The 72089-nt window shown below is 43.5% G+C and overlaps 2 protein-coding genes, 1 long non-coding RNA gene, 1 other non-coding gene and 5 pseudogenes across 5 annotated transcripts; 6 read left to right on the plus strand and 3 right to left on the minus strand.

Moving 5' to 3' along the window:
* Positions 1–24679: 24679 nt before the first annotated feature.
* On the plus strand, positions 24680–26678 carry LOC136502147 (rRNA 2'-O-methyltransferase fibrillarin 1-like; annotated as a pseudogene).
* Positions 24967–25038, plus strand: LOC136502412 (small nucleolar RNA snoR60). The gene has a single exon (XR_010770556.1). It is a non-coding gene; the product is annotated as a small nucleolar RNA snoR60 (small nucleolar RNA).
* A 1894-nt stretch (positions 26679–28572) lies between the features above and the next one.
* LOC136501630 (uncharacterized) lies at positions 28573–30036 on the plus strand. Its single transcript, XR_010770338.1, has 3 exons — positions 28573–29341; positions 29609–29688; positions 29777–30036. It is a non-coding gene; the product is annotated as an uncharacterized lncRNA (long non-coding RNA).
* Positions 30037–30055: 19 nt separating this feature from the next.
* LOC136499678 (uncharacterized) lies at positions 30056–34935 on the plus strand (annotated as a pseudogene).
* Positions 34936–35352: 417 nt separating this feature from the next.
* Positions 35353–36227, plus strand: LOC136499679 (uncharacterized; annotated as a pseudogene).
* Positions 36228–40223: 3996 nt separating this feature from the next.
* LOC136499680 (BTB/POZ and MATH domain-containing protein 3-like) lies at positions 40224–41101 on the plus strand. Its single transcript, XM_066495246.1, has 2 exons — positions 40224–40630; positions 40691–41101. Exons 1-2 carry the CDS (start codon positions 40224–40226, stop codon positions 40779–40781), a joined length of 498 nt encoding a protein of 165 aa, XP_066351343.1. The 3' UTR covers positions 40782–41101.
* Positions 41102–43381: 2280 nt separating this feature from the next.
* Positions 43382–44593, minus strand: LOC136498944 (BTB/POZ and MATH domain-containing protein 4-like; annotated as a pseudogene).
* A 1286-nt stretch (positions 44594–45879) lies between these two features.
* On the minus strand, positions 45880–47401 carry LOC136502247 (BTB/POZ and MATH domain-containing protein 2-like; annotated as a pseudogene).
* Positions 47402–48541: 1140 nt separating this feature from the next.
* LOC136501274 (BTB/POZ and MATH domain-containing protein 1-like) lies at positions 48542–51836 on the minus strand. Of its 2 annotated transcripts, none has more exons than XM_066496773.1 (2): positions 51693–51836; positions 48542–51554 (listed from the first exon to the last, which is right to left on the minus strand). In XM_066496773.1, the coding sequence occupies exon 2, from the start codon at positions 51528–51530 to the stop codon at positions 50448–50450; it is 1083 nt and encodes a 360-aa protein (XP_066352870.1). In that variant the 5' UTR covers positions 51531–51554; positions 51693–51836; the 3' UTR covers positions 48542–50447. The 2 variants fall into 2 exon arrangements, with proteins under 2 accessions (XP_066352870.1, XP_066352869.1); XM_066496772.1 differs by having other exon boundaries at positions 48542–51593.
* Between the last annotated feature and the right edge of the window lie 20253 nt (positions 51837–72089).

Consider the following 72089-nt stretch of genomic DNA (forward strand, 5'->3'; position numbering starts at 1 on the left):
ACACGTGTCCAAGAAAAGGTACCTCACGAAGCCAAAATTCACATTTGCTGAACTTTGCATACAGATGGTGTTCTCGCAATCTAGTAAGAACCACTCGCAAATGTTCAACATGATCTTCTTCATTCTCAGAATAGACCAGGATGTCATCTATAAATACCACCACAAATTTGTCCAACTCGGGCATAAACACTGAATTCATCAGATACATAAAATGTGCGGGGGCATTAGTCAATCCAAAAGACATAACCAGGTACTCATATAGACCATATCTTGTAGAGAATGCAGTTTTTGGGACATCCTCAGGCCAAATTTTGATTTGATGATACCCAGATCTCAAATCAATCTTGGAAAAGACTTTTGCTTTAGATAACTGATCAAACAATATATCTATGCGTGGCAGAGGATACTTATTCTTGATTGTAACTGCATTCAAGGGTCTATAATCTACACACATGCATAGAGATTGATCCTTCTTCTTCACAAAGATGGCTAGGCACCCCACGGAGATGAACTAGGGCGGATAAGGCCTTTCTTTAGCAGTTCATTCAACTAGGTCTTAAGTTCAGCTAGTTCATTGGGAGGCATTCTATATGGCCTTCTAGAGATGGGAGCTGTACCAGGAAGCAACTCTATCTTGAATTCTACTTCTCGATCCGGGGGCAATCCAGGCAAATCATCGGGAAAAACATCTGGAAAGTCACACACGACAGGGATATCTGCCAAAGACTTTGCGTGCACCGCATTGGTCATGCAAGAAAGATTGATGTCCCTAGGTAACTGTACTAGAAAACCCTCCTGATTGCTCGGATCTCTAAGCATAACTACTCTAGTCGATGTATCGATAAGCACTCCATGACGGCTCATCCAGTTCATTCCCAATATCACATCGATACCTAGCCCCGGTAAAATTACCAGATCAACCCGATAACTTCGCCCCTCTATCACAAATTGTACATCCCCAACTACCAGCTTGGTTGGGATAATACCACTGGCAGCCCGAATACAATAACCCTCACCCTCAACAGTATATGTTTTCTGCATAAACTTGGATGCAAATGATGGACTAATGAAGGAATGCGAAGCACCTGAATCAAATAGTACAACTGCGGGGTGTTGGTCAATCAGAAACTTACCGGCAGTCACTACCTCTCCTGAAGGAATCTCAGTAATATTAGTGTGGTTCACTTGTCCCTGACGGCCACCCTGGTAATTATTCTTCTTAGGGTAAGGGCATTCCCTTGCCCAGTGGCCTGTCTTGTTGCAGTTCCAGCATGGCATGTTGCTTGGGGGAGCCCTGGAACTGCCCTGACTGGTAGTGCCCTTGGGAAGAGCAACTGTAAATGCCTTGTGGAACCCCGTCTTGGCGGGATTCTTCTTCTGCGATGGGCGAAACTTGGCGGCTGACGCTGGAGGACGGAATGGAGTCCTTTGTGCGACGGGAGCCTTAGATTGTGAGGCACCCGCCTCATAGGCCCTCTTACAACTTTTCGAAGCCGCATATACAGCATTGTTGTTCTCTTGCGATAAAGCATCACTCACAAACTCATTAAAATGAGCGCACTTGCAATTTCCCATGGTCTTCATTAGTTTGGGGCTAAGTCCCCGCTTGAAGCTTGCAATCTTCTTGGCATCTATGTCCACAAACTCGGTAGCATACCTTGCAAGGTTGTTGAAAGCTTGTAGGTATTCAGTCAGGCTCTTGTTTCCCTGAGTCAGCTTCATAAACTCTGTATGTTTGATCGCCATAAGACCAGGAGGAATGTAATTTCCCTGGAAAGCAGACTTGAACTGATCCCAAATGATTTGGGCATTAGCAGGCATAGTGGACCTATGATGACTCCACCAGATGCCAGCAGGCCCATGAAGTTGGTGCGATGCGTACTTAGTTTTTAGCACCTCAGTCAAGCAGAGCAGACGGAACTTCTGCTTGAGAGTATTCAACCACTCATCAGCTTGTAGAGGCTCCTCAGCCTCCTTGAAGATTGGGGGTTTTGTGTCAAGGAAATCCTTGAAATCACTGTATTGATTTGGATCCGGTCCTTGTCGTGGACCACGGCCATCATGATTCGCAATCGTACGGAGGGCCTCGGCCATAGTGCGCTGTCCTTCCGCAAGCATTGCTATAAGTTCCGTGGGTGTGGGTGGTGGTGGCGGAAGATCATCATCATCACTCGCACCGGTGGAGCGAGTACGAGGCATCTGCACAATGCGCAACCAGTAATTATTGATGATGTCAGCACATTGGAGAGGAACAATATAATCATGCCAAACTGTATTTACTGATGAGAATAAAAACTTCATACAATAAACAGAGGCAATAATTCATTCTCCAATCACCACATCATCAAGTAGATTACTAGCGCCATATGCAGTGCATTCCAACATGACAAGTTTTAAACTTTACCATAACGTTACGCATCCCGAAGGGAGCGAATTAAAGTACATTTCAAGTATGACTGCAAAAGCTTAACTATTGAGACTTGCTAATGAACTACTCGTCGAAGTGATCACTGTCCACATCAGAGACACCTTGGACTTCTTCTGGGTATTCCTCTCCTTCTAACTTCTTGCCGAGAGATTTCACTTTATACTTGGGATAAGCAATTATAAGGGAGGGAGTAATGCAATATGAATGCCATGAGTGAATATGATGCATGCTCGTTCCGTACGTCCTCACAAACCTAAGAAAATTTAAGCTTTAGCGGAATATACGGTGGCATACATACGTTCTCTCAAATAGCGGTAACTAGTCGATCTACACGGTGCGTTGTTAGCGTACCTGCAGAAAAACTTCATTGCAGCCCAACCCAACAAGATATAATGCTAATTACACAAACAGTACTAAGATACTTTCCATATATACATCCCCCGATATATATACTTCGGCATCCAAACTACCCGACAAATGTACCCACAATTAAGTACTTTCATATATACATGTATGCAACATGTAAATACTCCAGTAACCATAACTAGCTCTCCCCTAGACCGACGGTTGGACGGTCATGCTCTCTCAACTCACACTTACCTTAGCGTAGAGGCAATTGATCCATACATTACCATTCAACGAATGGCACCCATGCAATATCACGCCGCATGGACGACAAAATAGAAACAATCAATTCCCCCAAGTTAGTAATTATATATAAGCCACCTAGAAGTCCTTAAGTGGGCTATAAGGGATGTGATCACCAGTATACCATAAAAATTTTGATTTTTGAACACTTATATATAACTATAAGTTTTGAAACTCATTTTAACAACAAAAGCTTTTTGTTTTAAATAGCCATAAGACATGTTTAATGTTGAATCTAGCTCTGATACTAGCTGTCACAGAACCGACCAATTTATAAGAGCACAAGTACAAAAACAATCACCGAAATGATCAAATTCTCGAACTTGAGCCCATATAAACCCGGTAGTCAACCGAAATCTCGAAGGATTTCAAACCAACTTGCATGCAACCAAGATCACAGTAATTCAACATAACATATCGTACGTTACAACATTTCGCATACGTTCGCAAATAGGTTACATCATCACAGAGTCATTGTTATTACAAAACGAGTCTTGTAAACATGCGGAAGCAAATAGTTTAACTCACACACCGAGTTCAAATACACATACTAGTTTGCTGATCACGGACCGCAAAAGCTTTCAGATAAGAGAAAGGAGATCATGCCCATGATCTAGTCCTCATCACCCGCCGGGTGGAGACAATACTTGCAGAATCCCTGATATAGGAGGTCATCTGCAACAAGAGGGAATAAACCCTGAGTACGGGAATGTACTCAGCTAGACTTACCCGTCGAAAACCAAACAAATGACACCAAGGATTATGCATAGCTTAATGTAGTGGAGCTGGCTGACACTTTCTTTTTGCAGAAAAGCATAAGTAATAATGATCAACTCTTAACCTGAACTAGCAGTAACTTTTTAGCCATTAACATGTCATCTATATTAGCACCTGTACTAAGCAGTCATTTTATTAGGGTGCAAACATTAATAACCATATCAGGTATTCATTATGGCAACCTTATCATCATCCATTTAACCATATTGTTAAATTAATTGAATCTACGTTGCCGCTGCTTAGTCAAGTTCTCACTATCCGGGAGAGACGGCGATTCGAATCGATTCCTATCCAGCTGGAGGGGTATTCCTAAACACAAACCCTGCTTCCCCCGTTAGGGTCGCAACAAGTCACCTTTGGTACAATTTAGGAGTCGCGGGTCCGAACAGATCGGCATTCTCAGAGAACCACTCTGCCAAGGTTGTTCGGGACTCTAACCCGCCTTGGACTTATGCCAATGACTCTCCGCACATCCTTACTACCTCCAGAGTGCCGCCACTGCTCGCGTTCCCGGCCTGAATCGAGCTACTAGGCTTCGCGGTCGGAACGACTTATCCGGCCAGCTAAGTGTTAGGCTGCGTTCAACATGACATGAGGACGTACAGCGTATCGGTCCTTAAACGACTCAGACGGAGTCACTATGTTCAAACCTACACAAGACCCCACCCGGTCTTAATTCATTATTCACATGGTTCTTTTCCATGATAGCAAATATAGCCAACCGTGATCCACCTCATCCTAAAGCTCGTAGGTGACAGGAAATCACCTGACTTCTACCGCACTAAGCATGGCTAAGCATTTAACCCGTTCCTGAACTTAAATAGGATTCTAGTGCGATATCTGGACAAGGAAGGATATATAATGCAGCAATTGGTTTCAACCAATTCCTATACTTAATGCATCATCAACAATAAAAGATACTCAATGTATTTGTGAAAACATAGGAGGCTTAATATGCTCCGGGGCTTGCCTTTCAAGAACGAGGAAGGCTGGTGGTCAGGGCACTCGGGCAATTCCTCTGCGGTGACTGCTTCGTCGGCTTCCTGCACCTCGGGTTCCTCCTCCTGGTTGGCTCCCTCGAACTCCAGCAATGTCACTCCCTCCGGCACACCTATTGCATGAATGCGCAAGATAAATACCATGGATGCACATGTACAAATGTCGGGGATGCTCGGGGAATGCACATGTTCGCTGTAGTTTGCATATTCCAACTTAAGCCCTATTCAAATCACTTTCACTTACCACGTTTATACAACCTAAGGTATAATTGCTCATCTTCCGTTAATGACCTAGCACCTTCACCTAAGCATATTCTCAAGTTAGGCTAACCCCTAAAACAATCAATGAGAACATTGCACAAGCATACACTCAAGCATTTGTATTACAACCAAATGGAGACTATATATCGGTACAATAAACTAGCCATAACTGGAAATTTATAAATCCAATTGATATGCAACAAGACAACCTGGAAAGCTTATAAAATTGTCTACAAAACATTTTCAGACCTCAAAGCATGATTCTAACCTTTACCAGGTCGAACTCATAAATCAATAGAACTCTGTCCTCACAAGGCAGAGAACAAGCAAAGACTAGAACCTAACTTTAAACAGCTGTAGTTTCTAAACTACTAGGCCAAATGCCCTCAAATTTTGACAGGCGCTAGATACATAAGTTATCTACAGCTTTTGTATTCATCACAATCACATAAAACCAAATTATCATGGGGAACTTTCCAAAGTCCCCAGATCTGTCCAGAGGGACATGATGCAACAAATAATTATTAACTTATGATATAAACACTTAATTGGACAAAACCAACTTTATTGACATATCACACATATCACAAGCACACCAGAAAGTAGGGTGTTCATCCCCAAAACATTTCTTTTAATACCTTTCTTAATTTATTTAATTAATTAGTGGAAATAGTAAACATATATGAAAACTACACCAATAATTATACAAAAATTACAGTAGACACTACATGCTCTAAGTAGACTACCATAAAAATTTCACACCATTTGAATAAGTATAACAACCTACACAAAAATGGTAAGGCAGAATGACTTAAAATGGCATAATTAGGAAACCTTAGTGAAAAGTGTCAAGCAATAGATTTCATATTTTTCCTAGCATCTATAAGGTACCAAGATACTACCCACCAAGTTTCATGGCCATAGGATTCATAAATAATTTACTAAAATTCACCCAAGTATCTACCAATGATAAAAGGAAAATCTATAACTCAAAAACTACACATGCAATATCTCTCAAATTTTAACCAGAGCTTCTACTAAGCAATACTAGCTTACCCACAAAATTTCACAATTTTTGGATCATAGAAACTCAAGATAAAATTCAAACAAGTTTGCATGTATCCAAAAACACATTTCAAAGTCCTATTTAATTCATCAAAAATTTCTAAAACATGTGCTCATATAATATTTTTGTTAAATATTAGACATGACTAGGAACTTCACAAAATTGGAACCATATCCTTTGGATCTACCAAACTTGAGTTACATATTTTTGAATCTATACACCAAATTGTGAAAAACAGTTAAACAAAACAATTAAGGAAACCATTTCACTGATGTTGGGCCGGCCCGAGGAAATGGCGGCCCAAGAACACGCGCTGGCGCGGCCCAGACAATGGTGCGGCCCACGCTGGGCTCCCGCTTCAGCCGCGGCGCTGACAAGAGGAAATGGCGGCCCAAGAACACGCGTAGGGGAGAAGGAACGGCCGGTGGCGCAGTTCGCCGCCGGTGGCTTCTCCGGCGAAGGCAAAGGTGCCAACATGTTCGCCTCACCTAAGTGGACCTAGGGGAACCTTCTATTGCACCTACTGACGCCGCTAGTGGGGGTGGCGATGGCCACGGCGGCGCTCGGCCACGGCACGGCCGGCTCCAGCGAGGCTACGGCGCTACGTCCAGAACGGAAGGCGCTACGAGCATCAGCAGTGCACCTAGGATCTAGCGTAAGGCAGAGGAGGGGACAGGAGGGTCATGGTGGCGGTTGTCCGCGTGGAGCGACAACGCTGGCGAGGTCCTACCATGGCTGCGGTGGGGGAAAACAGCGAATACGCCCTTACCAAGGCACGATCGACTCGACGGTGAGGTGGAGATGGTAAAGGGAATCACGGCGAAGCTCTAGGTGAATGGGGCAATGCGTTTTTGCAATGGCGTGGAAGCTAGGCAAAGGCGAAGGTGCGGCTGGCAATGGCAGATGGTTGCTTGCTTGGCGCAACGCGCGGTGGAGGCGAAGAAAGGCGAACAGGAGCGGTTGAGTGCGTCGGGCAGGCGCGCGGGGTGCTCAAGACGCGGCTAGCCGTGCCAGGGCGTCCACGGTGCGTGGCCAGCGTGCTCAGGCGAGCGGCGACATGCGGCACACACGCGTCATCACCTTTCTGAACCGGTCGGCCATGATCACTGAAGGTTTTCTGAAAACGCGATTCAGAGTTCATCCAGTCCAACTGACAGGCGAACATTGACACCGATTAACTCCTAAATCGTGACATTTTAGAGGAAACAATGAACATGAAAGTTGTAGCCCGTACTTCCATCTTCAATTTCTATTTAAGTGCCAAGGACTAATTCCCAACGGATACAGAGTAAAATCAAGCCAAAGTCAGCTCCTTCAAACTGTAATTGCAATCAATACTTAGAAAAATTCTTAAGTGAAGAATCAGCCCTGATTTCTGGCTTGTGGGTCCAAATTGAACATGTTGTGCACATTTTCATGAGATGGCCATAAAATAACTTTTGTTCCTTACATAATTCTCTACATCTTTGCTTTAGGTTGCTCTGACATGCAAACATCCTAAACCACACTTTTTAAATAGTCAAACAAAAGGGTTCAGGGGTCAAATTTGGTCAACCATGACTTTGGAAACCTAATTAGTCAAAGTGACCAACATGAACAATGTTCCAAAAGACATTTTATGTGTAACTAAGTTACTTACAAGCATTTCTAGCCACACCACGCATTGGTCACACAAGAATCAATCAAGGTATGTACTAAAACAATGAAAAACACAAGAAATGTTACAAATGTTTCATAGTCATGTTTCACATGTTTCATGATCTCGTTGCATAGTATTAACTAACCTTGTTTCACTAAGTGAGTGGCACATGTTGCACTTAAGTGTTGCACACTTTACATTTCATAAAAGAACAACACACATGAAATATACAACATGTTGCAATGTTTCAAAATTATGTTTCATGTGCTATAAGTTCACGAAGGGATGCATGATGCTCATGTTCATGAAATGTAGTGCAAATGTGGAAGCTAAACACCAGGGGTGTTACATAAAGTGTGAATCATGCCGCATCGTCATGGATTACATCTCATCTGTGAACTATTCACACAAAAGACTACTTGGGCAGAGTTCCTTTTTTTGGCAATGTGTTTCAGAGTCTGTTTGATCCGCATGAGATTGTGGAAAATCGGATTGTAGCTTGTGGAAGTGTAAAAGGGTTTGTAGCTTGTGGAATTGTAAAAGCTAAACAAAAAATGGCTTGTTTGGATCAATAGCTAGAGTTTGATTGTTCACCCAAAAAAAAGCTAGAGTTTGATGACTTATACCTCCTATCTCTACAACTAAAACATTTGTAACTATTCCATCCATGTCTGCGACACCAAACCCGCTCACCTCATTGGTCTACCCCTGCGATCCTTGCCCGCACGGTAGATAAGGAAACCACCATCCATGCGATCGCCCGGCCGCCTACCCGCACGCCCGGCACTGCGCCACCATGCACGCGCCACACCCACTGCGCCCACAGCGGCCACACCCACACGCCCATGAAGGCCGCGCCACCGGGATCCACGATGACCGCGCCGTCGCCCTCGCCAGGATCCATCTCCCCTCCGTCCTCGCTCTGCCCTTGCACTTCTCAGGTCTGCTCTATCGCCCGCGCCATTGTCCTTGCCTGCACCATCACCCTTGCCGCGAGAAATTGGGCCGGGGCGCCAGCGACAAATCCTAATCCTATCTCCTCCGTGCAAGGAGCGCACCGCGCCGTCGTCCTCACCGCGGGAGATTGGGCCGGGGTGCCTATTCGTGCCGCCACACGTCGCCGACCCCGCCGTGCCCATGCTGCTGCACCATCGTCGCAAGGCCATCCCCGACCTGTGTTGGCACCTCGCCCATCCTCGATCCACGCCCGACATTCCTTGCTTCTAGGACGGAGCACTGAGAAGAAGGTGCCGTCGTCGCACGCCAGGTGCTCAGGTCTTCGTCGGACCCTTCGTCAGCGACGAGCACCCAACAGGTATGCTCACCCTTCTCCTTTCTTTATGTTGTGCAAGACCAAGCACCCGAACCCTGTCATCATTTATATTTAGATCTAATCTAATTACAAATGTATACATGTATCCCTTTCAAAGATATCAGAGGTACATGTGCATGCTCAATGTCCTTTACTGGATCCATACCTGTGATTCTGTGTGCTTTGATTTAGTGGACTTGAATATGGTCGAAAGAGCGTGCCTGTGCAAAATGATTTGCTGTGTCCGAAGGAGAAATGGAAAACTGAGAAAAATGGCTAGAGAAAATGTGGCAAGTTCATGTTGCTTTATAATTGTAATAACCATACATTATTCTGATATATTAAATATCCTAAAATTCCATTGTTCTTATCCTTTTATTCTTATTTATCTATAGGTGCCCAATTTTAACTAGATTGCACTGCAATGTCTATGTATATTTGAAACATAAATTCTCATTGTAATAGGGCAGTGTCAGGATAGCAATATGTGCTAAGAGACAGTGAGGAGCGAGGAGCCACCTACTGTTACATGAAATATATTGGTGTTTCCTATTTTCTCATTTTATTATAGGATAGATATTGCTTGTGTGTACTACGAATGAGCTAGATATTACTTGTGTGTACTATGAATGAGCTGACCAGTTTTACATAGTCGACTGCTGCATTTTCAATAATTCTGTATATTGTCAAAGGTCAACTCTTCTATTTTTGTGTTATTTGTTTATGTTATCTTGCGACAACATTCTGTGTTTGGAGCTCTGTAAATGATGATCTTACTCAGATTCTGAAAGGTCCTAATATGGCTAGAGGGGGGGGGGGGTAAATAGCCTATTTAAAAATCTACAAATCAACTAGAGCAATTTGATTAGTATGACAAATAGCGTAATGCAAACTTGCTCTAGCTCTACAAGGGTTGTAAGCCACCTATCCAACAATTCTAGTTGCAATGATTACTTAGGCACACAAACTTGCTATGTAATTACTCACTAAGAGCTCTCAATCTTGCTACTCTAAAGAGCTCAACTAGATGAATGTAAATAATAAAGCAAGCTCTCAATTCTAATTATACTAAAGAGCTTGTATCAACTAGTTTGCAAGAATATAAATTAGTGAGTAGGGTGATTATACCGACGTGTAGGGGATGAACCAATCACAAGATGAATATATATCCAATCACCGGGAGAATGCCAAAGACAAGAGACAAACGATTTTCTCCCGAGGTTCACGTGCTTGCCAACACGCTATGTCCCCATTGTGTCGACCAACACTTGGTGGTTCGGCGGCTAAGAGGTGTTTCACAAACCTCATCCACATGATAGGACACCACAAGAACCGATCCACAAGTGAGGTAACTCAATGACACGAGCAATTTACTAGAGTTACCTTTCAGCGCTCCGCCGGGGAAGGTACAACTCCCCTCACAATCACCGGAGACGGCCACGAACAATCACCAACTCGTGCTGATCCTCCACCGCTGCACCGAGCCGTCTAGGTGGTGGCAACCACCAAGAGTAACAAGCAAAATCCGCAGCGCAACACGAATACCAAGTGCCTCTAGATGCAATCACTCAAGCAATGCACTTGGATTCTCTCCCAATCTCACAAAGATGATGAATCAATGATGGAGATGAGTGGGAGGACTTTGGCTAAGCTCACAAGGTTGCTATGTCAATGAAAATGTGCAAGAGATATCCCTTGAGCCAGCCATGGGGCTATAAATAGAGCCCCCATCAAATAGAGCCGTTATACCCCTTCACTGGGCAAATCGCGGGCCGACCGAACGCTGCAGTCCAACTGATCGGACACAGCACCTGACGCGTCTGGTTGGCATACCGGACGTGTCTAGTAGCCTAGACTGCCACGTGTCCGGTTCAAATCATCATACCCGTTGCCGCGCATACTGTCGATGACCGGATGCTCACACCAGACGCAGACACTCAATTGACCAGATGCTCCACCGTCGAGTCTGGTCAAGTCCAGTAAGCTACCTGGGCCGACCGGACGTGTTAGGTAGAGACTGATCGGACACTGAGCCTCAGCGTCCGGTCGAGTATAGTAAGCACCCATGGATGACCGGACGCGTTCGGTCACACCAAACCGGACGCTGCCAGCGTTCGATTGACTTCACTGTGGAACACTGTTTTTCTGAGTCATACCGGACGTGTCCAGTGTGGCAACCGGACACGTCTGGTCGCTGAGTCTGCAGCCGAATACCGGACGTGTCCGGTCATCATACCAGATGCGTCCGGTCACTCTGTAACCAGCGCGACTACCTCCTCTTCGACTCTATCTTTTTCATCCTTGCTCAAATGTGCCAACCACCAAGTGTATCACCATGTGCACATGTGTTAGCATATTTTCACAAACATTTTCAAGGGTGTTAGCACTCCACTAGATCCTAAATGCATATGCAATGAATTAGAGCATCTAGTGGCACTTTGATAATCACATTTTGATACGAGTTTCACCCCTCTTAATAGTACGGCTATCAATCCTAAATGTGATCACACTCGCTAAGTGTCTTGATCACCAAAACAAAATGGCTCCTACATTTTATACCTTTGCCTTGAGCCTTTTGTTTTTCTCTTTCTTCTTTTCCAAGTTTAAGCATTTGACCATCACCATGCCATCACCATTATCATGATCTTCACCATTGCTTCATCACTTGGAGTAGTGCTACCTATCTCATAATCATCTTGATAAACTAGGTTAGCACTTAGGGTTTCATCAATTAACCAAAAACAAACTAGAGCTTTCAATCTCCCCCTTTTTGGTAATTGATGACAACCCTTCTACAAAGATATGAATTAAAGTTTATTTGAATCCATGTTGCTTGCCCAAGCATATTTACCATTGTAAAGGATATGGACAAATTTCATGAACTCCAAACGGTAGCAATTACTCCCCCTACATATGTGCTAAGAGTTTGGATTGTAGCTTGCACATATGCTTAGATAGGAAATATAGGAGACAATTTCTACCAAATGATACTAAGGTGTAAGAGATGGACCTTTGAAGCGTGATACCAATCGGAGTGCACCAATATACCATCCTTAGCACCATTAGTAACTAGACATATACAAGAACTTGAATACCCCGTGAGATCAACATTACATGCAAGGGTCTAGTTTCCATAGAATGAACATAAGTCTAGTTACTTAGCCTATGCATGCTAATTTTTCATTTCAACATTCAAACCTACAACTAGCATACACCACACAAGCATGGATATTTGAAATTAAAACTTATGCTATGCAAGCAAACATATGTAATGCTCATTCGAATGCACCATACAAGTTTATGAGCTTGCTCCCCCTATTTGTATGCTCAAAATTTTAATTGATCCCCTTCTTTTGTCATATATTATCTCTCCCCTTTGTTTCTCTATCTTTGTACACTATTTCTCCCCCTTTGTCATCAATGACCACAAAGGCTTAAAGTATAGATAGGGGTGACCTCAAATTATAGATATGTTGGGGTGAAACCATGTGAAATGAGGATCATTTTCCCAATTTGTTCAATCTAGAGTACTTGCAAAAGTTATTTAACTCAGTTTGATCCAAGGACAAGCTTCTTCACACCTCCAAATAAGGGTTATCTTGTACCATGTTGAGTTAAACACTTATAGCTCATTTTCTAAATCAAACACTAGGTTTACAAGTCCACAAACATGTCATATGCTACCACTAGATCATTTCAAACATACAAGCAATAGTGGTACCATATAAGCATCAAGTTCATTTAATCTTCATGAATGAGCCTATTCAAATATGAAATATGCCTAGATGCACTAATCATGTCCTTAGCAAGGATGTATGCCATGCCAATCAACTTTTACCTTGGATTGCTCGAAGGAGAGGCATGTCAAATAATGGGGGTGCATCAACACATATTGGAGAAGTCAAGTATATTCAATTCATTCCTTAGCTTGCAAAACCTCTTCTCATCAAGTGGCTTGGTGAATATGTCGGCAAGTTGATCTTCGATGCCCACACTCTATGCAAATGTCCCCTTTTTGTTGGTGATCTCTTATGAAATGATGGTGGACATCAATATGCTTTGTTTTTAAGTGTTGAACCGAGTTGTTGGTGAGCTTTATGGCACTTTCATTGTCACATAGCAATGGCACTTGCTTGAACTTGATTCCAAAGTCACTCAAAGTAGCCTTCATCCAAAGTAATTGAGCACAATAACTACCGGCCGAAATGTACTCCGCTTCAATGGTTGAAAGTGCTACACTATTTTGCTTCTTTGATGACCAAGATACAAGTGATCTTCCCAATAGTTGACATGTGCCCGATGTGCTCTTTCTCTCAACTTTGCATCTCGCATAATCAGAATCCGAGTATCCAATCAACTCAAATCTTGCTCCTTTGGGATACCATAATCCAACATGTTGTGTATGCTTCAAGTACCTCAATATTCTCTTAGTTGCCTTCAAATGACTTTCTCTTGGTGAGGCTTGAAATCTAGCACATATGCATACACTAAACATCGCATCCGGCCTTGATGCGGTCACATAGAGTAGGCTTCCAATCATAGACCGATACATCTTTTGATCCACCATGTTGCCACTAGTATCACTATCCAAGCTTCCACTTGTCCCCATTGGTGTACTAATAGCTTTACTATCATCCATTCCAAACTTCTTGAGCATGTCCTTGATATACTTGCCTTGACTTACAAATGTGCCATTCTTCATTTGCTTGATTTGAAGACCAAGGAAGTAACTAAGCTCTCCAATCATGGACATCTCAAACTCACTTGCCATCATCTTGCCAAACTCCTCACAAAATTCTTGATTTGTTGACCCAAAGATGATATCATCAACATAGATTTGCATTACAAACAAGTCATTCCTAAGCTTCTTGGGGAAGAAAGTGGTGTCAACCTTTCCCATCTTGAATCCCTTAGAGAGTAGGAAATCCCTCAATCTCTCATACCATGCTCTAGGTGCTTGTTTCAATCCGTACAAAGCTTTTCTCAACTTGTAGACATGGTTGGGTTTCTTCTCATCTTCAAAACCGGGAGGTTGCTCAACATACACAAGCTCATTGATGTACCCATTTAGAAATGCACTTTTCACATCCATTTGGTACAACTTGATATTGTGGGCACAAGCATAAGCTAGCAAGATCCTAATTACTTCCAATCTTGCAACTGGGGCATATGTTTCTCCAAAGTCAAGACCTTCAACTTGAGTGTAACCTTGAGCCACTAATCTTGCTTTGTTCCTTATTACTATCCCATCTTGATCTTGCTTGTTCCGAAAGACCCACTTAGTTCCAATTACATTATGATCCTTAGGCCTCTCAACTAAATCCCATACTTGGTTTCTTGTGAAGTTGTTTAGCTCTTCATGCATAGCATTGATCCAATCAACATCCTTCAAAGCTTCATCTATCTTTTTAGGTTCAATGGATGACACAAATGAGAAATGCTCACAAAATGAAGCCAATCTTGATCTTGTTTGCACACCTCTTGAAATATCACCAATGATAGTGTTCAATAGATGATCTCTTGCAACATTGGTTGGTTGAAGCACTTGCACTTGATTGCTTGCATTAGATTGATCACTTGGTTGAGATGATGAACTAGCCATTTGTTGATCTTGCACATTGCCATTACTAGTGCTTGCTTGGATTTGATCATGAGAACTACTAGATTGAATATTTGAGTTAGAGAGCACTTGATTCTTGTCATCTTCAACATCAATCACCTCTCTAGGCCTTAACTCACCAATGTCCATGTTCTTCATTGCATTGACCAATTGAGTGCCTTTTACATCATCTAGGTTCTCATCTTCCTCTTGAGAACCATTTGTTTCATCAAATTCCACATCATGAACCTCCTCAAGAGTACCACTAGCCAAATTCCAAACTCTATAAGCCTTGTTAGTAGTGGAGTAACCAAGCAAGAAACCTTCATCACATTTCTTTTCAAACTTGCTCAATCTAGTGCCTTTCTTCAATATATAGCATTTACAACCAAATACCCGGAAGTATGCTATGTTGGGCTTTCTTCCATTCAATAGCTCATAAGGTGTCTTTTCCATCATAGGGTGACAATAGAGTCGGTTGCTATAGTAGCAAGCCGTGTTGATTGCTTCAGCCCAAAAAGAATGACTCACATTGTACTCACTCAACATTGATCTTGCCATATCAATCAAGGTTCTATTCTTTCTTTCAACTAGCCAATTTGATTGAGGAGTGTACTTGGCCGAGAATTGATGTCTAATTCCAAATTCATCACACAACTCATCAATTCTAGTGTTCTTGAATTCACTACCATTGTCACTTCTAACTTTCTTGATGGTTGTTTCAAACTCATTGTGAATGCCCTTGACAAATGATTTGAATATTGCAAACACATCACTCTTGTCACTAAGAAAGAATACCCATGTGTATCTAGTGAAATCATCCACAATCACAAATCCATATTTATTTCCTCCAATGCTAGTGTATGTGGTTGGTCCAAACAAGTCCATGTGCATTAACTCAAATGCCTTAGAAGTGCTCATCATGCTCTTCTTAGGATGTGTATTACCAACTTGCTTTCCGGCTTGACATGCACTACATAGTTTGTCCTTCTCAAAAGTGACATCTTTCAAGCCTCTAACTAAGTCATGCTTAATCAATTTGTTCAATTGTTTCATTCCAACATGACCAAGCCTTCTATGCCATAACCAACCCATGCTAGACTTAGTGATCAAACATGTTGACAATTGAGCTTCTCTAGCATTGAAATCAACTAAGTATAGATTCTCATATCTAAATCCTTTGAATATCAAGTTAGAGCCATCTACACTTATGATCTCTACATCATCCACACCAAATATGCATTTGAAACCAAGATCACACAATTGAGCTACCGACAATAGGTTGAAGTTCAAGATCTCTACTAGTAGCACATTGGAAATGCTTGGAAATGCTCAAATCATTGGATATTGCAATCTTACCAAGCCCTTTGACCTTGCCTTTGCCATTGTCACCAAATGTGATACTATCAATCCCATTGCTCTTGCTTTCATTGATTGAATTGAACATTCTTGGATCACCAGTCATATGTTGTGTGCACCCACTATCAAGCACCCAATACCTTCCTCCAGCTTTATAATTTACCTAAAAAAGAAGATCAATTCTTTTTAGGTACCCAAACTTGCTTGGGTCCTTGTAGGTTAGTCACCAAGGTCTTTGGTACCCAAATGGCCTTTTTCTTTAGGCCCACAATTGGTGCACCAATGAACTTAGCCTTCACACCATTGGTGAAACGACCCCAATTTCCGCGAAGGGAAATCCACAGCGTCGAAGTGTAATAAGACCGTTGTAGATCATATTACCTAAATTTCAGCCGAATATCACATCCATACAACGATAATATCAAAGTACAAATAGTGTGGAATTACATAAAATTATTACATCGCCGCATTGGCGGAATCAAAAGTAGCATTCATTCAGAACAGCTTGAAGATAAGATCGCCAAACTTGAGCGTAGGCATGAACCCCTCATCCATCAAACTCCTCGGAGCTATACTCCTCAGCAGAACCTGTGTGCCAAAATTTATTAGTACGATTTGTACTGGCCACTCGCAACCCTATGAGCATTGCTTTGTGGAAATTGGATGCAAGTTGGATATAACCAAGGGAACCTATAAAGCTAGGGTTTCCTATGCATTAGCATATCGAGTAATTAATAATAGTTTGTTAAGTTTTAACACCATTCCCACACACATTCCACTACATTCCCTTTTCTGAGCCAAGTTTCGATCCTGGGATCGATATACCACCGTCTCCATACCATCACCATGACCATACCATCGCTCAGTCGACAGGCCAACTCCCTCTCCGCACTGTCTCAAGGCCCGTAGCCCCTGGCTATGACCGTCTCTCTCTCACGGGGGAAGAAGAGAAGGACTCATCTCACTATCTAGTTTAAACGAAACCCAGGAAAGGTCCATAGCCGACAACTCGGCACATGTATCGATCGATCAACCATACACTCTGCAGAGGTTTTACATAACCACAAGATCCGCCTTCCTCGCTGACCATCATCAACTGGGCTGATTCCGGCTGCTTGCTAGCCTAGGATAATGCCACTCTACCATTTAGCCCTGGTTCACCCCAAGTCAAATCTGGGGTGGCTGAAACTATGAGTCATGAGCCGAGTCCACAAGGTCTTCATGAAGTCTCGGAAGGGTGTGGGGGGGGGGAATCCTCCATGCCCTGTACCTCCTTACACTGTCCGCTATCAACCTAGCAGTAGTGGTAATATCCTACCAAGTAGTCCAGCCGCCCCGCACCATATAGGGCGAGTGGTACATAAGGCTTCCCGGTGAATCTAAGTACTAGTAAGTCCTTAGGGTTGACCAAGCTAGAATGTCTTCATCAGGGTTTTCCATTTATCGTGCCACCACAGCACCTCCATCCTGGGCTCCTCCCATCACAGGTTCACACCTAGGACCACCTTATATACCATTTACCCACCACAGGTATCCATTCCAGGGGTGCCTAGGTAGCATCCCATAGCAAGACTTGCCCCAGGCTCGTCATATACTCCAACTTGGTCGACGCAACCCTCACCCTCCACACACCCAAGTCACACACGCAACACTCTCCCCGTAGTCCAGAATACACCACGCATTAATGTAGTATAAGCGTAGTAGAAGTACAAACAATTAAAATATAGCAGTAAGCATGTGTCCATCCTAATAGTGGGGTATGCAGGGGTAAGGTTGCGTCAAGGTAAAGGCCATCAAGAAAGCATACTACCATGCAAGTCCTATCATAGTATGATTATAACAGTAAAGTAAAGCAATAGCAGTTCTACATTAGCCATGCGTAATAGGTGCTATGAGATTGGGTGGGATGTGGCACCTTCAGTGTAGTTGTCTCCGTACTCCTCATGGTACTCACGATCCTCGTCTGTCTGTTTCTCCTCCGAGTCTGCAAACGATCGCATTATAGTCGCGTTAGCGACGTCTATAGAATAGCACAAAGGAGCAATGAAAATTCAAAAGAGACAAATGCACTCAAACATGGGTTCATTGCGTAGAGCTCGATTTTAGATGAATTTTGGTCCTAGTTTTGTATTTTTCTGAGGTCATATGAATTAGTTATGAATCTCCGAAGTTTAAATCATTTCTAAAAATGGAAAAATGCTGAATTAATCCTAGGCTGACACGTGTCATGCTATGGTTGGTCCACGTGGCTTGCTAACGTCAGCATGACATCATTGTCCTTGTTTCGAGCTGACAGGTGGGGTCCAGCTGACGTCAGTATGATGTCAGCATGACATCAGCAACGTCATTAGTTCTAACAGGTGGGTCCAGGGACTCTTGGGTCACTGACATGTGGGTCCGGTCAAGTCAACGTGAGTCAATGGTCTACGGTTAATGGTCAACGATCAGGGTCTCTGATGTGTGGGTCCCGTGTGATGTTAGCATGACGTTAGCATCTGACAAGTGGGTCCAGAGTGTCTGTGCTACTGACATGTGGGACTAGGTCAATGGTCATCGTTGACCGATCAATGGTCAATATAGGCTGGGTGTCAGATGGCCTTGGTGGGCTCGGGTCTGGGCCGTGCTTGGCCCACCACGTGGCAAGCTGTGACGCTGCCACATCGTAGCCGTGGGCTTCTACTGGGCTTCATCCACAGTGCTGGCTCACGGTGCGTGGTTCATGGTGGACGCAGGTTCACGGTCCATGGACCTAAGACAGGGTCCATGGTGGACTGAGTCCATCGTCATTTCCCTTCGGATCGGCTCATGTGCACCAGGTGCAGGGCTGCGCTGCTCAACTCCCCCCTTCTCCTCTATTTCTTCCACGGCGCGCTCCCGTTGGTGACGTGCTCACCGACGAGCTCCCGCAATGGCTCAAGCATCCAATTGAGGTGGGGAAAAACCTCCCCACACCATGGCGACCGCAACTGTGGGGTCAAGGAGACGGATGGTGATTCGTACGTCTCTAGTCATGGCGAACAGCGGCTCAAGCACAACCGACGTGCGGGAATGGCGTGGGTGCAGCGGCATTGGCTGGTTTTGTGGTGCGCATGGGCGCCACAATGCTCTATCGGGCGTGTTGGGCAGGTTGAGGGGTCCTCTAGGGCCTCCGGTGGCTTTGGCCATGGCGGCGGTCTTCCAATCACGTCGGCGACATCGGTGTGGGGGCTATGGCCTCGGAGGGGCGTCATAGTGGGGTGTGTAGGCTCCTACGGATCCGCGTGGACGTGACAAGGGCATCCAGAACTCAGGGTAGGACTTCTAGTTTCTAGGTGGACGGTAGGGTCTTCCCAGCGGCCACAGTGACATGGTGACGACGGCGAGGCGCACGGGTCACTATGGGGCTCCAGCGGGGTGGTCACGGCGTGCGCGTGAGTTACCCGTGGCTTCAGCGAATGGGTCGGGCGAGTCAAGGAGGCGCCAGGCGCTCCCAGCAGTACTGGCCATGGTGGTCGGTGCTCTGACAGGTGGTTGGGTGCTCGGACCGGTGGTCTAGTGCTCGACACATTGGTCTGGTGCTCGAACCGGTGGTCGGGTGCTCGGACCGGTGGTCTGGTGCTCGGCACGGTGGTCTAGTCCTCGGAGGTGGTCTGGTGCTCCGGTGGTGGCTGCGCCATGGCAGCGGCGTCATGAGCGTAGCATGCATGCTCGGCTACGGTGTCCGAGGAACTTGGAGAGGTCTACAACGTCCAAGGGCTCAAGGATGGTCACGGTCAACGTGAGTGTGCTATGCTGGTGTGCCTAGAGGCCAGGAATGGCCTTGGCCTATGCACTCATGGTATGGAGCGCCATGGCTAGAGTAGCAAGGTCCAGTGGCGAGCAGGGAATGAACTGGGGCTCACCGTAGGTGTTGTGGAAGAGGGGATAGCGGTGCAGTGGCGAGTTGTGGCTGTGTAGCTCTAGAAGCAGTGTCGTGCAGTGCCGACCCACGACTGTGATGATGACGACGGCGTCGCCCTCGGCTTCGGTGACTTCGGCAGCGTGCGAGGGCTCTGATCCTCCTCTCACGATCTCCTTCACGGCCCTCTTCTCTCGGTGTAGTGCGGCTGCTGGGCCACCAAGCGACGGTGGAGGCTGAGGGAGAGGCTAGGGCACCGGGTGTGAGCGGCGTGCGGGCTGGCTTTATAGCCGAGCGCCATGCCTCCCATGGCGGATGGCATCGTGCGGTGGAGGCGAGTGCATCGCATCAGACGGTGGTGCGGGGTTGCATGGGCGCGGCGCAAGGGGACAGGGTCATGCCCTAGGCGTGACCCCCTAGCCTGCCCCTGCCACTGCTGTTGGGCGCCGGTCGCATAGGCGGTTGAGGCATGGGTAAGGAAGACGACACTGTAGACAGGGGTGGCTGACATGCAGGGTCCAGCGGACAGTGGCTGCGTGCGAGGTAGATGGGTGCGCAGGCATGGGCGACGTGCTAGGCCGGTTCATGGGCCGTGCGCGAGTTGGGAAAACAGGAAGGGCAGGCAGGCCGATTGGGCTAGCTGGCTGGTTGGGCCGCGAAGCTGAGCAGCCTGGGCTACGAGGCCTTCTCTTCTTTTCTTTTCTTTTCTATTTTTCTTTCCTTCTTTATTTGAATTCCATTTTGATTTTTAAATTGGTTTCTAGATTGATGCACCATATTCATTTAAACATATCATAACTCAATGGAAATCCAAATCACATTCTGAATAATCAAGGTATGCAACACTTTATTTGTTATCATTTAAATAAACACAATTATCAAATGACATGCCATGCTTATGTGTTAGCTTGGGTTGGGGTTAGACCTAATGCATCTCTTAGGTTGGGTTACTATACATGACACTCATCATCACATGGTTGTTCTAAGAAAAATTTTGTAGTTGGTATTTTTAGTGTATGGATTTTTGGGTTGTTACAATTGGCACCCTTATAAATTTGATTGAGGATACATTAGGTAGCTTGTTCTTGTTAGTCTTACAATTTTGCTCTATATGCCCAACTTGCTTGCATCTATTGCAAAACCGACCATTGCCCTTCACAAAGCTAGCTTTGGGAGTGACAAAGGTCGCCTTGCCTTTCTTGGGGGTATAGCCTAATCCCTCTTTGTTGAGAGAAAATCTTTGGCTACCCAAGCACTTTAGCAAGTGGGCTTCTCCACCATAGGCATTGCCTAAGGCACAAGTGAGCTCATTCACCTCCTTCTTGAGGGTTTCATTTTCCACCATAAGTGAGGCATCACAAGTGAGACCATCACTCAAGGGTGAAGTGGAAGTAGTAGTGCTACAAGAAGTGTTAGTAGGAGCAACAATAATGGGTTCATGAAAAGATTCATCAATAAGATCACATGTTAGTCCCACATCACATGATATGATCACTTGCTCCTTCTTGGCTTCCTCCACTTTAACTTGCTCAATGAGAGAGGAGTGAGCCTTTTCAAGCTTAGAGTGAGCTTTGCCAAGCTTCTCATGGGCTTCCATTAGCCTCTTATGAGTTGCATTGAGCTCATCAAGGGAATGCTCAAGAAATTTGACTTTCTTGTTCAATTCCTTGCACTCCTTTCTCTTCATCTCAAAGCAAGTATGCACTTGCTCACACATGTCCATGAGCTCCTCCTTGGAGTACTCCTCATCATCATCATCACTCCTACAAGCATCACTTTCACATTCATTATCATCACTCACATCATATTTTACCTTGGTAGGTTTTGCCATGAGGCACGTTGATGGAGTGTCGAAGATGGAGGGCTTGTTGTTGATGGCAATGCTTGCTAGTGCTCTCTTGATAGATTTCTTGTCATCATCACTAGAGCTATCACTATCCAAAGGGCCATCACTATCCCATGTGACCACATAGCCTCCACCCTTCTTCTTCTTTTGGAAGGTCATTCTCTTCTCCTTCTTCTCCTTCTTTTCTTTCTTATCCTCCTTGTGCTTCTTCTTCTCATCCTCATCATTGTCACTATTGTATGGACAATTTGCTACTACATGATTGAGGCTTTTGCAATTGTAGCATCTTCTCACATACTCTTTCTTCTTAGTGTGATCTCTTCTCTTTCTTGCACCATAGCCCTTCTTCTTCATGAATTTTCTCATCTTGCGCACAAAGAGAGCCATAGCTTCATCATCAATATCACTAAGATCATCATCATCACTTGATTCTTTCTTGGACTTGCCCTTGTTCTTTGATGATGATGAGCTAGCCTTGAATGCTATGCTTTTCTTCTTCTTGTCTTCTTCTTCCTTCTTGTCATCCTTATCATCCCCCTCCCTTTCCACATGGTATGTCTCTTGTGTCATGACATCACCTAGTACTTGGTTGGGGGTAATATCCTTCAATCCTCCTCTTATGATGAGCAATCTCAACATCTCAAATCTTGGAGGTAGGCACATTAAGAACCGATGAGAGACATCATCATCCTTGATCTTTTCTCCCAAAGCCTTCAAGTCATTGACAATTACTTGCAATCGATGGAACATCTCCGGAATGCTCTCATCTTCCTTCATCTTGAAGCTTGTCAACTTGTCCTTGAGGATGTACAACTTGGCACTCTTCACCGCCGGTGTGCCCTCATATGTTTCCTCCAATCTCTTCCACACCTCATTTGCTCTTTCACAATCCTTGATTTGCGCAAACACCTTGGAATCAATGGCATTGTATATGGTGTTGAGAGCCATTGTATTGCATTGCTTGTTGATCTTATCTTGGTTAGTTGGATCATCGGGATCAATGATAGCATAGTCATTCTCGATCACTTCCCATACTTGATCATTGATTGAACCAAGATACATCCTCATCTTTCTCTTCCAATAATCATAGCATGTGCCATCAAAGAACGGTGGTTTGCCCCCCACATGGTTGAACATAACTTGAGCCATAATTTGACACCAAGGTTGTTAAGCCTTCAATCAAACGGTGACCATAGCTTCGATACCACTTGAAAGGTCCTAATATGGCTAGAGGGGGGTGAATAGCCTATTTAAAAATCTACAAATCAACTAGAGCAATTTGATTAGTATGACAAATAGCGTAATGCAAACTTGCTCTAGCTCTACAAGGGTTGCAAGCCACCTACCCAACAATTCTAGTTGCAATGATTACTTAGGCACACAAACTTGCTATGTAATTACTCACTAAGAGCTCTCAATCTTGCTACTCTAAAGAGCTCAACTAGATGAATGTAAATAATAAAGCAAGCTCTCAATTCTAATTACACTAAAGAGCTTGTATCAACTAGTTTGCAAGAATGTAAATAAGTGAGTAGGGTGATTATACCGATGTGTAGGGGATGAACCAATCACAAGATGAATATATATCCAATCACTGGGAGAATGCCAAAGACAAGAGACAAACTATTTTCTCCCGAGGTTCACGTGCTTGCCAACACGCTACGTCCCCGTTGTGTCGACCAACACTTGGTGGTTCGGCGGCTAAGAGGTGTTTCACAAACCTCATCCATATGATAGGACACCGCAAGAACCGACCCATAAGTGAGGTAACTCAATGACACGAGCAATTTACTAGAGTTACCTTTCGGCGCTCCGCCGGGGAAGGTACAACTCCCCTCACAATCACTGGAGACGGCCACGAACAGTCACCAACTCGTGTCAATCCTCCACTGCTGCACCGAGCCGTCTAGGTGGTGGCAACCACCAAGAGTAACAAGCGAAATCCGCAACGCAACACGAATACCAAGTGCCTCTAGATGCAATCACTCAAGCAATGCACTTGGATTCTCTCCCAATCTCACAAAGATGATGAATCAATGATGGAGATGAGTGGGAGGACTTTGGCTAAGCTCACAAGGTTGCTATGTCAATGAAAATGTGCAAGAGATATCCCTTGAGCCAGCCTTGGGGCTATAAATAGAGCCCCCATCAAATAGAGCCGTTATACCCCTTCACTGGGCAAATCGTGGGCCGACCAGACGTTGTAGTCCAAGTGACCGGACGCAGCACTGGACGCTCCGGTCGTGAATACTGGACGCGTCCGGTTGGCATACCGGACGTGTCCAGTAACCCCAGACTGCCATGTGTCCGGTTCAAATCATCATAGCCGTTGCCGTGCATACTGCCGATGACCGGACGCTCACACCGGATGTAGACACTCAATTGACCGGACGCTCCACCGTCGAGTCCGGTCAAGTCCAGTAAGCCACCTGGGCCGACCAGACGCTTCAGGTAGAGACTAACCGGACGCTGAGCCTCAGCGTCCGGTCGAGTACAGTAAGCACCCATGGACGACCGGACGCTGCCAGTGTCCGATCGACTTCACTGTGGAACACTGTTTTTCTGAGTCATACCAGACGTGTCCGGTGTGGCGACCGGACGCGTCCGGTCGCTGAGTCTGCCGCCGAATACCGAATGTGTCCGGTCATCATACCGGACACGTCCGGTCACTCTATAACCAGTGCGACTACCTCCTCTTCGACTCTATCTTTTTCACCCTTGCTCAAATGTGCCAACCACCAAGTGTATCACCATGTGCACATGTGTTAGCATATTTTCACAAACATTTTCAAGGGTGTTAGCAGTCCACTAGATCCTAAATGCATATGCAATGAATTAGAGCATCTAGTGGCACTTTGATAACCGCATTTCGATACGAGTTTCACCCCTCTTAATAGTACGGCTATCAATCCTAAATGTGATCACACTCGCTAAGTGTCTTGATCACCAAAACAAAATGGCTCCTACATTTTATACCTTTGCCTTGAGCCTTTTGTTTTTCTCTTTCTTCTTTTCCAAGTTTAAGCATTTGACCATCACCATGCCATCACCATTGTCATGATCTTCACCATTGCTTCATCATTTGGAGTAGTGCTACCTATCTCATAATCATCTTGATAAACTAGGTTAGCACTTAGGGTTTCATCAATTAACCAAAAACAAACTAGAGCTTTCAGATTCCCCTTCAGGACATCTAAATGGATGATGCAAATTCGAGTTTCTGATGCCCTCATGCCCAAATGATATGTAGATTGTTTAGTTTCCCTTTCCATTTCTAGGATAAATTATTGGTCTGAATAATTGTAATGCCATAATTTCTTAAACTCATCCATTGGGATTCAGTTGTAGGACTGATTTATTTCTACTGCTTGATTGTTTGGGCATTGTAGAATGATGATGGAACAAAGGTTGAATACAGTCTTTGGAACCCCTTCCGTTCCAAGTTGGTTGCTGCTGTGCTTGGTGGCATTGACAACATCTGGATTGTAAGTTGATTTGCTTATCTTGAATGTGCAAAAGTTCTATTTGCTTTCTTGTAAGTAAGAATCTGTGGCGATGTTATAGCTGACAATTTGTTAATACGTTTAGGCTCCTGGTACTCGGGTGTTGTATCTTGGTGCTGCTTCTGGCACAACTATTTCTCATGTGTTTGATATTGTAGGACCGATGAGCTCTCTATCACAAAAGTCTCTTACTGATTCTTGGCTTTGTTTAGTCTGTTGTCTTAAGAATTTGGATGCTGTTGCAGGATGGACTGGTCTATGCTGTTGAGTTCTCTCATAGGAGTGGAAGAGACCTTGTCAACATGGCAAAGAAGAGGACCAATGTGATCCCCATTATTGAGGATGCCAGGCACCTGACAAGGTACCGGATGCTGGTTGGCATGGTTGATGTTATCTTCTCTGAGGTAGCCCATTACTTTTTATTGATTATTGATACATGTTTCTTGATAATCTTATTTGCTATGTTTGTCAACTTGGATTCATTATTTGGAACCGGTAATGCCCTTCTATGTTAGAATCTTGAATCGTCTTTGTTTTCACACATTTGTTATTGATCATAAGTTTTATTTTCTGTTTGTTGTCGTCTGGTGCCAACTTTGTTGATTTTCTCAATTTATACGATTCCAACTGTGTATCTGATATTTAGGAATCACCTGCCTTTGCCCCGTTTGGACCATTGTAGTTTAGAACAGTTTGTTGCTTGATGGGTTTATAATACTAAGTTTCAGTTTTGTTTTTGACATAGAACAGTAACATTGGCAGCACTACCTTGATTTGGTCATGCAACTGTGCATTGTCCGGTGATGTTCAATATACAGTTTGAACGAATCTGGGGATCCATGGTTATATACTTATATACATACGATTACTCTTAGCTTCGTATTCATATACATACACTAGAAATTTCACAATGTGAGGCAACCCTTTCTGTTGGGGGAAGGGAAATTGTAACAGGTGGTTTACAGCTTTTAAACGATGTGTGATTGTGTTATCCTGCAGGCTAGGATCTTAGCCCTTAATGCTTCATACTTTTTGAAGCATGGTGGCCACTTTGTCATTTCAATTAAGGTACTTTGTAGCTACAGAACCAGGAGTTGGTTTTTTTCTCATGTTAATTTTGTATCATCGGTTTTAGATACATAATCATGGTCTGCATTGATCTAAACAAGAACAAAATATTTTGCTCAGGCGAATTGTATTGACTCCACCCTGCTCGCTGAGGCCGTGTTTGCTGCTAAAGTGGAGAAGCTCAAGGCGGATCAGTTCAAGCCTGCCTAGCAGGTGACCTTGAAGCCCTACGAGCGTGACCAAGCCTGTGTTGTGGGTGGCTACAGGATGCCCAAGAAGCAGAAGGCTACCTCTTAGAGCGGAATCGGTGCTTGTCTTGCCTACCAAAGATGCTATGTCGTATTGCGGTGAAAGAAACTTTGAAGTATTAGGGTTTTATATAGCATCTACTATCTTGACAGACCTGCAGTGATGCTGGTTTAGCTGCAACTGTATCGGCTATGAGGACCTGATGCAGTGTTGCTGGTTTAACAACAGTTTTTTTGTTGATGCTAAACATTTGAGCGATCAGCTTGGATTTGTTGCCCTTTGGTTTCCTTGTTACGGACTGAGTTATCTTTCCAGTCTGGGCATAACTTGGGATCCGAGTCGCAATCCTCAAGCCTGCTCGAGGATTAAGAGTTGCCACAATGGCTCTTTTTAATCAAGAAGAGAAGGCACTAAACTCCATTCTAGCCAAGTCGGCGACGGTACTAACATTCGAGCTGGAGTCACATAAGCTCTATATAACAAACAATGTGCCACCTTGTTGATATATCGCGCTCGCAAGATCAACAAAGCATAACAATTTTTTTAATTCGGTTCATAAAGTACCTTTACCAATGAAGATTTTTTTTTCAAAAACAAAAAAGTTTGGTAAAACAATTTTCTTAGAAAAGGTAGTAGAGAGAGAGAGGGAGAGCTTGGAGAAGCTAAACAACAGCTTTATTTTAGAAAAAAAAAATATCAACACCTGTCTAGAAAAACGTTTTTTTGCAAAGGTAGAGCAAAAGCAAAAACTGCCCGCCAGCGGTTGTTGGTATTATTCGGCCTCCATCCGGAAAATCAATGGGCCCAACCCGGTAAGGTTGCAAGGAGATGCCGTTTCGTCTGGGTGGGGGTTGAAAGAAAACGTCTTCGCACGCAACGCCAACAATGCCAGCTTGGATTTGGATTGCTTTCCCCACCTCCGTCTCCCTCTCCTCCCGACGACCTCCGCAAACGTGACTCCACCGCCTCCTGAGAGCAAGCAACCGCCCCCGTCCCCTCCCTCCTTGCTGGTACACGCGCCTCCTCTCCGATCCCCCACCTCCTGTCCCGTTCCTCACATGCGACACCGAACGTCGCTCGCTCCCAGGCCTCCCCGGTGCGCGCTAGAGACTCACCCCCACTCGGTGTCTACCAGGCATCATCCATGATCCCAAATCAGAGTGATGGCTCCACCCGGCACCTCCGCACTTGTGTAATCGCTGATCGCAATCTCCAGCAATCATGCTGCTGTGGAAACAAATAGGAAACCAACCCATCGCCTCCTCCAATCACGTCCCCACACCATCGACGCTCCCTTCAAATCGCCGATCGCGCCCTCTCCCCTGATCCCCTCGCTCGCCAACGCCACAGCTCGTTCGGTCGCTCGATCCCCCGTGACACCATTGCCAACGCTCCTCGCTGATCGGAGGCCGCGCCGTGCCGGTCTGCGGTCCCAGACTCCCAGGTCAAGCGCCGTCCGCCGCCTCTCGAGTCGAACGCGCTCGTTCTTCTTCAAGGAAACATCGTCGCCCTGATCTCCATCATCAAGGTCTAGGACCTTTCATCACTGGGCTGGCCAAAGAAATGCTAGAAAAAAGAACGGCCCAGGAAGCCCACGTGCGGGTGCGCGCTCCCCCTCACCCCGCGCTTGCTCCCTCTCTCGGCGTCAACTGGGCTACCCGCCACCGCCCTACGCCAGTTACCGAGGTCTTCGTCACTCCCTTCACCAGCGGCGGGCACCCTCCAGGTATTCCCTTCCCTTCGTGCCGTGCCAAACCGAGCACCCAAATCTGTCCTTTACTGGGTCTGCCTCTGAGTCCCTGACCACAGGGGCTTCCAGCAGACACGTAGGTCAGGTGTTTGTCGAAATTCCTGAGAGAAATGCTCTTGCAGTTTTTACCGTGCTCAGGTGTTTGTCGAAATTCCATGCTTCTTTTTTCTTCCATGAATGATATCCGACCTAGATCGATCGATGTGTTGAATTAATGTGACACTGTAGTGAGTCCCTCCCTGAATATATATATGGTGAGTGGGGGGCAACCGTGATTTCTCAGGCCTATGGCTAGGACAGCACAATTTGCATTTGATGTGGGATGCATCGTTTGCACGTTGATTATTTGTCCATCAAAATATGTATGGTTGTTTATAGGATATAAGAGAACGAACGATTTTTGGAATGTCATATATTTTTACAGGTTCTGCATGTTCATTTAGTTCTGACAGAGTTTCACTGGGAGCTCATCACAAGTTCAATCTGTAATGTCGTTGCCACTTGCGCACCCTGTAACTGTAAGTATCCAGTCTATGTAAAGAAAAACAATTGTAAACATTCTCTTGGTGAGGTGATCCTCTGCTTTTTAACTACAGGTATGATAGCTTCAAAGGGACACATATTGTATATTGCATTTTTCAATTTATAACCGTCTTGATAAATAGAAACTCACTATACTTCGTCTCTGTAGATTAAATTCTAAGTGTCTTGTCAACTTGGTTGATTCCTCAGTACTACCAAATGAGGAAGACGCTGGGTCACATTGAAAGGGGAGTCCACCTTCGAGGCATTCTAGGAGAAGAGTGACGAAAGTCAACAGTTCAGGTACTGCTGCTGTTAACCATGCCTTCCAACAAATTTGAGTAGGATGGTATGTAGGGCACAATCAACGGAATCTGCACCTAGAACATGATAGCATTCCAATTTTAGAGGCTCTGCAGACTGTTTCAAATGTGTAGAGGTACAGTATTAAACCTATGAGTATTAGACAATTCTCATACTGATCACATGTACATATGAGTGCATAGATACATGCATAAAATATTATTTCTAATTTAGCAAAATAGGGTATATCATCATTTTGTTTATCGTTTGAGAAAATATGTCATCATTTTGTTTCACAGTTTATTGTTTACAACTTTAAGAACGATCACATTTTTAGAAGATCGTTATTTCTATATTAAAAGACTATTTTCTTTTAAAAAAAACTATCTTCATATATTTTTAGACCTCTTTCCTACATGGAGCCTAATGAAAATCACAGTTGTCACATGCCATTGAGAGACTTGTCAAACCAGATAAATGAAGGTAAATACTGATGTCGATGTGTATATATATGTGAAAATTTTAACATCTGATAATTAATGATGTTAAGTCTGTCTTCTAAAAAAAGCAGGCGTTGAAAGTGGATCTAATCCACTTACACAAGTCTCCTATCCTCGGGAACTTAAAAGGCAAAGGGACAGAGCAAGGCTTGCGGAGCATCGTGCGGCAATGACTGAAGAACAACGGAGCGAAACTAATAGAAAGCGACGTGAAGCATATCACAAGAAAAAGGCCAATTCTAAAAACGATAAACTATCTATAGGTGGCATTCTTAGCTTTATTATGTCACACTACCTTGTAATGCCCATGTGTGTAATATTAATAATCTAAAATAGCATGCAACTTGTTTGTAGATGGTGACGTTGCAACCAACATTGAAAACACAGTTGACACCGAGAATAATGATTGACTCCATATTAACCAGTCGTACCAACCTGTGCGAATTGGTAAGGAGAACACAATATTGCAATATATATATATATATATATATATATATATATATATATATATATATATATATATATATGTGTGTGTGTGTGTGTGTGTGTGTGTGTGTGTGTGTGTGTGTGTGTGTGTGTGTGTGTGTGGTGTTGTCTAGGATAATGGTGTCACCTCATAATAATGAACAAAATTTCTTATGTAGGTGAATGCTCGTTGATGAGTGTAGATAACAGTAGCATCATTGACTTGAATAAAACACCATGTACAAAAGACTGTGTGGACACCAATTTGAGTCATGATTGTGGTACCCCTGCTACTTTTGATAAATCCTGTCAATAGTACTTTAGGGAACGATATGTAAATATGGCACCAGAATAGAGGGAAGCTAGACGCGAACAACAACGAAAAAGTTATAGGGCGCCTGGGCGAAAGGAGGTCAAAGTAGCGGGTAATAAAAGACGAAGGGAGGTGCAAAAGGACACCCTACACCAGGATTCCATCGCCTTGGAGAACCCATTATTTGTTCCTAAGCTTGTGTGACCCACTGTAAGCGCATCTAGAGCTCATGGGTCCATGGTGAAATCCAATGATTGGGTTATCCCAGAGTCCAGTGCAACACCTCTTTATTGGTGTCCACCTCATGAGGAGGCCGATGATGAAGGATGCGATGAGTTGCTGTCTGGCCATATGACACAAAGATCACATGTTCCATCTAGACAAAGACATGCGTTCTTAACGCATCGTAACTCGATGTTTGAGCGTCGCATTGGTTAGAACACAAGAGCATCTAATAAAGATGGTGATTGCATAGCTGAAGACCGAGTGGGTGCTAACACACCCTTGCCTCAATCAGTCGTGACCAATAAAGGTATATACTGATGCCTCATTATCCCATTTAGGGGACCTATATACCATATTATACCTAACCGATCCATGGTAATTCCGTGATTAACAGAAAGGGCAGGACCCAACATTCAGGCTACATCATCCACACTGACGGCACCACTGTTTGATGATTGTGAATGCATGGATGAAGAATACCCGAATGTTGACACACCCTTGCCTCAATCAGTCCTGACCAACAATGTTAAATACTAATGCCTCATGACCCCATTTAGGTGACCTATATTGTATACCTTATTATACCTAACTCAACCTTGGTCATTACATGATTATCAGAAAGGACAGGACCTAGCCCTCAGCCTGCATTAGATGCACCGATGACACCACTATTTGATGACAGTGGTAATTTACACTATTTTGTAACATTCTTTAAACTATTTGAACTCATTTGTTTATTTTTACCCATAGTTCTACTAACTCACGTATCATTGGCGGCCATAGATGATGATGAGGGAGATATATTTGAAGAGGATGATGAAGAGGATGAGGGATATCTGTTTGCTGGGCAAGGTATTTGTATGAAAGACCAAATATAAATCAAATTTTCCACTACTTTATCTAAACTATTACGGCTTAAATGTTATTTCAGAAGAGAAAGATGATGATGATGTCCAAGACAATGACCTTGAGGAAGACACGACTTCTGTCCGTGAAGTACTTGACCGATACAATGAGGTGTATAGTAACATGCCTACAGATACCCATATGTTAAAACCTGTTGCAAATTGCGAGCACTGCGATGCAAAAAGGTTTGAGCATGAACCACATGGGTTCTGTCGTCGCGACGGAAAGGTTGAGCTCAATGAACTGAACATGCCTAATGAGCTTATGAGGCTTTGGTCAAGTAATGACGCAGATGCTAGGCACTTTCGTAACAACATTAGGTTTTTCAATGGCCATTTCTCTTTTACTTCTCTATATTGTCGCCTCGATAGCGCTACTGCAAGCTAGAAGAACAGTGGCATATACACCTTTCGTGCACATGGCCACATCTATCACAACATAAGGTCATTTGGCAGAGAAGAGGATAAGGAGCCAAGACATCTTGAGCTTTACTTCTACGACGATGATCCAAGCCTTGAGCACCGCTATCGACGATGTCATGAAGAGAAGTGCCAAAAAGACAAGGAAGTCATTAAGAGGCTTGTGGCCATCCTTTGTGACAACCCATACTCACAACATCTTAGGAGTGTGGGCCAGGCTCACCACCTCAAGGACTATCATGTCACACTAAACCTTGACCAAAGGTTGGACCAGAGAACATACAATGTACCATCAACTTCAGAGGTGGCTGCTGTTTGGATCGAGGGAAGCGAACTCCTTGGTCAGTTCTAGAATAGTGTTGCCCTGCATGGGAAAGATAGAAGCAGACACGACATCCGCTCATATCATGGATGTTACGATGCTCTTTCATACCCTCTATTCTTCCCTAAGGGTAAGCTTGGGTGGCACATGGATATTCCAAAGAAAGGAGTTAGTATGGAAGAAGTCATCGAGTATCATGCCCTACAGAAGGCTCGTAGTGGATCAGAAGAAGAAATAGGTTTGTTATTCTTCTTATTTAAATACTTCGCACACATGTACTTCAGTGGCTATTCTACAAACAACTCTAATTCATGGCTATTTTTTGTAGACTCCCCTGGTAGACTATGTGTGTCTATGCGTGACTACTATTGCTTCAAGTTTTAGATGCGTCTAGGAATATTTAACCCCATACTATACGGCAAGCGTCTATTCTAGTAGTTTGTAGTCAACACGTACATCAAGATCAAGAGTTCTTGATTAGATTATATACGCAACCATCAAGATGATATTAGGGCCGACCTCTACCAAGGATTGGTTGATAGCCTACATGCCGGTGAAGGTAGAGCAGAAGCTATTGGAAAATGGATAGTGATGCCTTCATCTTTTATTGGAGGCCCACGTGACATGAGGCATTGGTACATGGATGCCATGGCTCTAGTATAGAGGTTTGGTAAACCGGACATCTTCCTGACTACGACATGTAACCCAAACTGGGATGAGATCAAGCATGGACTCTACCCTGGCCAAACACCATAGGATCGTCCAGATCTCGTTGTTTGGGTCTTTAGAGCAAAACTACAAGAGCTAAAGGATAGACTACTAAAAAAGGATATCCTTGGAAAGGTGCAAGCACATGTTTATGTTGTGGAGTTCTAGAAGAGGGGTCTGCCGCATGCACATTTTTTGCTAATCATGGATAGAAAGTACAAGATCACGTGTCTAGAGCAGTATGATTGCCTCATCTTAGCTGAGCTCCGGAACAAGAAGTACCCAGTCTTGTACAAGATGGTTACCAAACATATGATGCATGGCCCTTGTGTACTGCTTAATCGCGATTGTCCATGCACAAAGGGTTGTGATTCCTGCAAGAATCGTTACCCTAAACCTTTTTGCGATGTCATAGTACAAGGCAAGGATTCATATCCAGTTTACAGACGGCGTGAAGATGGCCAAAAAGAAAAAGTTCATGGACACGAGCTTGACAACAGATGGGTCATGCCTTACAACCCGTATCTCCTCCGTCTATTCAACTGTCACATCAATGTTGAGGCATGTGGGAGCATCAAGGCAGTCAAGTATCTATTTAAGTACATTTACAAGGGTCATGACTGGGCGTCTGTGGCTATGAGAGAGGCTGACAAGGAGGATAGTGAAGGGAACATTGATGAAATCAAGCAGTACAGAGATGCTAGATGGGTAACCCCCCTAGAAGCCTTGTGGAGGATATATGGGTTTGATATGAGTGATAGGTACCCTTCTATTTTGTCCTTATAGCTACATCTTCCAGACATGCACATGGTGTCATTTCATCGGCGCCAGGGGATTCGACGAGTGCTTGATCGTCCAGGTGCTGACAAGTCAATGCTTACAGTGTACTTTGAGAAGAATAGGATAGATGAAATAGCTCGAGGTATATTGTATTGGGACTTTCCTAAGTTCTATACGTGTCAAGCATAGGGCAAAGTTTGGCAAAATAGGGTACGTCGTGATACATTACGACAGATTGGAAGAATCATGTCTGCCAATCCAGCCGAGGGGGAGCGTTACTATCTTAGGGTTCTCCTGAACCATGTGGCAGGTGCAACCTCGTTTGAGTGTCTAAGGACCGTGGATGGCAAAATCCTACCGACCTTCCATGAAGCTACAGAAAGAATGGGCTTAATCGAAGAGGACAATACGCTGAATGAGAGTCTCGCTGAGGCAACCGGGTGGATGATGCCATATGCACTGCGAAGGCTCTTTGCAACAATATTGGTATTTTGTGAGCCTAGTGATGTGTTTGGACTATGGGAGAAACACAAGGAGGCAATATCGGAGGACTACAGGCGCAATAATCAATCCACCTTCATGGTGGAGCAGATGGTCCTCATGGATATTCAAAAATTGCTACAATCAATGCAGAAGGATATAAAGATGTACCCACTTCCTGATATCGATGACACATATGATGCCTCTCGTGATATTCCTAGAGAGATTTTTGAGGAGGCTAGCATTGAGGCTAACGAGGATGATGTGGCTCTGTCAGACACCCTTAACAAGGAGCAACAGGCTGCATATGATGATATCATGTCCTCGATTTATATCGAGGACGGGGGTCTCTTCTTTGTGGATGGTCCTGGCGGGACCGGAAAGACCTATCTGTATAGAGCACTTCTCGCTACTATATGTAGTCAGAAAAAGATTGCAATGGCAACAACTACATCTGGTGTTGCGGCCTCAATAATGCCTGGTGGTAGAACCGCCCACTCATGCTTCAAGATTCCCCTCACCATCGATAATGGGCCTTTTGCACCTTCACGAAACAGAGTGGTACTACAAAGCTGCTTCGGGCCGCATCCCTTATTATTTGGGATGAGGTGACAATGAGAAAGAGGCAAGGTGTTGAGGCACTAGACAACAGCCTTCGTGATATAATGGACCGACCAGAGTTGCCATTTGGGGGGAAGACCGTGGTGTTCGGTGGAGATTTCAGATAGGTTCTTCCCGTTGTTCAGAGAGGGTCAAGGGCTCAGGAAGTTGGTGCCTCACTGCGGATGTCATACCTTTAGGATTCCATGCACCATCTAAAACTGGTGCGCAACATGAGGGCAAAGAGCGACCCGTGGTTTGCAGAATACTTGTTGCGCGTCGGTGGAGGTTCTGAGGAGGTGACTGTTGATGATGAAATCCGTCTTCCTCATGATATATGTGTTCCGCACATCGGGGAAGATAGTGATCTTGATACTCTAATTGATTGCATATTCCCTAACCTCAATGCAAATATGTCAAGCAAAGATTATATCACCTCTCGAGCGATATTATCTACGCGGAACGAATGGGTTGATATGATTAATATGAAGATGATAGGTCATTTCCATGGGGATGAGATGGTGTACCATAGCTTTGACTGTGCGGTGGACGATCCGCACAACTACTACCCTGAGGAATTCCTTAACACTTTGACACCCAATGGTCTACCTCCACATGTGTTGAAGCTAAAGATTGGTTGTCCGGTCATATTGCTTAGGAACATTGACCCTGCGAATAGACTTTGTAATGGTACCAGGCTTATCATACGGGGGTTCCAAAAGAATACCATAGACGCAGAAATTATGTTGGGACAACACGCTGGAAAGCGGGTTTTTCTGCCTCAAATACCCTTATGCCCGTCGGACAATGAGATGTTCCCTTTCCAATTTAAGCGAAAGCAGTTCCCTATTCGGCTTAGCTTCGCAATGACGGTTAACAAGGCACAGGGGCAGACTTCCCTAACGTCGGGGTATACTTGCCGGAACCAGTGTTCTCGCATGGCCAATTGTATGTGGCGCTATCAAGAGCTACAGCAAGATCGAACATTAGGATCTTGGCTGTGCCGGCTACTGAGAAGGATGTGAACAAGGGAAAAGGGAAAGGGAAGGGGAAGAAGAGACCGACAAATGATATATTCACAAAGAATATTGTATATAAAGAGATTCTAACTCTATGAAAGAGGTAATGAATTACACGTCGATACATATTTTTTCAAGATATATCAATAGTACTTTAACTTTAAAAATTAACAAACAACTTATGTGCAGGATACTTCTAACTACAGCTTCAGTCATCTGCATGCTTCAGCTGCAAGAAGTCAGATGCCGCATCTTGAACTTGAAAATCTTCTGGATTGTCTTTGATTGGTGACCAGCTGCAGCTTGGTATTCGTGCAAAGCACGTTCTCTTAGTCGAACTATTGAGAGATTAGATTCTTAATTGTAGAATAGATTCTAAAACATGTATTGTGAAACACTTTCCATAGCATTTGATTCCTAAAGAAGTGCAAGCTTATCTTTCGCGTATCGTAGGCATGAAGTGATGCGACAATTGAAGTTGAAGTTTTAGTTTTGCATTCAAATTTAGAGTTATATTTTAACTATCTATCTTTCGTGAATACTTATGTAATATTGATTGGAACATTATGATTACGGTATCTATTTTAGATAACAGTATAACACACGCTCATACATATGTTATCGTTGTATTATGTGTTCCCATTGCAACGTACGGGCATTTACCTAGTTTACCGAAAAATGCATACTCTATCCCTCGTCGTTGTGCTCTGCTATCTGCTCCCAGCCTTGTCAATCGGTGCTGACAAGTGGACCCTCACACTAGTACTTAGCCAGATCACGCACGCCCCTAGGCCACAACGGTCCTCTCGTGTTGTCATGCAACTCGCTCGCCATCATAGCATCTCATCTTAAGAACCTGACAAATAATCCATCGCTAATACGGCAGGATTGGTTACCACTAATACTATTTTTTCAGATTCTAAGAAGAATTATTAAAGCTGATCAACGATACATCAACCCCAATATACATATACCTATGGGGTCCATCTCCCATCTCTCTGTACTAGTTTGGTTGTACGCCTTTCTTGTCCTTCTCTCTCCCTCGCGACCTCCTTCCCTGCGCCAAGCCTGGCCCTCGTTATGTCAGAGCCATCGCGGACTGCCCAACTCCAATGACGCTGGTGCTCAGCTCAGATCTCTTCTCTTCCCATAATCTCCCCGTGCCCCATCTCTTTGTGGTCGTCGCTTTCTTCCCAGAGCAGAGGGCCACGACGTTTCTTCCTCATCCTCGACGATGGCCACGGCAGCCTCCCGATTCTACACGGCGACTCCCTCTCCTACCCCTATCTCCTCTTCTCTCTTCCGACTTCGAGTCTAGCTCTTCTTTGAGCTTGATAACAACATCCTTCATCACGCTCGTGTGGGTTGCACGAGGTTGGAGCTGAAATGTGCGTAGTGGCGCACCGGCGGCTTCGACAGTGTGTAGAGAGTTGCGAAGCAGGAGTAGAGGGTGGAAAAATCATGTCCGTGGTACTTCGGCTGCACATCAGTATACTGGGGAGTTGTATCTTCCCTCTTATTTGAGAGGAGATGAGTCGATTTTTGGTGGCTACCAATAAAAGGGTTGGTATTAGGGTATTAATGAAGCAGCTAAATAATCCCTCTATCCCTAATATGGGCAGTTTTTTATATTGGGGGTAGAAAAAGAGGAATTGCTAGAGATGCTCTCACTAGGCTTTTGTATCTTTGTTGATCAAAAGTAAAAGAAAATAAAGGTTCATAGAGGCATTGATCTACTAGGCTGCCAAGGCGTCTTCGTGGCGATGGCACTATGATGTTGTGGTAGGTGTCAGTAGTCATCTCTTTCCATACATATATAGATGGAGCTATATCGTCGTGACCCACCCATATATGACGTATGAAGAGGGAGAGAAGATCTACCACTGACCTCGAAGATGGAACCGTTGCATAGGCATTGGAGATGGTATCGATGTAACACTTCGCACAACACTATAGAGTTGTCAACCTAGTAACTCCTACATGAAAGTGAGACGCGGTCGAAAGAAAAAGTCATAGAAATAGACAAATGTATGTGGACTGACGAAGAAAAGAAACAAGGGAAGAGATATGTAGGATTATTATTTTTACTTGGATCTTGGTCCTTGAGAGGACATCTTTGCAATGAGCTCTAATGAGGATTTGGAGGGAAGCGTGAGCTTCTCTATACCTCAGAAAAAATATCATCATCGAAAGTTTGCTTCTTTAACTCATTTAAAATTCTGCATTCCGCATTTACTTATTTCTCTAGGTTGTGCGCTTATCTTCCTAGTCTAATTTGCTACGTTAGTTGACAAGACTAGATCTATGTTGCATAACTCTTTTACGTTAAAGATAGCAATACTTAACAAAACCGTAGTACATATCTAGATAGATATCTTGCATAAATTTTGAGTAAGTTTTATGGACTATTGTTTTTTATGTTATCTAATTCACCTTCACTCATAGACAGGGTAAACACAATGAGATCCTGATTCTGCATAGTACTATTCCATGAATCTGTATAGACATGTACAATCGTATGAAATAGGAAAGCTTGAGAATAAAATAAGTTAGAATTCAACACAAATACGCATTAGAAATGGCTCATAGTCCAAACCATTCGAAACACAAGAACCAATCCTTGAACTGGGAGGAAAAAATTATGGAGCGGATCAAATAAACAAAGATCACCTAACACTATCTTTCCTTTGGTTTGTGGCAGCAACCGGTACACATGCAGCCCGGTCCTTGCCTCTTCAGTAAAAATGACTAGAAACTAATTTAGTCAAAGGTGTTGTTTGAATCCGGGCTCCGCAGCTCGTGCGGGAACGTGGTGTGCGGCGACCGCAGCTTGAGACAGATTGCCAAGTCCTTGTTAACCTGTGGGAGAAGCGATCCTGTCAAAAATCAGAGATTGACCTCTTTCTGCAGCTGATGGATGATCTTAGCTGAAGCCTCGAGGGTTTTAAATTTCTTTTCGTTAAAATAGAATTTGTAATAAGGTAGCTTATGAGTGTGCTCGAGGAGTGGTTTATAACCCCACATGGATTACTGGATAACATAGACAATGATTGTAACCCTGCTTATGCTTAATATATGAAGCTCCGGTTTCCCTTAAAAAAAGGTGTTGTTTGAATCCCATAATAAAAACTCCATCCGTTAGGATCCTTATATTCCAATTAACTGCTGTTGCAACCACATGACACGAGGCTGGATCAATGGGAGCAGAGGACCTTAAATCACAAAATAATTAGGAAGTAGGGTGACTTAGCCAAAGAAGAAGCACACTTCCATGGCCCGAAATGGAAGAAGGCCACGGGCCCACCGCAGAGCCAGTCACGGCCCATACAAGCCCATCTTCGTTAAATAAGCCCCGCTAATCGGAAAAATTCACGTTACCTCCTCAACTTTTACAAAAGTCCGTTTTTCCTCTCTAAACTTCAAAACTGGGCAAAACACCTTCCTCAACTTTTAAAACCATTTATCTTACCTCCCTGACCCTGTTATAAGCAGGTTTGAAGGCGGTTTTGTCTCTTTCTTTTTTATTTATTTCGGCTGAATCTTTGAAAAATCATAATAAATCATAAAATAGAAAACTCAATTTTATTGGACTTCATATGAGTAGATCTACACAGTGAACATATAATATGATATGTTTTAGTATAAAGTTTTTGTTGTGGCTTTAGATCTATACTTTTATGTAATTAATTGGAATAATTCATAGCTGCAGTTTCTATGGTCTAATTGTGATAAAATTTTTATGGTGGGCTAATTATTGTATGATTGAACTGTAGTAAAAATTTCATACTCATTCGATCATGTATAGCTTAGTTATAGATTTATTTATATTTAACAAGCATAAACCTAAATAAAATCTATAACTAAGTTATATATAATCCAATGAGTATGAAATTTTTACTATGGTTTAGGCATACAATAAATTAGCCCACTATAAAAATTTCACCATAAATGGACCATAGAAACTGCAGCTATGAATTATTTCATTTAATTATAGAAAAATATAGATCTAAAGTCATAACAAAAACATTGTACTAAAACGTACCATATTATATGTTTACTACGGAGATCTGCTAATGTGAAGTCCAACAAAATTGAATTTTCGTTTTATAATTTTTCAAAAATTTAGTCGAAATAAATAAAAAAATATAGATAAAATCACCTTTAAAACCATTTATAATATGGCTAGAGAGGTAAGATGAACTGTTATAAAAGTTGAGGATGTGTTTTGCTCGGTTTCGAAGTTTGTGAGAAAAAACGTACTTTTACGAAAGTTGAGGTAATATGGAGTTTTTCTCCACTGATTCCCTGGGCTCACCGATATTGCTGCTGCTGCCGCCGTCTCGCCGACATCTCGATTCCCTTCTTCAGGGACAAGATGGGGCCGCCGTCAACGCCGCAGCCGCCAATGACCACGTCGATCTGCACCGTGGAGGCGTCGCAGGCACGCACCTGTTCCACATCGCGGGCTACAGCCTCCACGAGCGCCTGGGCCCCGGGAGCTCCGTCCGCTCCGCGCCCTTCTCCGTCGGCGGCTACGACTGGGCCGTCCGCTTCTTCCCCGACGGGGGCGAGGGCGGCGCGCTGGTGCTGCTCCTTGAGCTGCTGACCAAGGACGTCGTGGCGAAGGCGTCGTGCCACTTCAGGTTCCTCAACCAGGCCACCGGGAAGGCGTCCCCCAAGTGGCAGGTGTGCTCTATGAATTACAAAGCTGGATCTGTGACTAAGCGCGCGAAAGTCAGCACTTTCAGGTGGAATCTGTTAATGTATGCCCAAGATGATGGCCTCACCATCGAGTGCGCGGTCACTGTCGTCAAAGATGATGGCCTCACCATCTTATAGAAGTTGATGTGTGAAGACAGCCTCTGCAACAGCCTTAGCGTGGATTCTGTTGCCACTACCTTGGCATTTGCTGAGCAGCACAACTTATGCATCCTAAAAGATGCTTGCATTGAGTTTATTGCCTTCTCAAATAAGATTGATGATGTGGTGGCAAGCCAAGGCTATGCTCACCTAAAAAGATCGTGCCCTTCAGTTTTGCTGGAGGTATTGGAGAAGTCAAGCAAGTTTCCCCGGGTCTAGTGCTATCTGCAATTCTGCATAGACTGAAACTACTTCAAACCAGTTTCCTTTGTAAAATGTCAGGACAACTTGATGTTGGAGTGATGGGTATATTTACTGTTGGGATGTTTACTTTCTTTGTAAATGTCCTGTCAAAAGACCTATCTATCTAACATCAGATTTCAGTTTACTGAGAATTTAATCTTGTTTTTGTGGCAGCTGGTGCCATCATCATGACAACTGGCCATTACATCAAACTAATGAAACAAAGGCATATATTGATGCTATTTTAATGAGAGATTAATCAGCATATCAATTCTAACATGATTATTCTGTTTTATGGCTGTTGAAATCTAGTACAACACTCTTGGTACCAGAGTTGTTCCTAAGTCCTAACACTTGTTCCTGTGCACTGCATCTTCTGTTCTGATAGTGATACATCCTCAATTTCAAGTTTTGACTCCTCTTTTAGTTTAGTTTTGTTTTTGCAAAGTTAAAGCTTTCCATAGTATTCATCTAACTGTGAAGGCAAATGGAAATTTTATTGTATTTTCGATTATTAAAATTACAAGTGGAAATTAGTATTTTAATGTCACTGTCTATGCCAAATTTAACATATATACTGTAATCTAGCCTGAATAATTAAGATGATGTTGATCATGGTGCTATGCCCTATACTGTCCTCAATTTAAAATGCTTATTGATTCTTAAACAGGTAGGATTTTCATAACTTTAGAACTAGAAGGTTGTCTGCAGAGTACTTTCTTTATTATTGAGAAGACTTACTCTAGTTAAGAATGTCCACAACATCACATAAAGTAAGAACTTTGATTAAATAGTTAACCATTGAAATTAAGGAATTCATCCTACATTAATTATTTCCATCTACAGTCTACAATTATGGAACTCTCCACTGTTTTACTTCATCAGATCAATACAATTTTTTGCTTCTCAATTGAAACCTGATCAAAATATATATTCTTTGCTTCTTTGTTCCTATCAATTTTAAAAGCTTATGCCAATTTTATGGGTAGATATCATGAAGATTTTGGAACTGATTGCAGCTTATAAAGTTTTTGCAGTGTATAATTTCATTAGTCCTGTATTTCTACCTTCCTCTTTCCACATGAACACACTAAAGTGCAGACATTGCGTTTGGGACTATTACCAGCATATGTGAATCTACTTCCAAACTGTTCATATGATTCAAGAAGTTACAAGAAATCAACCAGATTGTGTTAAAATTGGGGCACTATATTTCGCAATGAGGGATTAATCAGCATATCAATTCTAACATCTTTATCCTGTTTTGTGGCTGTTGATATAATGTACAACACTCTTGGTATCAGAGTTATTAGTTGTCCCAACACTTGTTCCTGTCACTGCATCTTCTGTTCTTGGAGTGACACCCTCAATTTCAAGTTTTTACTCCTCTTTTAGTTTTGTTTCTGCAAAGTTAAAGCTTTCCATAGTACTACTCATCTAACTGTGAAGGCAAAAAAAATTTGTATTGTATTTTCGATTAGAAAGGCGGGCCTGGTGCAAGCGGTAGAGTCTTACCGCCTGTGATCGGAAGGTCCCGGGTTCAAGTCGCGGTCTCCTCGCATTGAACAGGCGAGGGTAAGGCTTGCCACTAACACTCTTCCCCAGGCCCCGCATAGAGCGAGAGCTCTCCGCACTGGGTACGCCCTTTTTTTTAATTGTATTTTCGATTATTAACATTACAAGTGGAAATTAGTATTTTAATGTCACTGTCTATGCCAAATTTAACACATATACTGCATAAATCTAGACTGAATAATTAAGATGATGTCGATCATGGTGCTATACCATATATTATCCTCAATTTAAAATGTTCAATGATTTTTAAACTGATAGGATTTTCATAAATTTTCTTTACAACTAGAAGGTTGCCTGTGTAGTACTTCCTTTTTTTTGGGAGGACTTACACTAGTTAAGAATGTCCATAACTTTACATAAAGTGAGAACTTATCTTAAATAGTCAACCATTAAAATTAAGAATTCCTCCTACATTATTGCCATCTACAGTGTACAATGATGGGATTCTCCAATGTTATACTCCATCAGATCAATACATGTTTCTACTTCTGAATTGAAACCAGATCAAAAACTATTTTTTTGCTTCTTTGTTCCTATCATTTTGAAAAGCTTATGCAAATTTAATTGGTAGATATCATGAATATTTTGGAACTGATCCATTGCAGCTTATAAAGCTTTTGCAGTGTATAATTTCATTAGTCCTGTATTTCTATCTTCCTCTTTCTACATGAACACACTAAAGTGCAGACATTGCGCTTGGGACTAATACCGGCATATATGAATATACTTCCAAACTCTTCATATGATTCAAGAAGTTACAACAAACCAACCAGATTATGTTAAAATGGGGACACTGTATTTCGCCGGAACCTACATTATCTTCTCCAATGCTTCTATAGCTACATCATCACCCATTTCACTTTTATCTGCAGACGATGCCATGAAATGGATGGAAGCATGTTTAAGCCTGTTGCTGTCATGCCGATCGGCTAGAGCCAATGTGATAGCCGCGTTTTCCACATGGAGTGTCCTGGCAAGGATGTGCTCGCACATCACCTTGAGCCTGTCAATGGCATACCGATCCACGGCCACTAGCAAATGCTGGAGCAGCTCTCTCATCTCGTCCATGCCCAGATGGCTCATGGCCGGCAAGGAGTCGGTGTAGATGAAATGGAGCAACTCCCTGAAAGTGTCAGGCCGCATGTCACGTACCGTGACAGTGTGCGCGTCTGTGTCCGTCGTGGAACTGGAGCCGTAGAGCTCCGCCTCAAAGACCGGCGACCGCGCGGTGAGGATGATCCGGTGAGCTGCAAATGCCTCCTTATCCACATCAAAGGTCACGTCCGCGCCTTCCTGGGACACGAGCAGCTCGCCGATGTGCAGGTGCAGGTCGCGCCCGGGCACCCTGATCTCCGGCACGCCACGGGACGACGTGAGCAGCGCCGTCCCGGTGACGCCCGTCACGACGCAGGTGACGGTGACCGCGTCGTCGCGGAGGTACGCCGAGGACGACGCCTCCAGCTCGCACCGCCTCATGAGCCTCGGCACGCCGTGGCAGGAGCGCTGCTTCCGTTCGTGGCGGCAGGTCGGGATGGGGTAGGGGTAAGGGTACATGCGGCAGCAGCAGCAGGCGGCGTTGTCGAACACCGCCGTCGTGTCCCCGGGCTGGAACGACGGCAGCCCCGTGGCGCTGTTGACCAGGCCCAGGTTGAAGGACGCCCTCACCCGGGCGGGGCGGGTGACGAGCGCGAGGGAGACCGAGACGTACCCCGAGCTGCCGGTCGGGTCGTCGTCGCCGTCGGGGTAGAAGAATATTGCCCACTGGTATCCGCCGACGGTGAAGCCGGCGGACTCGACGCACCTGATGCGGCCGCTGGTGCCGACGCACCTGCGCCTGTGGAGGTGACTGTACCTTGTGACCTCGAGCACGTGCGCGCCTTGTTGCCGCGCGTCACCGGCGATTGGGTCCGCCCACTCCGTCAGTGGCATGTTTGAACGAACTGGTTGGCGATCGCGAGGGTGAAGGATCTCATGGGAGGTGAAAGGCGGAGAGCAAGGTAGGCAGACCAAAGCGGTCGGAGACTTGGTGTCGTTTATCTGCTATACGTGCCGGTCAACGGTCATAGCCGGCCGTGAGCCCGTGACCAATCGCCTCTTATTGAGGCTGACACGTGGACCACCATATATACGTAGACGAAAATTGACAAAACCATTCTCAAATTATATATTCAATTGAAGTCTGCATCTTATTGAGTTTCTCATTTTTTCCCCTATAAGATAAAAGAAAACAATTCTACTGCTACTGTATTCTCAAGTATCCCAGTAATAATATCAATAGTACAAAACCAATTAACAGTGGCATTGTTCCTCTCGCTACCTCAATAAATATGATTGGTTTATATGTTTATAATCATCAAAATTAATGTTCAACTATCTAGGTACCAGACATTTATAAATATAAATAAAATGTGGACAGAAACAGTACAGTTTTCCCTTAAAAATTAGCATTATTTGAATTTAGTAGAAAACATCAAACACACTGGCAAACAGTTTAGCCTCACAACTTCAGTGCAAAGCTGAGTATTATGGGGCTCCAAAAATACACAAATAAGAAGCGCACGCATCGATCAATATGCATATGCTTGCTATATCTTCGCCTAGCCACGACAATGTGGTCTGATCTAGGTGACTAGGTGGCCCAATTCATATGAAGATATTTATTCCTCTAATTATATTCAATTGAAGTCGTACATCTTATTCAGTTTCTCAAAATTTTCATAGAATAAAATAATTCTAATATGTTTTCAAACATCCTAGTATAATAATAATACGAAACCAATTAACAGTGGCAATGCCATTTTAAAAAGTTATTCATATTAGTGTGCAATGCTCCTCCTTAGCTCAGTAAATTTGATTGTTATGTTTATATAAGAAAAAAATTGATGTTCGACTATACAGGTACCAAACATTTATCTATATCTATAGGAGCGAAGGAATTAGAAATCTGTTGTCACTGCAAAAACTTTGTACTCACCTTAGATTGACAGGTGGACCCACGAGGGAAGGATGTCAGGAACATATGAAACACGGGTGTTACCAGACATTTATATATACATATTTGTGGATAGAAACAATACACTTTTTTTTTTTTGGAAAAATAGCCGTGTCTGAATTGGTAGAAAACATCAAGCACACTGGAAAATAACATAGGAGTATTTATTAGGATACCACTAGCTAATAACAATAAACTGTTCACAAAAACTAATTAAGAAACTGAAAATTGATAGCTAAATCTTATTGGTATTTAACTAATAAAGAACTAACAAACTACAGGCACTATCAGATGGACGATCCATCTTGGGCTTGCAGTGCTCTTGTCATCGCCTTTTTGCTGATCTTACTCATCCTGGCCATTGCATCAGCTAACACAGAAGGTGAAGTTTTCGCAAGATCCATATACCCTTGAGTCGCCACGACATCTTGCGCATTATTCGAACAACACATAAACTCAACGCAAGCATGCTTGAGCTTGTCGCAGTGATGCTGATCAGCCAACGCCAGCGTCGTCGCCACGTTCTGCACGTCAAGGTTGTTGCAGAGGATGCTATGGCAAATCAGCTTCAGCCTCTCGATGGCGTACCTATCCGCCGCCACCAGCAAGTGCCGAACCATGTCGCAGTTCTTGCTGTAGTAGTCTCAGGAGAGATCGTCGTGGTGATCCATGGAGTCCGTGTAGACGAAGTAGAGCATCGCTCTGAAGACGTCAGGCTGCATGTCCTCGATGACGATGGGCCGCGTCCCCATCCCCACCTCTCTCATGGGGCCGCAGAGCTCCGCCTTGAACACCGGCTACCGCATGGCGAGCACGAGCCTGTGCGCCGCGAACGTCTCGCCGGCGACGCTGAACGTGACGTCGGCACCTTTTCCTGCTCTCCAGGAGATCGGCGAGCTGCCGCTTGAGGTTGGACAGCGGCACCCGGATGCTGGGGAAGGTCCTGGGCTTGGACACCCGGGGCTCCTTCCTCACGGTGACCACGCACTCCATGGTGAGGCGGTCGTTCTTCACGTAGGTGCCCTCGAGCTCGCCGCGGCCGATGCACATGCAGTGGCAGACGACCTTGTCCTTCTCCGGGTCCAGCTCCCTCACGATGAGTCGATGATCAGCGTCGGGTGCACCGACCCCCGTGGCAGGGTTGACCAGGCGGAGGTCGCAGGAGGCGCGCACCTTGCCGCTCATGCTGAGGAGGCGGAGGTACGCCGACACGACGTCGAAGCCCCCGGCCAACTCCTCGCCGTAGCCGTCGGGGTAGAAGAAGATCACCCACTGGTGACCGGCCACGTTGAACACGCCGGATCTGATGAAGTAGTCGGCGCCCATCCCCCGGTGCTTGCTGTACCCGAGGATGTCGAACACGTGCGTGCCCTGCGCCGTCTCCGGCGGCGGGCAAGTCGACGCCGTCTTCACCTGCTGGGTCGTCATCATGCTGCCGTGGCCGTGGGGATGCGGCGACGGCGGACCTGAGACCTGCCAGTGCCAGGGAGAGAGAGTCAGAGAGAGAGAGAGAGAGAGAGAGGAATCAACACGACGATAGCAGTGCAAGCGCGCGGGCTCTGTGGATCCGATCCCCGTTCTTGGTGCGGCGGCGCGACACGAATCTGATGAGGATGGGATCAGGAGAAGAAGGTGTCGTGATCTCATTCCTGGACCGGTAGTGGGATGGGGCGGGAGGAGGAAGAGAATCGGAGATCGTGGAGACGATCGAACCTGAGAACACGGCCGGAGGAGACGGCGACAGCGGCGAACGAGGCGACGATCTTGTGGAATCGCACGTCCAAAACTCCCACTTCCGAAATGAAACGGCCGTGACTGACTCGCTGTGATTCTAGTCATCTAGAGTCTTAAGTGGGCCTCCGCCTACCTGTTCAAAGGGGCCCATCAAGAGAATGGGGCGTTGGTTTCGAGTACAAATCCTCCCATTCCTTTCAAATTTCCGAATAACCTCATATAGTTGAAATTAAAGCTTTGGTACGTGACCGTAAAGTGAAGGTTCCAAGTATAATAAGATACTAGGCGAATTCCCGTGGGAATATAAAAGTAATTTAAATAAAGTTAGGAGAAGTAAGATGTAGAAGGAATCACGCTAGTGTATAAATAAACTAGATGTGACCCACGCGAAACGTGTTGCTACAGGAATTTTGTAGAAGAATTTGTGGATAGTCCGTCTGGATTCAATTGGAAGTGTCAACAATTAGTGTAAATAATTTCAAAGTTGTTATGTACAATAAAAATATAATAATTCTTTTGTAGGGTAAAGAAATAGATAGGATCCATCCAAAATGGGGTAATTTATAATCACAAAGATACTCCCTCCATCTCAGGATATAAGACATGCACGTATTTTAAAATTTAGACTTTCGTTATCTTTGACCAACAATTAGTCTAATAATATAAAAGATTTATAGTATAATAGTGGTAACATTAGATTGTCTGTACAAATACTTTCCAATGATATTTTTATTGTTGCCATAAATTACATACAATAGTATAAATTAACGGTTAAAGTATGATCTTGAAGACCGCACCAAGTTAAATCATGTCTTATATCTTGATGAGACAAAGGGAGTACATCATTGGATCACCATGATAGAAGTATTAATAATGACATTCCTTCTTGAGTAACAATAATATTTCTAAGTAATAAAATTATAATGATTCTTTTGTAGAGTATAGAAATAGAGATATGATCCATCCAAAAAGGGATAAGTTATATTCACGAAGATACATCATTGGTCACCACAATAGAAGTACTAATAATGAGATTTCTTCTTTTAATAACCAATAATATTTCAAATTTTAGATAGTGGGTATTGTATTCTACGAAGTGAAAATCACTTGATGCAAAATCTGTGGCAACAATTCAGATCAACCCCAGAGAAGCTCGCACTCTCCTAGTACCATCGCAGCATGCATCCTATAGACATCAATCAAATATAATCCATATGGTTCATAATTCAGAAAAAAATGTTAACTAATCTTTGAACTCTAAAAATGAATAATAAAATAAAAATGTTTGGGCGTAAGAAACCACAATGGCTTCTCAAATGCATCTGTTCGTGCAGAAGAGCTGGTTGTCTTGAGATTCTGATAACCTGGGGATGCTATCACTATATACATCACATCCGAAGTGGTGACAAACTCAAGGCAAGCATCCTTAAGCCTGTCTCAGCTATGTTGATAAGCCAAAGCCAATGTAGCTGCCATGGTCTTCACATCAAGTTTCTCACAAAAGGATGCTTTGACATATAGACTTGGGCCAATACACAGCATTTTTGAAGATAAGCTGCATCCTCATTGTATTGCTAACTCATATCAGTATGAATCTAGTACAAGCCCAATATGAAACTCACAACCTCGTGTCAACTCCTGGACTCACCAGTATCATAGAACTACTGAGATATGCATAGAAACAAAAGTTGTATGCCACTTATTAGATAGGATGAACATGAATATAAGATAGCAGTGGATATTTACACCACCCTTCTACAAATCAAGAACATACTTTTTACAAAGATACGATGCAAATACTAAAAATCACAGTTTGGAAATTTTAGGAGTAAAGTAGCTTCATTCGTTCCCCTCAATGGCAGCATTAGCAAAGGTTTGCTAAATTAGTTTCATGGAAATGCATCCTATCCGTTCTGCCAAAAGGCATTATAAGACAAACTCTAAAGATAAGATGCCAATTTTATGAAAGATATCGAAGGCTCATATAGTACCAGTCACAGAAAACTTGAGGATGGCCTATCGGACAGTGCTGAAGAAACAAACAGTGCCTGCCAAGTTAACTGAGGAAGCATGAAAGCTTTCAGTCTTTACACAGAGTGATTTATGCTTATGTTGCTACTGCCCTCATAACTCCAAGAATGTATACCCTAGCAAAAGAAATACTACCAGTGTGTATGGAGTGGCAATATTTTACTTGCCAATGCATCTTATTTTGAATGATTCTTTGTAAATTATGAAAAATTAACTAATCAAACTTTAACACACAAAAAAGACAGCATAAATACCAACAAGCAACTAAGCAAGTACCTCGCCTTACATAGATCTCGAGTAAGGTTAATACTTAATAGAACAGAATTTGAAGTCAATCCTAAAGTAGCTTTTAACTATGCACTAAGTACCATGGGTGTCAAATCAGTTGTTGGTAACTAACATGACCGTCCAAAATCACAACTGAGTAGACTTGCTCATGCTTTCTTTTGATTTAGCAACTGAACCTAGCTTAGTTTCTCGAGGGAATGGATGTACACCCAGAGTCCAAGACCAAGTTCAACCCTCGCCGAGGTGAAATTTGGTGTCTATTTCTTCATAATCAAAACCCACATACCTTCTTGGTTGGTTGAGTTTTTATGATTTAAATTGTTATATGCTTGTTTTGTTACATGGAAACATTAATCCAAATGATCATTTTACTCAAGCATATATTGAAAGCACTAGAACCTCCAAAATCATGCACAACATTGTCAATATCGTACTGCTATCAGCATACACAAATCGTAAAACTTAGTGACCAAGGAGGTAAAATTGTGACTGTCCAAGCTATCTTATATTTCTCACAGTAATCTCAACAGCATTCTAGTCTTGTGCTTAAAGCTATGAGTCCATCATAGCATTGTGCGAAAAAAGTAGACAGCTTGTATTTTTAGACATATTAGTATAGAGTATAGGACTAAGTATGACACACATGATAGTTCTCAATCAATTCATCTTATACTGGGCTACTCATCTCTAGGTTAAGATTATAATGAGCTGCTCTAGCAGATTCAGACAAGCTATTGTAATAATTTAATAAGAAACACTGGTGGACAGCTAAGGCAAGATTCTTATGTTCTACGCAACTTCATTGTCTTCTCAAATGCATCTGCTAGTGCAGAAGGGCAGGTTGTCTTGAGATTCTTGTAGCCTTCGGTTGCTGCCACTGCATCCATCACATCTGAACTGGTGATATATTCAAGGCAAACATCCTGAAGCATGTTGCAGTTATGCTGATAAGCCAAAGCCAATGTAGTTGCCACAGTTATCACATTAAGATTCTCGGCAAGGATGCTTTGACAAATCAACTTGAGCCTATCCAAAGCATATCTATCTGCAGCCACAAGTAAATGCCGGATCATTTCGCAGTTGACATCTTCCACAAGATCCTTCATGTCAGGCAAAGAATCGGTATAGATAAATTGAAGCAGGACCCTAAACACAGCAGGTTGCATGTCTTCAATGGTCACAAGCTGCGTGCTCCTCTCCCTCATCGGACCATAGAACTCAGCTTTGAAAACTGGCGACCGCATTGCGAGCACAAGCTTATGCGCTGTAAAAGTTTCTCCTCCAACGCTGAATGTGACATCTGCACACTCCTCTTCTTCCAACAACTTGCCAAGATGATTTCCAATGTCTGATGGGGGCATCTCAATTTTTGTGGGCAATTTGGTTGCAGATACCTTAGGTTCTGTCATAACAGTGACAATGCATTCGATCACGAGACGATCATCTCGAAGGTACACTGACGCCTCAAATTCGCTTCGTTTCTTGAACAAGCCATCCTGAGGAGCAAACCTACTGACATCACGGGAGTTAAACATTCTAGGCCCTGTCCTATGCACAGAAGCCGACAACCCTGTTGTCAGGTCGACCAGCTTCAGGTCGCAGGATGCCCGTACCTTGGAGCCTTCCTTCTCCTTCATGAGCTCGAGATAAACTGAGATGTAATCTTTGTCTTTGATGCTCTCATCCGGGTAGAAGCGGATGGACCACTGGTGGCCTCCGACGAAGAAGGTACCGGACCTGATGAACTTTTCGTGGCCCATCCCCCTGTGCTTGCTGTAACCGGTGACCTCAAATAAGTGCCTGCCTTGCGCCGTCTCCGGGGTGCACGTCGACGCCGTCGTCGGCGTCGGAACATGGCGATCCATCGACGTCGATGACCACGGCAAGAACTGACAGAATCGACGCAGCGGCGGCATTAAGCGCGTGACCTAGACTTTTTACGGCGAGAAATAAAGAATCGCAAATTGATCAGAATTCGAGGTACATCCTAGAGGGGAGCGAAGATGAGGTTGTGGAGTAAATCGAACCTCCCGAAGATGGCTGTCGGCGTCGGCGGCGGCGGCGGCGGCGGCGGCGGCGGCGGCGAACTGGCAAACGACGGCGCGCCGGGGAAGGTGAGGAGATGCAAGGGAGTAAAGCAAGCCAATGAGGTTCTTTTTTTTTAGACTTACAATGAGGTTCTGTTTTGCTTTGGGAAAGGAAGATGACGCCATGGGCTTCCTAAGGCGCTACCACCTGGGCCCAGGATTGCCTAGCAGAACCCTACAGCCCGGTCCGACTAGGCCCATAACTAAGCTCAATGTGGCTTCCTGGACCACCATTTCTCGTAGGAAAAAGTTTTTTCTGACCTACCTCAACTTTCACAATTTGTCGACCCTCTCTCAAAACTTTTGAAGACATGGCAGTTTTGACGGTAGTTTTGCTAACGTAGTGTCATGTCAGTCTTTCTATACGGTGCCACATCAATCACGAGGGGACAAATCGGACTAAGTTAAACTTCGGGAGGTAAACTGAATTAGAAATATGTTTTAAAAAAAGGATATCCAAATGCTTCTTTTTGAAAAAAAATATCCAATTAAAAATCATAAAATGCAGTTTAATCTTAAAAAATCATAGAAAATTTGATTTAGCTCAAAAATATGAAACTAGTTTCATATTATTCCTAAAATCATTTTCTATCTTATGGTGACTAAACTAGAATCAATTAGATCTTGTATGGATTTCTTTTGGTCTTTATTTGCTAGTAGATGCTCTCACTGTCTATTATAATTAGTCTACATCGGTGATCAAGTGACTTTGATGACAACACAAGCTAGTGCCATGTAACCACATCATGCTTAATACTATTTAGTGTAAATATAAGTGTCACTCGATCATGTTCATGTCACTTGATCATATCTAAACAAACATCATGGACCGTGTACTACCATATAGATTTTTGTACCGCATTATGCTCCATCATACATTGTATTAAAACTTAATTAGATTCAATAGTTTGTAAAAGTTAATTAAATATATTCAACTTGCATAAGAGTAGGAGAGTGCATGCGGCCGCGTAGGCTAACACAACTACTTTGATAAATTATCTAGGGAGGGGACTAACACCACTATAGTCCTAACGACGCTCCATCAACGGTTCTATGTAGTTCGAACAATCAACATCGACTAATTATAATAGATTCAAACAATGATTCTACTAGAAATAAGCACCAAAATGAGTCCATCAAGATTCAAACAATTTCAAGCCAGAAAACATAAAATAGTGCATGATTTTAGAAAAAAAAATCTAAAACTAGTTTCATAATTTTAGGAGTTAAAACTAAATTTCTAAGATTAAGCTACATTTTATTATTTTAATTTGCATTATTTTTTCATGTAAAATTTTAAGATATTTTTTAATTTTATTTTTATGAATTTTTGGGTATTTTTCTAAAAAATTCTAGTCCAGTTTATCTCCCATAACTTTCAACATAATACGATTTACCTCCTTCGTGGCAGACGTGGCACTACGTCAGCAAAAACCAGCATCAAACTTGCCCAAGCTGCAAAAACAGCCGGTTTCAAAAGTTAGCTAACAAGCGGTAACACATAAGCTAGCTAAACACCGAATTGCCTTCTTTTTTTTTTTTGCTGTCCCAAAGGTCTATACACTATACACAAGCCTATTATTGCTGGAAATACCATCAACTTTACGAATACACGCATGTACACCCTATCTTTATGTGCATTACTGAAAGAATAAGCTAACAAAAATCAAGATTGATGAAATCATTATAGGTGGGCACGTTGTCTATCCTTCACTATCGACGGGCACATTGGGTACCATTGAAAAACAGTTCTATTAAATTCTATATCACTTTGGATAACATATTTTAATTTTGATGGCCAATATAATTTAGTATTTAGTCCTAGGAGTATTCTTCATGAAGGGTGTATTAGGATTTGAGAAATTCAGAGCCTGCTTGGTGATAGCCAAATTTTTGTTGCCAAAACTTGGCAAGCCAAGCTTTTGGCCTCTATTTGGTTTGTTGCCAAAAATTACCAATACCTTACATTTATCTTGCTAAATCTGTGGCAAATATTTTTGTCCAGTTTTTGGCATGGAGCCAACCAAGTATGCTCTCAAATTTTATTGACTTTGATTAACAAATAGTAAAATCATATGCATGAAGGCAGTATCACCAGACCTACCATATTGTGTGCCAACATCGACACCATGGAGGACCTTAGGATTTCCATAACCCACACACGGCTGTAAGTTTTAGGCTGTGTTTAGTTGAGATTCGAAAAATTACTTTAGGCTTATGCAGGTGGCTGGACAAAGAGGGGCCTAGGCACCAACGCTTGGACTACAGCCTCGACTCAAGAACTGACGGAGAGGCTGGCCGGAGAGGAGTAGGGCCACCGGAGACGACCGCTAGGCAGGGATGGTTGGGCAGGACCAGCGTCGCCACCGACCCTTAACCCTAGCGCGTGAGCATAGTCGGGCGACCTCTATTCGATGCAGAAAGGAGGAAAATTGAAGGTAAGGAGAAAAGAACCGAAGGGGTAAGCTTCATTAAGAGTGACACGTGGGTAATTTTCTCAAAATTGTCGGTTCCATAGCCATAGAGAAGCACCTTTGCGCTTGCTACAGGAAGCACAATCAAAGGCAGACACCCTAAACAAGTGAAATCTGAAGCTTTTTTTTTTCAGAAGCAGTTGCTTTAATTTGGTATAGTTTTGGAAGCACCTTTCGTATACTTTTGGAAGTTTACGTTAGACCCTGTTTTCGCTTTTGACTTTCTACTTTTGGAAACGAGGGAAATAGAGAGTTGTTTCACATTTGTTTTAAGGAAGGTACAGAGGGAGGATATGTTTTATACTTGTTTCAACCAAATAACTTACGTTTTTTTCACAGCACATAACTGTAACACCTCTTGTGTTACAAACTCGCTAAGCACTGAGATTATGGCATGAGAGATAGATCTATCAATATAGTGACTTAGTTACGTAAATGCCAATATGTGTTAATGAAAAATCCTAACGTGAAGAGTAGAATAAGTAGTTCTAAACGTTGTCACGGAAGCAATTTTTATAAGAAAAAATTAAATATAATTTGTATGTAGCACTTGAATAAAGTTTAGAGTGTAAGTGTAGTAGACGGAAATACAACATTAATTTTTGGAGAATAAATACTATTAGTTAGTAATTTGGGAAGTTCAACAAAAATCAAACTTGGAATTTGGAAGGGTCATTTTCGTTGCTAACAAGCACTTGGGCTTATGTTTAAAAGTATCCTTCTTTGGCAAATTATATTGGATAAACTAATTATGAAGTGCTTGGGTATTATGTTTCTAAGAGTTAGTATGTAGTATGGGCTAGGTCATGGTACAATTGTTAGTTGAATCTGGCAGGGTTTAGACCCTTTCAAAATTAAGAAAAAAACGCTAAAGGTTGTTAGTTCAAACTAAGTCCTTACTCTGTCTAAGTCGGAAAAGAATCGTAGACAATATTATTTTGGCATTTAAAATTCAACAAAAATAATTAAGCAATACATCTATGTTTTTGCACGATTAGTTGCATTTAGGTGTATACTAGAACGTGGTGCAGGTCGTGGTTACGTTAGAGTTACGATGCTCATGCAAAAAAAATGCCAAATTTCGTAAGAACGCGCTGTGAACTACGTCGTTGACGTTCTGATTCGCGAACTCGTGATCGGCGTGACGAGCTCATGTTGGCAGGCTTCTATCTTCGTCTCTAGTCACTCTTGCGACAGAGGAATTATTTCGCTAGCTAGTTGGTAGTACCAGTTGCGGGTTGGGGTAGCTGGTTGGACTTGGGTCGAGTTAGGCACATTTTTTGTTCGCTTTAAAACTCATGTAGGACATCGGTAGCAGCCGCTCGGCCTGGGCTCATGGTCACCACGTGCGGGGCGCTGCTGGCGCTGGGGCTCAGGCCGCGGTCGGGCCGCTGTCGTTGCCCAACTCACGCACAAGGTTGAGGTCACGCATCATATGCAATTTGGCTCGCTGCTGCGCGCACATCGTGCTTAGTCGACTGGCCACGGTGCTACGTGCAGAGCATACCGTGGCCACGGCAGGTTGGACTCGGCAGACATGGCGCCCGCCTCACCCTTCAATCCACCTATCGTGTCGAGCACTCGAGCCATCCTATGTCGTCGTGTCTCGGTCATCGTCTCCAGTGGCGATGTGACGCTTTCCCTGTCCACCATGGCCACCAGCCGATGCCGATGCACCCTCGTTCGGGTCCTGCCACTTCAAGTTAAGCGCGTTGTGCCAACCACCTGGCCTTGTCGCTTGTGTGTGCGAGCTCACTGCCACCACCGACTAGAGCCACGCTTTAACTCTCCCTACCGCTTGAGCTCATCCTCATGCTTTTCCCTCGACGTGACCATGGCCTGGGCACCGCACTTCCGTCCTTTTCTAATTCACCTTGCTCGAGGCTTTGCAGTCCGATTCCTCACGGCAGCAAGAAGCCTAGGAGGTTATCTAGTAGCCCGGCCCTCACCAAGGCACAGACGAACATTGTGGTCAGCCAATTTGGTGATTGGCTTGTCGCCGATCAAAAATCGCCGTCGTGCTCAAGAAACTGTGGGTAACGCTTGTAGGGCTATTAGCAATTTGATTGATCATAGCTCTAAACTTGGTTTGATTCCCCCTATTTGGTGCTCATGTTGTTTTGGCCAAAGCATTCATCAGTGGTAGGGTGACACGCCGGTGCCGCGCTCGTAGCCCCACCGTGCATTGTGGGCCCACCTGGCTAGCCTACCCCAGCGTTTCCTGCTTCAACCATCTTTGGGGTGTGCACCTAGGTGAGCTACTGATGCCTCTCCACCAACTCTACTCCCCTAGGAGTGCGTAGGCTCGTAGGATTGGTCACCCCGCCACCGCGACTAGCCGCTCACCGTTGCCGCTCCCGGCAGTACGCCGCTGAGTTTTGAACCGCCATCCATGCTTGCGGGTTTAGCCGTAGATGGTGGTCGGCCCTTTATTCCTATCGCACTGGGTCCAGCTCGCCCGACGTAACCGCCGTTGCCGCTGGTGTGCTGCGCCGTCGCGCGCGGGTACTCCGGGGACCGCCCCATTGCGAAGGCAACATGTTCCAAGGTCCTTAATGTAAAATACGTCTCTCGTGCAATAGTGATTGGAGGTGCCACGTAATAACCGATTTGTCCGGGGGTTCTTTTGCAAAACGCGAGCGTGCGCGCGGGCCTTTCGGTCCTGGGCCATGCTGGGCCATTGCGACACGCGCGTGGCTGCCCTTATGCTGGGCTGTTGGGCCGATTAGGTCGCCACTAGCCTTTTTCATTTTCTAAGCCTTTTCCAATTTAGTCTCTAAAGTAAATTTGTAAATTCAATATAAATTTATGTAGAGATTCAAAAATTGTGAAACTAATTTTGTTAGAATCCTAAAATCATGATCTGCTAGTATATCTTGTTCACATAGTTTTGTGATATTTCTAGAAGTTAGCTAATTAATTTGAGATACTTAATATTGTTAAATATGAACTTGTAGGAATTGTCGTAATGAATTGGTGATAGTGTTGACCCTAGAAATTTCACTGTAAATTCCTCGTATTATTATGTGCTCGCTGTAATTTTTGTAGCTTCTGAATAATTAGTTTGCTGAGGTAACTAATGAGCCTTGGTTTATACATATAGTAAATAAAAGGAAATAAAGAAACACCCAGGAATTTTATAACTAAAACATTGTGGGAAATTAGCGCCTTGTTCGACACCATGGATATATGGCCTAGTATGTTAGTCGTTAGAGCTAGCCCGGTAGCCTAGCGGTGTAATCGTATTTTAAGCATTGCAGTTGCCGTTGATTAATGTATCCATGAATGTCATAATAGGAACAACGATGGATCTGGGTCGACCAGAGTAGCAGAAAAGATGGTGCCTCATTAATCGTGTCGCCATGATGGAATGCTAATATTTGGTTATATCTTACCCAGGCAAGCCTCGGTACACAACCCCTATTATTCTAGACTTTATTTTATGCTTGTGCATTAAGTTTTAAAGAGTTGAATGAAAACCCACTTGCATATATATATATATCCTTATCCTATGAGTCTTACTAGTATGACAGGATTGTGTAGATTGCTATGCTATAGGACTTCGATAGAAGTCGAGTGATTGCCTGTCACTCACGAGAGATAAGAAATATATTATTGTTTATATATATATATATATATATATATATATATATATATATATAATTGGAGACTGGGCGGAATGGTACTTTGTATCTGAACTTGGTTTGTCATTCGATCAAGGCTCAGATTGCACTTGTTCCACCTGTGTCGGTTAAGGACCGGCCGTTGCATTGGGTTTTAGGCAGGTCACAGACTTATTACCCTGAGCACATACTTGTTTATGGGAGCAGGGAAGGCTCGTTGCTCTCTTATCGTGGGTTCAGGCTCTTTCCGGACCGATTGATTAGAGATGAGAATGGTGGAGGTCTAAGCACCACACTAAGTCTGGGACTCAGGTGTGGGGGCTTGGAGTCTAAGTTTGGATGGGACCTGGACCCCTTGATAGGAGAGTGGTGGGTTGGTCTTACTTGTGCGTGGGGTATAAGCGGGGCGTGTGTTTCGGGGTACCCAGCTGGGCACATTAATTTGTGAATTGCCGGGTAATCCGGTACGACTTGTCTACGTTCTAGCACCATAGTAAGAACTGGAATATGAAAGATGGAAAAATGGTTCTGATTGCTTACCACCTACTTGAAAGTAGCACATGTGCTTACATAGAATGGTAGCTAATGAACTAATGATGACTGCTAATAAAATTAAATATAAGGACACACGTTTAGTAATGCCCCTGCAGATGCAATAAACCCATAAGCCAGATAGCCTTGCATACCCTTGGAGTCTTTTCTTTCCTCCTGACGGGTAAGTCTTGCGGAGTACAATTGAGTACTTAGGGTTTGTTCTACCCTGTTGTAGGTGGCAGGAATATGTGGAGCTGACACTTGTGTGTGGAAACCTCTTGATGGGCTCAACGAGGATTTTCTTTACGTTGCGGACATAGAGTTTATTAGAAATTTTCACCCAAAATATTTTACAAATGGAAAAACTTATAACCTGTTATGATGTATATAACGGACCATCATTTTAATGTTTAACTTATCCGTAAATGATTTTATTTCCGCTGAAACTCTGATAACATGATTATATTTCGCTATTATAAACAATTAATATTATACTCTGATGTTGCATGAAAAGTGATGTAAGAAATGGCTAAAATGTTGTAAGCTTTATTCTTCCATTTATTATCCTGTCGAAAAATGTGAATTTTCGGGTTCTCCCATGGGGTGTGCTCGACGGAATTGTCCGATATAACTCCCTTTCGAGGTGCTTCGTGTCTAGTGGAAGACGAGCACATCTGAAAACGTGTTTTTTCGAGCGGTTCTGCCACAATAACTCACAATAACTTTTTTTTACAGCTTACAACAATTTTTCCGTAACTCACACAGCTCAATCAAATAGACCTTAGAGCTCTAACAGCCTGCATTGATTATTTCTGTCGTTTGACCATATAGACGAAAGAATATGATACAAATATATGTCCGTTTGACCATATATATAGACGAAAGAATATCATAGAAATATATGTCGAAGTATATGGCATATCAAAGTGTGACATCTAACCATTTTCCATCATGGCTTACAAATTCCTTTTTCTTTCCTCATCGGTCGCCAATGAAGTAAAATCAATGAATGTAGACACCATTCAAAACCATTATTGCAGATCTATATTTCGAAAACAATAAAGCCTAGAAAAAAATATTTACTTTTCTTTTTCTACAGACAAATGTGTCCTTGAATTTCTTATTGCCTTATTTTTTTGTTCCCATAGCAATACACAGTTACAAACCTAGTACAACTTTCCAAAATTCATTGGAGATCAGTGAAATAAAACTGAGTCAACCCTAATTTGATTTTTGCATTGAGTACTGAATTCAATAAATTAAAAAAATTCCGCTTGAACATTATCTTATCAGGCTTGAATACAACTCCCTCCGTTTAAAAAAAGCCATTGAAAAACCAACTACTGCAGGGACTCCAGTTCCTAATCAATTGAACATACTAATTTCCCATAATCTCCCTTTAAAAGTTTGATTTGTTATGCTTATGAATTGAGAAAAAAACATACTATTAAAATATAGATGCAAATATAAACACATAAGAATGTTAGTTATCTAATCGATTGTAGATCATAGACTGATATAGGGAAACAAATGGTAAAAACATAATTAATGAAATGGAAAGGTTATTTCTGTTAATATTTACACCAAACCTCTTGCCGTCTTTTCAAACATTTCCAATTTATGATGATAGCCTTCAACATTAATGGATCAGTGCATTACAGAATTACACATAAATGTAGATTACTAGCATGTAGCAAGTCCATTATTTAACGAAAAAGGTGAACAAAATGAAAAAAGAAATCCTGTACACGATAAAAAAGAGAAACTATATAGAGGGAGTACCAAGAATTCAGAAAAGTGGGCAGTTCGCACATTTAGCTGTTCATTCAATAGATAAAGCCAGCAAATTGATAGGGAAATTTAAATGTGCAACTGAACATTACTAGATTGATGACAGGATGGACAGACATAACAAAACAATGATAGTTCTCTTTCCTGAAAAGAAATATTTAGCCTAACAATTTTAAGATTCATCTAACACTAAGCTGCTGCTGCTGCTAAACGATATATGGATGTTATGAGCTGCTAAAGCAAAATCTTTAGAAAATTTGTGCAACTTGAGAACTTGCCCCGATGCACAGCTTCAGACGACAACCACTAGTAGAGAACAAACCTTTGATCCAAGGGTCAAACCAGGCTCTAGTCCCGGGAAATATTGCGGCCGGGACTAGAGAGACCTTTAGTCCTGGTTGGTGGCTCCAACCGGGACTAAAGGTCCTTGCCCAACGGCTCCTGCGCCAGGCCGTTGTGGCAGGGGACCTTTAGTCCCGGTTGGAGCCACCAACCGAGACTAAAGGTCGATCTTTACTCCCGGTTGGTGGCTCCAACCGGGAGTAAAGCTCTTGTCCCGGCTAGTGGCGTGGCCCGGAACTGGAAAGTGACCTTTAGTCCCGGTTGGATCCACCAACCGGGACTAAAGGTCCCCCTATAAATCCTGCTGGCCGTCTTCTTCCTCCCCGAGCCCGCCCGAGAGCTTCAGTTCAAATTTAAGTAGTGTTCTTGCTCTTTCTCCATCCATTCTTTGATTCCTCCATCGATTTCTTCGATTCCTCCGTCAATTCTTCGGTTCTAAAGGTTACCAACTTCATACTCTCATATTTCACCATTGTCTTATCTCATTTTGTTCACTATATATATATATATGGTTCTTTATTGTGGTTTTTTTTCATTTGTAAGCAATTTGAGCTCAAAATCACTTCAAGCTTGCATATTTACATGAAGGAAGGTTAAAGTAGCTATTAAAAACTAGTATTCACCGTTCATTTGTAGCATGCATAGCACACTTCATTGTTTAGAGATATAGAGAATTTTAAAGTTTTTTTAATTTTATTTGTTTATAAAATGAGAAATTTATAGTGTATTAAAAAATGAGTATAGAAAGTAGATGGCAACTGCTTCCGGGTCCTCGGCCTCTCATGGGTTTCCAAAGCGACTTAGGCCGGGCCTCCCACTTATTGCATGCGGCAAGTGTTGTGATGAGACGAACATTGTGATGGAGTACCGAGTTAAGAAGGAGGGTCCCAACAAGGATCGCATTTTCTACAAGTGTCCGGATCACAATGTGAGTTATTTTATCGTATTTAATGACTATGGTTAGTTTATACCTATTTTCATGATGATTGTGATTAAAGTTCTAATTTTCTATTTTAATTTTAATTTCAGTAGGATGGCACTGGATATTCAGGCTTCTACTAGGAGGAAGAGTATATTGAACTTGTGCAAAAATATCTTGCACAACAGGCAGATATGGCGGCTAATGAGGCAGTGATCCAGCCGAAGAAGCCCAAAGATGTTGAACAAACGGGGGATCTGTCTGTTTTAGTTGGGATTGGTCATGAAATCCTTGTGCTGCTGATGTGCATTTTAGCTTTAGTGTTTTTAGTGGTAGTTGGGATTGTCTACATTGTAGCGAGGCTTTCTTAAATTTATAGCTTTTGTGGTGGTATGCATGTTGTATAATTAACTAATTATGTTCTAGGTTTTAATACGGTATTTATGTCATGTAATGCAGATGAGTCGGCATTGGATGTACAATGCTGATCGTCGCTCCCAAGAGTTCATGGATGGCGTGCATTCTTTGTTACGTGCGGCCGAGGCAAATAAATGCGATGGTTTCATGTGCTGCCCATGTGCCGTATGTAAGAATACGATGGAATATGCTAACTCAAAGACTCTTCATTCACACTTGTTCAAGTTGGGTTTCATGCCAAACTATATTTGTTGGATGAAGCACGGAGAAACTAGAGTTGTAATGGAAGAAGGTGAAGAAGAACAATAGGGCGATGATGACATTTTTGCTAAATATGGTGCCTTCAATGATACTGCAACAGGGGAAGCTGAAGAAGAGGTGGGGGCAAAGGAGAAGCCCGCTAAAGAAGAGGTGGGGGCAGAGGAGAAGCCCGCTGAAGAAGAGGTAGGGGCAGAGGAGGAGCCCGCTGACGATCTTGGTTAGGCCATTCGTGATGCACAAAGAGAATGCGAAAGTGAAAAGGAGAAGATCAAGTTCGACCGCATGCTAGAGGATCACAAGAAATTGCTATACCCAACTTGTGATGCGGGGCAGAAAAAGTTAGGTACCACATTGGAATTGCTGTAATGGAAGGCAAAGAATGGTGTATCTGACAAGGGATTCATGGAGTTACTGAAAATCCAAGAAGATGCTTCCGAAGGATAACGAATTGCCTAGCACTACGTACGAAGCAAAACAGGTAGTCTACCCTTTAGGATTAGAAATCCAGAAGATACATACATGTCCTAATAACTACATCCTCTACCGTGGCATGGAGTATGAGAAGTTGGATGCATACCCTGTATGTCATGCGTCGCGGTATAAGATCAGGCGAGATAACCCTGGTGATGTTGAGGGCGAACGTCCCAAGAAGAAAATCCCTACCAAGGTTATGTGGTATGCTCCTATAATACCATGCTTGAAACGTCTTTTTAGAAATAGAGACCATGCAAAGTTGTTGCGATGGCACAAAGAAGACCATAAGGTAGACAATATGTTGAGACACCCTGCTGATGGGTCCCAGTGGAGAGCAATCGATAGAGAATTCCCCGAGTTTGCAAGTGACGCAAGAAACTTAAGGTTTGCTTTAAGTACGGATGGTATGAATCCTTTCGGGGAGCAGAGCAGTAGTCACAACACTTGGCCTGTTACTCTATGTATCTACAACCTTCCTCCCTAGTTATGCATGAAGAGTGAGTTTATTATGATGCTGGTGCTCATCCAAGGCCCAAAGCAACCTGGCAACGGTCACGCACCCATGTGGAAGAAGAAGTCCATATTTTGGGAGCTACCCTATTGGCAAGTCCTAGAGGTCCGCAGCGTGATCGACGTGATGCACCTGATGAAGAATCTTTGTGTGAACCTGCTAGGCTTCATGGGCGTGTATGGGAAGCCTAAGGACACAATTGAAGCACGACAGGACCTGCGGTGTTTGAAAGAATGAGACAACCTGCATCCAGAGAAGATAGATGATGGACGCCAATACTTAAGTCCTGCCAGCTACACTCTTAGCAAAGAAGAGAAGGACAGCTTGTTTGAATGCCTAGATAGCATTAAGGTACCGTCTGGATTCTCCTCGAATATAAAGGGTATAATAAATGTGCCAGAGAAGAAATTTGGACACTTAAAGTCCCATGACTGCCACGTGCTCATGACTCAATTGCTTCCAGTTGCATTAAGAGGAATTCTACCACCAAATGTACGTCTAGCCACCGTGAAGCTATGTGCATTCCTCAATGCAATTTCTCAGAAGGCAATCGATCCAACGGATCTAGCGAAACTACAGAATGATGTGGTTCAATGTCTTGTCAGCTTTGAGTTGGTGTTCCCTTCTTCCTTCTTTGATATCATGACACACCTCCAAGTTCATCTGGTCAAGGAGATTACTATTCTTGGTCTTGTGTTCCTACACAACATGTTCCCCTTTGAGAGGTTTATGGGAATCCTAAAAAAATATGTTCACAACCGTGCTTGGCTAGAAGGAAGCATCGCCAAGGGCTACGGAACAGAGGAGGTCATTGAGTTCTGTGTTGACTTTATTCTAGATATTAACTCGATTGGTGTTCCTGAATCGCGACACAAGGGGAGACTAAGTGGAAAGGGGACACTAGGGAAGAAAACATATATTGGTAAGGGTGATGATTATTTCAATAAAGCACACTACATAGTTCTACAAAACTCCTCCTTGGTAGATCCGTATATCGAGACACACAAGAACCTCCTTCGATCTGAGTTCTCAGGGAAGTCTGAAGCATGGATTACGCGTCAGCACATGGAAACTTTTAGCGACTGGTTGCGAAAAGAATGTCAGGGTGATGAGAGTATTGATGAGGAGCTGTATTTGTTGGCTAGGCAGCCATCGTGGCATATCCTCACATACAAAGGGTACGAGATAAATGGGAATACATTTTACACAGTAGCACAAGATAAATGGAGCACCAACCAGAACAGTGGTGTCCGCATAGATGCCACCGACCCTAGTGGGAACAAGCAAACATACTATGGCCGCATAGAGGAGATATGGGAACTAGACTATGCATCTCATTTTAAGGTACCTTTGTTGAAGTGCCAGTGGGTAAAGACGACTGGAGGCGGCGTAGCAGTCGACAACCAATATGGAATAACAACAGTGGACCTCAACAATATTGGGTACAAAGGCGAACCGTTTGTCCTTGCAAAGGATGTGACTTAGGTGTTCTATGTCAAGGACATGTCTATAAAACCGAAGAGAGGGAAAAACGACAACCACCCAATCAATGATGAGCCAAAGCGCCACATAGTTCTTTCAGGAAAAAGAAACATCATCGGAATCGAAGACAAGTCAGACATGTCAGAAGATTATGAAAAGGATGATCGAATTTCACCCTTCACAGTGAACAAAGACAATAGCATCCAGCTAAATGATGAGGACACTCTATGGTTACGGCACGATCATAACCAAGGGACATACGTCAAGAAGAAGTTCATTACTGTGCCCGCTTGATATATATATTGATGTTCAATAGTGTGTATTAGAGATATTATGTAATAATTGTGAATTTATGTTTGATGTTGAATTATGTCACGTTGAAATGATGTGAAAATAAATTTATGTTTGATGTTGGGATTATGTCACGTTGAAATGATGTGAAAACAAATTTATGTTTGATGGTGGGATTATGTCACGTTCAAATGATGTGAAAACAAATTTCCAGTCGAAACACAGGAGTTTTTCTGAATTTAATTAAACACTATATTTTTGCATTATCAAAATAGTAATTTAAACACTATATTGTGTTTTAAAACTTGTTAAAAAAATTAAAACTTTAGGTCACATAATTTTCCTGTGTGCAATAAAGCAAAATAGAATCTATATTTTTTTAAAATATTTTTATGTCTTTTATTTAATTTTCTGTGCAATTAACTATCCTTTTATCATTTGTGTAAAAAAAATATATTAAAATCCTAATGAATTGGTGGGCAGCGAAACTGCAGTTTGGCTGCCCGCCAAAAACCTTTAGTCCCGGGCGCCACCACCAGCCGGGACTAATGGTGCGACCTTTAGTCCCGGGCGTTAACAGGGCTCAGGACTAAAGGGCCTTTAGTCCCGGCTGGTGGTGGCGCTCGGGACTAAAGGCCCTCTCCCTTATATAGCCTCTGCGCCCGCCTTGACCCCTCTTCTTCCTCCTGCCCACTACCGAGCCAAGCCCTAACAGACCCGCCGCCGCTCGTCTGATCCGCCGCTGACGCCGCACCTCACGAGCGCCCGCACGCACACCGGCGCCCCACCGCCCCGACGTCACATGCCTCGACTAAGCGCGCTCGCCGATGTGCCGCCCCCCCGACCACCCCGGCCTGACGCCCCGACGCCCCACCGCCCCGACGCTCAGCCCCGATGCCACACTATGGCCCGGCCCGACGCCACGCCGCCCCTGACGCCGCACCACGCCCCTGACGCCTGACGCCATGCCACCCCTGGCGCCCGACGCCACGCCGCCACTAACGCCGCGCGCGCGGCCCTGATGACTCCACCCCGGCCCAGCCAGCCACGACGCTTGTGCCGCCACATACGCCACTTGGCCCAGCCACCGACACCGCCCTTGTCATCACCGCCTCTGAACGCCCATCACTGCCGACCCCTACGTATGTCGATCGTCACCGCTGACCCCTACATACGTCAATATGTGTTTGCATGTGATATATGTAGAGGAACGCCTCGTTGTGTTGTATGTGGAGCAACACCGTCATTGTGTTGTATGCGGAGCAACGCCGCTTCATTGTGTTGTATGCGGAGCAACGCCGCCTCGTTGTGTTGTATGCGGAGCAACACCGCCTCGTTGTGTTGTATGCGGAGCAACGCCGCCTCATTGTGTTGTATGCGGAGCAACGCCGCCCCGTTGTTGTATACCCTAGCGAGAACAACAATTCGCCCTAGCGAGAATGACGATTCGCCCTAGCGAGAATGACTTAGATTTATTTTGTATATGACTTATTGTACATATATGACTTGTTTACATATATGAATTGTTTATATATATGACTTGTTTATATGACTTGTTTATATATGTGACTTAGATTTATTTTGTTTATGACTTATTGTACATATATGACTTGTTTACATATATGACTTGTTTATATATATGTGACTTAGATAAATTTGTATATGACTTATTGTATATATATGACTTGTTTATATATGTGACTTAAATTTTGTTAAATCTGTTAGATATGGCTGCCCCGGGAGACAACATGGAGGAAGAAATGATGAATATTATTGCCAATGCTGGTGAGCAGGATGTTGATGACGGAAGTCAATACCTAGCTCTTGAAAATGAGCAAGAAAATGTTTTGCAAGAAAATACAAGCGACGTATATATACTAAATATATATTATATGTGAATATTGTATATATTTCTGTGTACAAAAGATATTTATTTATTATTATTTTTATATGTAGCCCTCTGGATCGGCGACAACAACAGCGAAGAGCAAAAATGTTCGAGAACCGAAGAAACCACTGGAGGGCCAGTACATAATATCGGAATTCAACATCGAGACAGGCGAACCACTTGATCCACATAAAAGGAAATTCGTGGAACACTATGGGTACCTTGTAAGGGACAGAATTCTGATCAGTATCCGTGAATGGAAGAAAAAGATCAACGAGCCTGATGTTAGTTTTGTCTCTGATGTTGACAAGAATTTGCTCTGGAATGACATCTTTGCCCATTTCACGTTGCAAGCGGATGATTATAATGATATCAATGATGATGAATTGAAGGAGCTAGTTCGATCGTGGGCTATGAAGAAGATGGCCACACAATTCCAGACTTGGAAGAAACACCTATACAACACATACATCAAGAAGAACGAAACGCCGAATTTCAATACTGCTACGGGCCCGATCTCGAAATAGAGGCCCTATTGGAATGATTTCGTAGAGTACAAGACATCAGCAGAGGGTGAGGCACGGGTGAGAAGGAACCAAGAGAATGCCCAAAAAAGGTTTACCACCATGACATGGGATCAGGTGGCTACGATACTGTCATTCCGAAGTGGCAAAAAATGGAAGCGGATATTATTGCCAAGGGGATCGAACCAGAATCAGCCAAGTGGCCCCCACGCTCAAAGAATTGGTTTTTGGTCATGGGGGAAGACTCGACCCACAGACCGGTCTAGCAGTGTATGGGCAAAAACTCAAAACAGCAGCACGCCGATTGACTTTTGCTATAGAAGCTAAAGAGATTGGTGTGTTCAAGCCTAATAGAGAGAAGGATGAGCTAACGTATGCCATCGGGACTACTGAACACACTGGCCGAACCAGAGGCTTAGGACGCAACACTCCATGGGTTCATGGTTTCCCTAATAACAGGGAAACCTACCGAAGCCGCCAGAGAAGCAAGGAGGAGCAAGCAGCGTGGGTGACAATGTTGGAGGAAATGGTGCTTGAAGCAAAGGAGCAATAAAAAGCAATGGAAGCAAGAATGCAGGAAGAAATCAGAAAGCAAGTGCAGATAGCAATGAGTGCCTAGAGGCAGGCATCAGAGCCAGGAATGAATGTTAATATTAGCCCCCCTGGTCAGTTGAAAAGTAGCTGTGCTTCCACTGAGCCACCAAAGCAAGATGACGCAGCGCTACGCTTCCCCGTGGATGATGTCACTACTCCAATGACATCATTTGAGCTAATGTTCCAAGGGGGAATGACACAATCAAGGCCACTGTCGGTGTTTTTACTCCTCCAGACCCTACCAAGACACCAAGAATCCATGGGGCACCAATACAACCTAGATATGCTAGGGTCGCAGTGGATAAAGTGAGCAAAGGTTATGAGGATCTAGCTCTTGACATTCCTAGAGGTGATGGAGAGAAGACTCTAGGAGAAGCAGAGAAGGCATATATACTATGGCGCAAGCACTACATCATTATCCCTAGGGCGTCTGCTCCACCGCTAGCAGACATTAGGTGCGGACAAAAGTTAACAAAATAATTTTTTGATAATTTTCTATGGGCATGACTAATAATAAGCATTTACTTATATCTCATTATTTTTTGTACTCACAAAGCAGGGCCTCCGCCAACCAAAGTCCAGTTGTTGCTTCTCCCGGCCATCATAGTGCTCAGGGCAATGATGACGCCTTCAAACGCACTGCTGCATCCCCACCATCTCCAACTCCTCCGCCACCTCCAAGGAAGTCCACAACTCCTCCGCTGAGGTCTCCAATGCCTCCGCCGCCTCCAAAGTCTGCACTGCCTCCAAGGCGGTCTCCAACGCCTCCCCCGCCTCCAAGGAAGCCAGCCCCTAAGAGGTCTACCCCGCAAACGAAGCCATTGCCCTGCCCGCCGGCAAAGAAGCAGAAAGCAAATACTCATCCAGTTATTCCCCAAAAACTATCTTATGAGAAAAGTGAACAGGAATTAAAGGATGCAGTACAAAAAGAAGTGACAGATTTCTTTGAAGGTGCAAAATAGGCACGACGAGCGAGGGAGAACCCAGAGCCATCATACTTATTCCTACCTCCAGATCAGCTAAGAAAGAAGTTGGAACAAAAAAAACGGGATTCTCTTAAAAGCTCTGCAAAACAACCGATATCAGACTATGACCGCTCTCTCACCAAGTCATATGAGGCGGCGCAAAAAAGAAGAGAGTAGGGAAAGATGTTGTACAACTCAGACAACAATCGCAACAATCAATGCCCCCCTTGTCATTCCTAACGAATATGGTTCAAACATAAACTTAGTGGAGGAGGTAGGCGGCTATGAGTCGTTTCTTTGTTTTTATGAGGACACTGGTTTGAACCTTGCCGAAGTGCTCACTAAAGGACCATATGCTCCGGAAGTGGATTCTTACAAGAAATTTGTACCAGGCTAGAGTCTATACAATCTAGAGAAATTAGGTGAACTGGGTACGTAAATGTACCTGCTAAACGGGTGGTACATGTCGGCGTCTAATGCGGGACAAATCTATCTTTCTGTCAGAATTAGAAACCACCATTACTTCTGTGGCAATGACATTATCTATGCCGAGCTTCTAGAATTACACCAACTATGCCACCTGGACTCTCTCGACAAAAGTCTCATTAGCTGCTATTGTCTATAAGTATGATTATTTTCTACTATATTCACAATTTCTTTATTATATATTCACAATATATATATTCATAATTTTCATGTATGCAGATATGAGATGACAGAACTTAGAAAGAGAAAGGATAATGATGTTGGGTTCGTTGATCCGTATGTCGTATACAAACACCCTAACCCCCCAAAGGATTATAAGCCTCAACCTGAGAGAAATCTCATGAATTTCTTAGTGAACCAACGCGACAAGAAGGAGATACTCTTCCCCTACAACTTGAAGTGAGTGTTATTATAAGTAATTAATGTCGATCATATATATGGGACATCAATATTTCCTTACTAGCTAGTTACTTACCTCACACACACACACACACACACACACATATATATATATATATGTTTATGCAGCAATCACTGGATATTGATGGTCATCGATATGGCCAATAGTAGATTGAAAATCTTAGACTCATTGAGAAAACCGCAAACGGAGTATCAAGACATGATAGATATTATACAAGGGTAATTAATTTAGTTTCTCTATAACAACATATATATATAATGGCGCCGATCTCTCAACAATTATTAAAGGTTAAATTATTTTTTTATTTTATTGGGAGTAGGGTTTGGAAAAGGTTCATTGAGGAACAAAAAATGAAACATTGCAAAGCGCCACCGGGTGTAATCGCACACAAAGTAAGTACTATAACTACACATTTATATTCAATTAACACTATATGATGATTTCAATTCACCCTAATTGATTTTTTTTGTCGTAAAAGTGGGTTCTAAGGCAGGAGCAGGGTAACAACTACTGCGGATACTATGTTTGCGAGTTCATCATGGCGTACTCAAAGAGAGCTCCTGAAGAGCAACTCAAAGTACGTATATAAATACTTTTTCCTTTATATTATTTCGATCGTATATTTATAATTTCTTTATTGCTCTTATTTGTATAAGTAATTACATGAGCAATACACACACATATATATATATATTAATACTTTTTTCTTTAACTTTTATTGAAGACTGAATGGTTGAGGGAAAGAGTCATACGACTTAACCAACTTAAAGCAATTCGAGAGACTATAGCAGGATTTCTAAATGACCAGGTCATCAACCCCAACGGCGAGTTCTACAATGACCCGAACGAAACGTGGATGCCAAATCTGGAGGAGTGAATTGCTAAGGACATAAACAATTTATATATCAAACCTTTGTAATATATATATATATATATATATATATATATATATATATATATATATATATATATATATATATATATATATATATATATATATATATATCTAAACCCATCGGGATAGAAGCGGATGGCCCAATCGTAGCCACCGACGGAGAAGGTGCCGGAACTGATAAACTCCCCGTTTCCCATGCCCCTGTGCTGGCTGTAATCAAAGATCTCAAAGACAAGCATGCATTGCTCTGTCTTCGCCGTGCACGTAGACACTCTCGTCGGCATCGTCATGTGGATTAGTGGATAGGTGTCGAACTGCTGGGACGGCGATGAGCAGCAAGGCCGGAGCGGAATGAATCGCCGCGACGCCGGCGGCAAAGCGAGCCTTCCCTAGACTTCCGATAAGGAAAAGAGAGTAAAGAACAAATAAAAGGCGCGGTTAATTCGGAAGGGAATGCAAACGGCAGCGAAGAGATCGTGCTAGTGGTGAACCAACCTTCTGAAGATTGCTGGAGAAGCCGGCGGCGCGGCGGCGGCGATGGAGAAACTGGCGGCGACGAAGAAACCCTCGATACGTGTGTGCAACAAATCTTTGGCGGTGACAAAATTCGGCCCTACCTAGACCCATCGCTAGGTAAAAAAGCCACGTATCCACCGTCTCACCACGCCTGTTGTAGTATAACTATAGGCGCGCCTTTCTAACATGCGTATGTAGTAAGTCGCTGGTGGGGTCATCGGTCCGGCGATGTCAACAAGCATATGTAATATGCGCTTACTGCAGACGTGTGTTGGTAAAACGCGTCTGAGCTAAATCTACAGATACGTGTATATAAAACGCGTCTGTGTTGTGATTTCCGAGTCTCGATAACGGGATCAAACTCTACGGACGCGTGTACATGACACGTGTCTGTAGTAAGATCTCTTATTGCAGACGTGTATGTTGTTGCAGACGTGTGTTTCCAACACGCGTCTTGACTAATCCTACTTGTAGCAGACACGTCCTGCTCTATACGCATCTATACTTTGTGGTAGACGTGTGTTCCATACGTGCGTCTGTAGTACTTGGCCTGCGTACTTAGCCGTGGCACGTGCTAACAGGCAGAGGGAGGTACTTGGCGCGTACGGAACACAGTGGGCAGTGGCTCTTGTGCGGCTTTGAGGAGCACGGGGGAAGTTGGTAGGCGGCGGGCGGACTTGAGCTCCGCGCGCGTAGGCGGGCGGCGGGCGGATACGCGGCGTGCAGGCAAGCGGCGGAAGGAGGGGCGCGCTGTTGTGGCGGGCGGCAGGCCGAAGGGGCTCGCTGCTGCAGCGGGCGGCGGTGGGCGGCCTTAGTGCCGCGCCGCATAGGCGGCCAGGCGTAGGTGAGCAAGTCTTAAGCTCGAGCCGCCGGCGCTCTTCTCTTTCTCTCTTCTCTGCCGGAGCACCGCCACACCGCTTGATGGCGAA

This window comes from Miscanthus floridulus, chromosome 13, assembly GCF_019320115.1.
Source record: "Miscanthus floridulus cultivar M001 chromosome 13, ASM1932011v1, whole genome shotgun sequence".
In the NCBI taxonomy this organism is placed as follows: Eukaryota; Viridiplantae; Streptophyta; class Magnoliopsida; order Poales; family Poaceae; genus Miscanthus; species Miscanthus floridulus.

Excerpts from the sequence above, each read along its gene's own strand:
- LOC136499680 (XM_066495246.1), top strand. The coding sequence starts at position 40,224 with ATGGAGTTTTTCTCCACTGATTCCCTGGGCTCACCGATATTGCTGCTG. Across the intron at positions 40,631-40,690 it reads GCGTCCCCCAAGTGGCAGGT|GTGGAATCTGTTAATGTATG; the intron begins GTGCTCTATGAA and ends CAGCACTTTCAG.
- LOC136501274 (XM_066496772.1), bottom strand. The coding sequence starts at position 51,581 with ATGCCGCCGCTGCGTCGATTCTGTCAGTTCTTGCCGTGGTCATCGACG.